Source organism: Mustela nigripes, chromosome X (assembly GCF_022355385.1).
Source record: "Mustela nigripes isolate SB6536 chromosome X, MUSNIG.SB6536, whole genome shotgun sequence".
Taxonomy (NCBI): Eukaryota; Metazoa; Chordata; class Mammalia; order Carnivora; family Mustelidae; genus Mustela; species Mustela nigripes.
In genome coordinates, this window is record NC_081575.1 from 69,531,867 (window position 1) to 69,603,955 (window position 72,089).

The window sequence follows — 72,089 nt, forward strand, 5'->3', positions numbered from 1 at the left end:
AAATGTTTATTGAATGAGTTGACTGTAGAATTGAAGAGATTAGAAACAGCAATAAAACAAAAATACAAGTTGACACATGAAATACAAATAAACATTCTTTAACATACCCAACAAGATATACTTCTATAAAATGTTTTAGGAATAGAAAAATAGAAAATCTCAGCAACCTTAAAGAAGCAGATTTAACTTTTGACAAAGATGATAAAAATGAGACTTGACAGAATAATGCTTAGCACAGCAAACACTCCTCTTTTTTTCACCAAGTATGCACAACAACAGATGGAGTAAGTTTTTATTCTGAAGTGTTGTTAAGGCACATATTGACTCTAGAAAACAAGTTATCTGTAGACTTCTGCTCAGAATAGGAGAAATTTTCCAAGGTTTTATATATTATGCATACTAAAGAACAAAATTGTCACATGTGGGGCCCTGCAGTTTACAAAGCACTTTCACATGTATTGCCTTATTTAATTCTCACAACAATCCTGTCAGTAGGCTTTACTGTCCTCCTTTTACAGATGAAGAAACTGTGGTTCAGAGGATCACTAATCCAACTTCACATAGTAAAAGAGTTAGAGGTAGAGGTAGGATTCTAAACCACATCTGTCTGACTGTAAATCTACTATTCACTATTCATGCTGAGTTGATGCTTTCAAGGCTTCAAACAAGTACACCAAAGTGAAGCCAAAAAATTGTTGGTGTGTTTCTTTTGTAATTTCTTTTTTCTTGATTCTTCAGTCTGAATATTTTCTACTGACCTAGAAAACCTCAGAATATGACCTTATTTGGAGAAAGAATCTTTACAGAAGTAATTACATTAAAATGAGGTCACTAGGGTGGGCCCCAATCCAAATGACTGGTATCCTTATAAAAAGGAATAAATTTGGACAAAGAGATATACATAGAAGGGAGACAATATGAAGAGACACAGGAAAAAGATGAACCATCTACAAACCATTAGAGACACCTGGAATAGATCCTTCACTGATGGTCCCCAGAAGGAGTCAACCTTGCCAATACCTTGGTTTCTGACTTCTAGCATCCAAAAACTAGGAGACAATAAACTTCTGTTTTTTAAGTCACCCAGTCTGTAGTACTTTGTTATGGCAGTCCTAGTTAAACTCATACTGGTAAACCTAGTAATTTTTGATTAAATGCCAGACATTGCATATTACAAGTTGGAGGAGTTCTGGATGATATTATTTTAGTTCAGAGAAGATTTACTTTTGTTCCTGCCAGGCGCTGAAGGACAGATCACCTTAATCCTACCTGAAATTGAGCTGATTCAAAGCTGTGTTTTACTCTTTGTGAGGAATGGCATTTTTATAGTTTATCCTTTCTCCTGGAGTTTAGCCCTTTGGAGATCCCAAATGAAAACCTGAGGTAATTACCAGTGTCCCTCCTTTTTGGCAGGCTCTAACTTCAATTTTTAACTCTCCAGTGTTGTGAAACTTGCTGAAAGTTCTGCTTAGCTACTCAGATTTGTATCTGCCACTTTCTGCTTAATTTCTCAACTTCTTTGCCCTGTAACACTTAGAAATCAGCAAATGACACAAGGGGAAGGTAGTGTAAAATATTAAACTAATTTATTGTAATTTCTCTCTCTGGCATCTTAGACCCTCAAGTCCTGATTATCACAATAGCTCTGAAACTCCAATTTTTGTCTCTATAGCTCTGTGAAATGCTAAAGCCTCTGCTCAGGCTTTCTGTCTCTTAATTACTACTTTCAGATTGCCTTCTCAGTCCCTCTACCTACACTACTTATATTGGCAAATGCCTTGAAAGGAAATATCACTCAGAATGTTGTGCTCACTTCAATCTGTCTCTCCTCTCTGGGATTTAGACCTCTAGTTGCATGTAGCTTTCTGATGCTTTCAAACAAGTATTTTATAATTTTATCCAACTTTTCTAGTTCTTTCTGAGGGATATTTGGTCTGACACAGTTTAGTATGTCAAAGTGAGAAGTCTAAGTCTGCGTACCTGTGGTTTCTAATTCCACTGATATGCCTGTCCCTGGTTCATCCATTCATTCATTCCAACATGTATTAAGCACATGGTAGGTGTCAATAACTGTGCAAGACTCTGGGAAAACAAGAAGTCCTGTCTTTAAGAAACTCACAGTAAAATCAGTGGAGGTTGAGACTACAAATAAATAGTGAAAATACAATGCTGAAGTGTTTAAAACTAGAGGTGTTAGAAGATACTATAAAGGAGAAATGAAAGTAATTATCTTCTTTTGGTTCAGGAATCAAAAGTTATCACTGAATAGAAGATATCTGAAGTAGGTCAAGAATATACCAGGTGGAACTAACTGAGGGTTTTGAAGGGGAGGGGAAGGAGATTGAGTGAGCCTGGTGGTGGGTATTATGGAGGGCACATATTGCATGGAGCACTGGGTGTGGTGCATAAACAATGAATTCTGGAACACTGAAAAGAAATTTTAAAAATAAATAAAAATTTTAAAACAAATAATATACCAGGTGAATAAGGAGTGGGAGCAAGAGAAGAAAGCCACTGCAAGAGGAGATAACATTATATGAGTAAAAGTGTGGCGGTAAGCATGAGAAATTTCAGTTACTTTGGTACTATTGGAACTAGATGAGTGATAGAGTGTGGCAGAACATAAAGGAGGAAATGCAGACAGAGTTCTGATTGTGGAGGGCTCTGTCTTTGCCCTAAAAGTTATTATTTAGATTGTTTATGGGTAATCACATTCCCTGAGGTGGATATCTACCACATGTTCAGTCCAATTCATGGAGAATTCAACAACAGAAATTTAAGACATCTCCAGTCAATGGCTTATAAATTCAAAGGCAGTATTATCATGCTTAAGCAATGTAATAGGATTACTAAGCAATGAGGTTAAGTCTTTGAGTCACCTGACTAGTTTATAAAGATAAAAAAATCTACACCACTGTAGCAAATGTTATGTGGCCAAGAATTGAAATGATTTGTTTTATTTCCTAACCATGTAAGCTCAGTTATCTATTAGAAAGTTCAACAAGCAACAACAAGAGTTCTAATTTTGCAGAGACTATTTGTCAAGATTTGCCCTTAATGACATTGCCATCAAACAGCTATCTATTAAATGCCTACTTACTTGTGAGGCTGAATACCCAGTATGTCTGACAGGAGTTTTGCTTGGATTTAAAAATCTAAGATGCTAGGGGCGCCTGGGTGGCTCAGTGGGTTAAGCCTCTGCCTTCGGCTCAGGTCATGATCTCAGGGTCCAGGGATTGACCCGCATTGGGCTCTCTGCTCAGCAGGGAGCCTGCTTCCTCCCTCTCTCTCTGCCTGCCTCTCTGCCTGCTTCTGATCTGTCAAAATAATAAATAAAATCTTTAAAAAAAATCTAAGATGCTAGACAACACAGATAACCATCCCACAAAGATACCAAGACAGCAGTATAAAAACACTGAACACCTACATAAACTGACAAGAAGAAGTGTTTACATGATCTATGCCTCAGGGCACTGCCACTTCTGTGACACTCCGGTCAACAGAGTTTAATGAAGAAGATGTGATTTCTAGCTCTCACAGGCTGACGGCAGAGAAAGGGTTTGGCAGACAAAGGAGAGGGCATTTTTCCAGAAACATGATGGAAACAGGAAATATAGGTGGAAGAAAGCAGAAAGAGGATCTTGCACAAAGAAGAAGCCAGGTTATGTTTCTCTAAGAAAAGAAAAGTCATGGACTGGGCTAAAGGAAGAGATGAGGAAAGAGAAGTAAGCCATGAAAGCACAGAGAGGGCTCATCCTCATTTCAGGCCCAAGGACTCAGTCTGTATTTTTGCTGGCAAATTACAATTCTGTAACTTAACATAAAGCATACCCAACAACTACTAATCAATCCTTTACCCCCTCCCCCAAAAGGCTTCAAGAAAACTCAACAAGCATTTAAGGAAATCACATCCAGCAATTAATTCACCAATGAAATATTACTGAGAAAGGATGGTACCTATCCACTGCATACCACCATTTCATGACAGCAAGAAGGAAAATACTAGATCTTGTGCCATTTCCATTAGAATTCTGATATCAGAATCTAATACCCAAGTTAGAATTTGGCCGCAATACCAGTGTTGGTCCCCAAAAACAATCTAAAATGTTCAAAGGTTAGAGTTAGCAAGACCATAGTTCCAAACACCACCAAAACACTAACAGCAATTTGGGTTCCCATTCTTGCCAGGGGAGGAAGAGGGGAGCTAAAAATATAAGTGGAAGAAAGCAGGAAAGATTGAATCCCTAAAGAAAACTCACATCCTTAAGATTACATAATACTGCTCCGAAGTAACTGAAGTGCAATAGAAAAATTACAAACACATTCCAACATGCCTCTAATTAAGATAGTTTTGGGAGGTTCCAGAATTATAGCTATCAAATGTGAAACCTAAAGAATTTACCGAGATTAAAAAGATTACCAACTTTAACTCAGGAAAAAAAAACGTTTGGGAAAAAACAGGTTAGATGGAATACACTCATAATGTTAATTTGTTGACCTTTATACAACTGCTACATCATTTTAGAGACAATTGTTAGTGATAAACACCTGAATTACAATAGGGTAGACACTGTATAAAATATAAATTAGATACGATTTTTGTTTGGAGAGTTCAAATTAAGTGCCTGATAAACTCCATATTTTACCAGAGAAGTATGCAAATATACTATAACCATAAACTTACTTTAAAATATCCTAAGAAATATAGGTAGGACATATGATAATGTGAAATGTCTAACAAGCAAGAATTTTTGTAGCATGTAGAAGCAAGCTGGATACTCACATGAGGTATGTATTTTGAAATGTTTATGGATGGTTAACCAGAAAGGCTAATTTAACACCTACACATCAATTGCATGGAGACAGAGCTGTGAAATATTTGCATTTACTACTCAGTAAGAAGGCCATCACACCACTGGCATAAGAATGCCAGTTGTAATTAAATTAGATGAAATTTCACAACTTAAAGGATATGCAATCTCCTTTCCTGAGAACTATAATTTACATAGGCTGACTGAAGACTCTCAAACATGAAATTCTGACTATAAAACTGCAAAGAAGGAGAGAAAACAGTAAGTATCAAATGAGATAGCTGTCAGAAGTTTTTTATAATCTTGGATTTTAAAAACGTGTAACAATAGCAATAACATTTATTGAGTATTTAATCTGTGTCAGGAACTGTGCTTCACAGTTAATGTGTATTATCTCATTTAATCTTCAGAACAATCCTATAAAGTAGTTCCTATAAGTAGTAGTTATTACTTTATAGATGAGGAAACAAAAGCTCAGAGGTTAAATAACCAATCCCAAATTGCACATCTAGAAAAAAAATAGAGGTAAGATTCAAACATAAATCTCAAGTTGGCAAAACACTAAAAAAGCTAAAGTTCAGAATACCCTGAGTCTTAGAAAGAGATACATTCTGAGCATATGAAATTGCCATCAGAAATAAAAAGAAATCTAATGTTAAATGATGCAGAGAAAGAAGGAAACACTCCTCCTTATCTCCATGTATCCTCTGCTAAGACAATTGGAAGACCAAGAAAGTGTACAACAAATATTAGTACAAAAAATGAAAACAGAGACACAAGAAGAGATTAAGAAGCAGTTGTCCTAGAATAATCACATTCCAGGATACTGGAAAGACCCTGGGCTAAGATTTTCAAAATGCTATCTAAACAGAGTGAGAGAGGGACAGAATTCTGTAGAGAGGCAAATGTAGTCTCGATTTAAAAAAAAAAAAAGTCATGTTTGCAAGCTGGTGAATTAATCTCAATTCTAAGCAAGTTGAATGGAAAGATTCCTGGTATGAGTAGAATGGTGTTTTTTCCTACTTCTGTCAGCTAAATAGAAGTATAAAACCTGGAAATGGTATAAAAGGCAACCAAAGGAGAACTCTGAAGGGTGGTAAGGAGAAACTGAATGGTCTGGGGAAATGAGAACTAGAGAACAGTACACCAGGATGCTTTGCATACCTACACCCAACAGAGAAAGGCCACCCAGACCCAGTGTTTCCATATCTGCTACACTAGTAAGAGATCAGCCCAGGTAGACTCATTCTTCCCCAGAATCAAACAGGAGTATGCCTGAAAACATCACCACTATACAGAATTGATTCAGAGCCAAAGGGGTTCTGTACCCAATTCCAACCTGTGGGAAGGGAGGTTGTTTTTATATCAACAGTTCTCCAACACCAAGAGGGTGTCTAAAAATTCAACTTAATTCTGATACTGTCTACCCAGAGGCAGCATTATATCCCACAAGTTAAGGGTTTGGTCTCACAAGACTGACCCTTCCCTCACTTCAGATGCCAATCTCAAGTTCACGTTGTCACTTGTGCTTCTGACCAACTGACTATAGGCCACAGGTTCTAATGACCCTCTCCTTGGGTTTGATTAATTTGCTAGATCAGTTTGCAGAACTCAGAGAAGTATTTTACTTACTAGATTAATGTTTTATTATAAAAGGATATAACCCAGGAAGAGCCAGATGGAAGAGATGCGTAGGGCAAGGTATGGGGAAAGGGTGCAGAGCTTCCATGTCCTCACTGAGCATGGTATTCTCCCCACATCTCTATGTGTGCACCAACCTAAAGGCTCTATGAACCCTTTCCTTTTGTTTTTTTCTTTTTAGTTTTTTTATCTGTTTATTTGAGAGGGTGGTATGGGGGGAGAGACACAGGGAGAAGGAAAAGCAGACTCTCCATTGAGTGGGGAGCCCAACACAGACCTGATCCAAGGACCCTAGGATCATGACCTGAGCTGAACGCAGATGCTTAACAAAGGAGCCACCCAGGCACCCCTCCTCTTGGGTTTTTATGGAAGTTTCTTTACATAGGTATGATTGATTAAATCATTGTCCATAGGTAACTGACTCAACCCTCCAGCCCTTCTCGCCTCCCTGGAAATCAACGAGTGGAACTGAAAGTTCCAATCCTCTAATCATGGTTATTTCCCCTGGCAACCAGCTCCCACCCTTAGGTTCTTTCCAAAAGTTACCTCATTAACTTAAACCCAGTTGTGGTGGAAAAGGCCTTGTTATAAATAATAAGGTACCCATTTCACCTTTATGGCCCCAAAGAAACTTCAGAGGTTGAAGACAAGAAACTCAGTATTATGACAAAAGATGTTCCCAATGATTGCTCTTGTCACTCGGGAAATTCCAAGTGTTGGGGGAGCTGTGAGACAGGTACCATATAGGAGAAATATATTTTAGCCATCTGGGTTACCAAATGTGTATTTCTTACGAATCACAATATTACAGGATCCTCACCTGGATATAAGAAATAAGTAGCCAGGAGAGGTACTCTCTGCACCAAGCCTGAAACTCTCCTTGCCTACACAGAAATCCTGAGGATGACAGGCAGCACATACAAGAAGGACCCAGGTATAGCAGGCAGCCTAGTCTGGGAAGCCTCTTTGTCCCTACAGGCCCCAAACTCTGTACCCCTAACCAAAGACACTGGGAGGGAACAAAACCAGACATAGGACTCAGGTCACAAAAAAAATCCCAGTTCCAGGAAGCTTCTCTGCCTCACAGACCTAATACTCCCATACACTTCCCAGAGACAGGTAGAGGAACCCACTGTGCCCATTTTTCACTCAGAGACATGCTGTGGTAGGCCTGGGGAAACCCCTTCTTTCCCATCAGGCATCACCAGCAGGGGCCAGTGGGAGCCCAGCAGCACCAGATAAACCAAGCAAACCAAAATTATACCACAAAGTCTATGAAAATCAAACTACCCTGGAACCCACAAAAGCAGGCCAGACCCTCATGCTAAACCTAAGCAATGTAGCTGTCTGCTAAAATAAAATAATTAAATAGGACCCAGAATCTCCTAATATGATAGATATGCATTTATGTATGATACAGTAAAAAATCACTCATCCTACCAAGAAACAAGAAAATAACAACTCGAAGGACAAAAGACAACCAACTAAGGCCAAAACTGGGCTGAATCAGATGTTGGAATTCTTTGACAAGATTTTAAAGCAGCCACCAAAAAAATGCTTCAAAAAACCATTTCACAAATCTTATTCAAACAAATGAAAAAATAGAAAACCTCAACATAGAAATTATAAGAAAAGAACCAAATGGAAACAATAGGACTGAAAAATATAATGAGAGGAAAAATAAGACTGCTGGAGGGCTCAACAGAATGATGGGAGATGATAAGGGCTAGAAGCAATGAACCTGATGGCAGAATAGTAGAGTTTACCCAATCTGAACAACAAAGAAAATGTAGATTGGAAAAACATGAACAGGGCCTCAGGTACCTATGGAAAAGTAACAAAAGATCCAAAATTTGTATCACCTAAGTCCTAGAAAGACAGGTGAAAGGATGTGGGGCTGAAAGAATATGTGAAGAAATAATGGTTGAAACTTCCAAAATTTGGTAAAAGACACATCCAGGAAACTGAGTGAATTCTACATAGGATAAACTCAAGAAAAAAAAATCCATGCCAGGACACATTCTAATTAAAACTTGGAAAACTAAAGCCACCCCCCACCCCAAAATCTTGAAAGCAGAAAGAAAGAAATGACACATTACCTATAGGGAAACAACAATCTGAAGACCAATGGTTTCTATTCTAAAACCACAGAAGCCAGTAGAAAATATCATAATATTTTTCAAGTTCTAAAAGAAAACAACTGTCATCCATGAATTCTGTATCTGGTGAAACTATCCTTCAGGAGTGAAAGGGAAACAAATATTTTCAGATGAAGAAAAACTAAAAGAATTTATTGCTAGCAGACCTACCCTAAAAGACTGGCCAAAAGAAGTTCTTCTTTTCTTCCAAACGAAGTTCTTCTTTCCTTCACAAAGAAAATGATAAGAAGGAACCCTGGAACATTAGGAAGGAAAAAGGAACAAATGGAAAGGGCAGAAATATAGGTAACACAGTAGACTGTCCTTGTTCTCATGAGTTACATAAATCTTTTCTGGTAATTGAAACAAAAATTATAGCACCATCTGACACTAGGTAATGATGTTTAACTATGGGGAAGGTAAAGAGATGTAAATGTAAATGAGGTTCTTAACTTCACTTGAAGGGATAAAAGGTTACCAGTAGACTGTTAATCACATATGAATATTGTAATACCCAGAGCAACCACTACAAAAATTATATAAAGAGATGTACTCAAAGACACTATAAATAGGAGTGCCTGGGTGGCTCAGTCAGTTAAGCGATTGCCTTCTGCTCAGGTCAAAATCCCAGGGTCTTGGGATCAAGCCCCACATCTCTTTCCCTCTCCTCCAGCTCCCCCTGCTTATGCTCACTTACTTGCTCTCTCTCTCTCTCAAATAAATAAAATCTTTTTTGAAAAAGACACTATAAATGAATCAAGCTAAAACTGTTCAAGTAACCCATAACAAGACAAGGAAAACATAAGAATGAGAATCAGAGAAAACAGACAAAATGGATAATAAAATGACTGACTTTCTCTACTGACTGAGTTCATTTACATTATAGTCTCTAGCTCCATCCATGTGGTGTGCACTTTCAATGATGAGCACCAGGTGATGTATGGAATTGGTGAATCACTATACTGTACACCTGAAATAATGTAACATTGTTTGTTAACTGGAATTTAAATAAAAGTTTAAATTAAAAAAATTAAAAATGGCAGACTTAGGCACCATTAATATATATATTACCTTAGAGGAGGCACCATTAAAATATATATATATATATATATATATATATATATATATATATACACACACACACACACACACACATACATACATAGTATATTTAGACCATTTGACTCTATTTTATATATATATAATAGTAATAATATATATTATAATATATTATTATACATAATATAAAATATGTAAATATATATATATATAGAGAGAGAGAGAGAGAGGCAAAAGGTCTAAATATACTAATCAAAAAACAGACTTACATAGTGGCTAAAAATACATGACCCAACAATAACATTCTTTACAAGAAACTCCCTTCAGATTCAATAACTTAAGTTGATAGTAAAATGGTTGAGAAAGATACACCATTCAAAAATTAACTTATTTTTTAAAAAAGCAAGAATGACTATATTATATCAGATAAAGTAGATTTCAGAGCAAACAAAATTACTACAAGCAAACAAGGATATTACATAATAATAAAGAACCAATCCACCAGGAAAATGTAGCAATTCTAAATTTGTGAACAACAAACAACAGAACTTCAAACAAAATACATGAAAAAAAAAAACTGAAAGAATAGAAAAATCCAGGATTAATAGTTAAGAACTTACACACCCTGCCTTCAGCCAGTGATAGAACTACAAAAGAGAAAATTAACAAAGATATAGAAGATTGGAAAAATACAAAAAGAATCTAATTTATGTACATAGAACTCTTCACTTAAAAGCAGAAGACACATCTTTTTCAAGTACTCATGAAAAAGACCATATCCTGACCCATAAAAAAACTTCTATAAATGAAAAGGAATTAAAATCGTACAGTACATTATCTAACAATGAAATGAAACTAGAAATCAGTAATAGGCAATGGGAAATTTTGATTTCCTTTGCTATTTCTTCGTGGATTATATAGAAGTGTGTTTTATAATTTCCAGTTTTATTCAGCAGAAAAATTCAATTTGTAAAAGTTCCTGACAAAAAAAGCTCTGGGCTCAGCTGGATTCACTTGAGAATTCTGCCAAACATTTAAAGAAGAATTTTAATTAAAAGAGCAAGTAACACTACCCAACTCATTTCATGAGGCCAGTATCAAATTGATACCAAAATCAGACAAAAGACAATACAAAAAAAGAAAACTTGCCAATATTATGAACTTAAATGTAAAACTCATCAAAATATCAACAAACTGAGTCCAATAATACATAAAAATAATTATATACCATGAACAAGTGGGGTTTATTCCAACAATCTAAGACTGATCCAGGGCTCAAAAATCAATCAATATAATCAACCATAATCAACATGCTAAAGAAGAAAATCATATGATAATATCAATTGATGCAGAAAAGGTATCTGAGGGGGAGGAGTCAAGATGGCAGAAAGTAGCAGGCTGAGACTACTTCAGCTAGCAGGAGATTAGCTAGATAGTTTATCTAAAGATTGCAAACACCTACAAATCCATCGGCAGATTGGGGAGAAGAAGAACAGCAATTCTGGAAACAGAAAAACAACCACTTTCTGAAAGGTAGGACTGGCAGAGACGTGAATCCAAAGCGACAGGAAGATATACCCCGGGGGGAGGGGCCGGCTCCTGGCAAGCGGTGGAGCAATGGAGCACAAAATCAGGACTTTTAAAAGTCTGCTCCGCTGAGGGACATTGCTCCAGAGGCTAAACCGGGGCAAAGCCCACGTGGGGTCAGCGTGGCCTCAGGTCCCGCAGGGTCACAGAAGGATTGGGGGTGTCTGAGTGTCGCAGAGCTTGCAGGTATTAGAATGGGGAAGCCAGTTACAGAGACAGAGCCAACAGTAAGCTCACAGCTCGGGGTTGCCTTGAACCAGCCACAAGCTCGGTGAGCTCGGAGCACGGCTGGAGGTCAGGCAGACGGGAGTTACTGGGAACTGTTCTCTGAGGGCGCACTAAGGGGTGGGGCCCCGGCCTCTCGGCTCCTCCGGCTCCTCCGGGCCAGAGACCAAGAGGCCGCCATTTGTATTCCCATCCTCCAGAACTCTACGGAAAGCGCACAGGGAACAAAAGCTCCTGAAAGCAAGGCCAAGCGGATTACTCAGCCCAGCCCCTGTTAAGGGCTGTGCAATTCCGCCTGGGGCAAAGACACTTGAGAATCACTACAACAGGCCCCTCCCCCAGAAGATCAACAAGAAATCCAGCCAAGACCAAGTTCATCTACCAAGGAGTGCAGTTTCAATACCAAGGAGAGCAGCAGAATTCCAGAGGAGGAGAAGGCAAAGCAGAGAACTCATAGCTTTCTCCCCATGATTCTTTAGTCTTGCAGTTAATTTTTTTCTTTTTCATTTTTTTTCTCTTCTTCAGCTAAATTTTTTTTAACTTTTACCCTTTTCTTTTTTAACGTTTTTTAACTAGTTTATGTAATATGTATATATATTTTTTTCTTTTTTATACTTTACTTTATTCGTTTTCTTTTTTTAATTCTTTTCTTTCTTGATTTTTTTTTTCTCTTTCTTTCTGAACCTCTTTTTATCCCCTCTCTCGCCCCTCATGATTTGGGATCTCTTCTGATTTAGTTTAAGCATATTTTCCTGGGGTTGTTGCCACCCTCTTAGTATTTTCCTTGCTCCTTCATATACTCTTATCTGGACAAAATGACAAGGCGGAAAAATTCACCACAAAAACAAGAACAAGAGGAAGTACCAAAGGCTAGTGAACTAATCAATACAGAAATTGGTAATATGTCAGATCTAGAGTTCAGAATAACGATTCTCAAGGTTCTAGCCGGGCTCGAAAAAGGCATGGAAGATATTAGAGAAACCCTCTCTGGAGAGATAAAAGCTCTTTCTAGAGAAATAAAAGAACTAAAATCAAACCAAGTTGAAATCAAAAAAGCTATTAATGAGGTACAATAAAAAATGGAGGCTCTCTCTGCTAGGATAAATGAGGCAGAAGAAAGAATTAGCGATATAGAAGACCATGGGACACCTGGGTGGCTCAGTGGGTTAAAGCCTCTGCCTTCGGCTCAGGTCATGATCCCAGGGTCCTGGGATCGAGCCCCGCATCGGGCTCTCTGCTCAGCAGGGAGCTTGCTTCCTCCTCTCTCTGACTGCCTCTCTGCCTACTTGTAATCTCTGTCAAATAAATAAATAAAATTAAAAAAAAAAAGAAGACCAAATGACAGAGAATAATGAAGCTGAGCAAAAGAGGGACAAAGAGCTACTGGACCATGAGGGGAGAATTCAAGAGATAAGTGACACCATAAGAAAAAACAACATTAGAATACTTGGGATTCCAGAAGAAGAGGAAAGAGAGAGGGGAGCAGAAGGTATACTGGAGAGAATTATTGGGGAGAATTTCACCAATATGGCAAAGGGAACAAGCATAAAAATTCAGGAGGTTCAGAGCATGCCCCTCAAAATCAATAAGAATAGGCCTACACCCCGTCACTTAAGAGTAAAATTTACAAGTCTTAGTGACAAAAGAGAAAATCCTGAAAGCAGCCTGGGAAAAGAAGTCTGTAACATACAATGGTAAAAATATTAGATAGGCAGCAGACTTGTCCACAGAGACCTAGCAGGCCAGAAAGAGCTGGCATGATATATTCAGAGCACTAAATGAGAAAAACATGCAGCCAAGAATACTATATTCAGCAAGGCTATCATTGAAAATAGAAGGAGAGATTAAAAGCTTCCAGGACAAACAAAACTGAAAGAATTTGCAAACACCAAACCAGCTCTACAGGAAATATTGAAAGGGTCCTCTAAGCAAAGAGGAGCCTACAAGTGTTAGATCAGAAAGGAACAGAGACAATATACAGTAACAGTCACCTTACAGGGAATACATTGGCACTAAATTCATATCTCTCAATAGTTACCCTGAATGTTAATGGGCTAAATGCCCCAATGCAAAGACACAGGGTATCAGAATGGATAAAAAAACAAAACCCATCTATATGTTCCCTACAAGAAACTCATTTTAAGCCAGAAGACACCCCCAGATTTAAAGTGAGGGGGTGGAAAAGAATTTACCATACTAATGGACATCAGAAGAAAGCAGGAGTGGCAATCCTTATATCAGATTCATTAGATTTTAAGCCAAAGACTATAATAAGAGATGAGGAAGGACACTATATCATACTCAAAGGGTCTGTCCAACAAGAAGATCTAACAATTTTAAATATCTATGCCCCCAACGTGAGAGTAGTCAACTATATAAACCAATTAATAACAAAATCAAAGAAACACATCAACAATAATACAATAATAGTAGGGGACTTTAAAACTCCCCTCACTGTAATAGATCATCCAAGCAAAAGATAAAAAAGAAAATAAAGGCCTTAAACGACACACTGGAACAGATGGACATCACAGATATTCAGAAGATTTCATCCCAAAGCAACAGAATACACATTCTTCACGAGTGCACATGAGACATTCTCCAGAATAGATCACATCCTGGGTCCTAAATCAGGACTCAACTGGTATAAAAAGATTGGGATCATTCCCTGCATATTTTCAGACCACAATGCTCTGAAGCTAGAACTCCACCACAACAGGAAGTTTGGAAAGAACCCAAATACTTGGAGACTAAACAACATCCTTCTAAAGAATGAATGGGTCAACCAGGAAATTGAAGAAGAATTGAAAAAAATCATGGAAACAAATGATAATGAAAATACAACGGTTCAAAATCTGTGGGACACAACAAAGGCAGTCCTGAGAGGAAATATATAGCGGTACAAGCCTTTCTCAAGAAACAAGAAAGGTCTCAGGTTCACAACCTAACCCTACACCTAAAGGAGCTGGAGAAAGAACAAGAAAGAAACCCTAAACCCAGCAGGAGAAGAGAAATCATAAAGATGAGAGCAGAAATCAATGACATAAAAACCAAAAAAACAATAGAACAAATCAACGAAACTAGGAGCTGGTTCTTTGAAAGAATTAATAAAATTGATAAACCCCTGGCCCGACTTATCAAAAAGAAAAGAGAAAGGACCCAAATAAATAAAATCATGAATGAAAGAGGAAAAATCACAACCAACACCAAAGAAATACAAACAATTATAAGAACATACTATGAGCAACTCTACAACAACAAATTTGACAATCTGGAAGAAATGGATGCATTCCTAGAAACATAAACTACCACAACTGAACCAGGAAGAAATAGAAAGCCTGAACAGACCCATAACCAGTAAGGAGATTGAAACAGACATTAAAAATCTCCAAACAAAAGCCCAGGGCCAGAAGGCTTCCCGGGGGAATTCTACAAAACATTTAAAGAAGAACTAATTCCTATTCTCCTGAAACTGAAAATAGAAATGGAAGGAAAACTTCCAAACTCATTTTATGAGGCCAGCATCACCCTGATCCCCAAACCAGACAAGGATCCCATCAAAAAAGAAAGCTGTAGACCAATATCCTTGATGGAACACAGATGCGAAAATTCTCACCAAAATACAAGCCAATAGGATTAAACAGTACATTAAAAGGAATATTCACCCCGACCAAGTGGGATTTATTCCAGGGCTGCAAGTTTGGTTCAACATCCGCAAATCAAACAATGTGATGTAACACATCAATAAAAGAAAGAACAAGAACCGTATGATCCTCTCAAAAGATGTTGAACAAGCATTTGACAAAGTACAGCATCCCTTCCTGATCAAAACTCTTCAGAGTTTAGGGATAGAGGGCACATACCTCAATATCATCAAAGCCATCTATGAAAAACCCACCACAAATATCACTCTCAATGGAGAAAAACTGAAAGCTTTTCCGCTAAGTTCAGGAACACGGCAGGGATGTCCATTATCACCACTACTATTCAACATAGTACTAGAAGTCCTAGCCTCAGCAATCAGACAACAAAAGGAAATTAAAGGCATCCAAATCGGCAAAGAAAAGTAAAACTATCTCTCTTCACAGATGATATGATACTATATGTGGAAAACCCAAGACTCTACTCCAAAACTGTTAGATCTTGTACAGAAATTCAGTAAAGTGTCAGGATATAAAATCAATGCACAGAAATCAGTTGCATTTCTCTACACCAACAAGACAGAAGAAAGGGAAATTAAGGAGTCAATCCCATTTACAATTGCACCCAAAACCATAAGATATCTAGGAATAAACCTAACCAAAGAGGCAAAGAATCTATACTCAGAAAACTATAAAGTACTCATGAAAGAAATTGAGGAAGACAGATAGAAATGGAAAAGTATTCCATGCTCCTGGATTGGGGGAATAAATATTGTGAAAATGTCTATGCTACCTAAAGCAATCTACACATTTAATGCAATTCCTATCAAAGTACCATCCATCTTTTTCAAAAAAATGGAACAAATAATCCTGAAATTTATATGGAACCAGAAAAGACCTCGAATAGCGAAAGGAATATTGAAAAAGAAAGCCAAAGTTGGTGGCATCACAATTCCAATTTCAAGCTCTGTTACAAAGCTGTCATCATCAAGACAGCATGGTACTGGCACAAAAACAGACACATAGATCAATGGAAGAGAATAGAAAGCCCAGAAATAGACCCTCAACTGTTTGGTCAACTAATCTTTGACAAAGCAGGAAAGAATGTCCAATGGAAAAAAGACAGCCTCTTCAACAAATGGTGTTGGGAAAATTGGACAGCCATATGCAGAAAAATGAAATTGGACCATTTCCTTACACCACAGACGAAAATAGATTCAAAATGGATGAAGGACCTCAATGTGAGAAAGGAATCCATCAAAATCCTTGAGGAGAACACAGGCAACCTCTTCAACCTCAGCCACAGCAACACCTTACTAGGAACATCGCCAAAGGCAAGGGAAACAAGGGAAAAATGAACTGTTGGGATTTTTATCAAGATCAAAAGCTTTTACATAGCAAAGTAATGACTTAACAAAACCAAAAGACAACTGACAGAATGGGAGAAGATATTCGCAAACAACATATCAGATAAAGGAAATCTATAAAGAACTTAGCAAACTCAACACCCAAAGAACAAATAATCCAGTCAAGAAATGGGAAGAGGACATGAACAGACATTTCTGCAAAGAAGACATCCAGATGGCCAACAGACACATGAAAAAGTGCTCCATATCACTCGGCATCAGGGAAATACAAATTAAAACCACAATGAGATATCACCTCACACCAGTCAGAATGGCTAAAATCAACAAGTCAGGAAATGACAGATGCTGGCGAGGATGTGGAGAAAGGGGAACCCTCCTACACTGTTGGTGGGAATGCAAACTGGTGCAACCACTCTGGAAAGCAGCATGGAGGTTTCTCAAAATGTTGAAAATAGAACTGCCCTATGACCCAGCAATTGCTCTACTGGGTATTTACCCTAAAGATACAAATGTAGTGTTCCGAAGGAGCACGTGCACCTGAATGTTTATAGCAGCAATGTCCATAATAGCCAACTTATGGAAAGAACCTAGATGTCCATCAACAGATGAATGGATAAAGATGATGTGGTGTATATACACAATGGAATACTATGCAGCCATCAAAATAAATAAAACCTTGCCAAAGGTTTTGTGACAACCTGGATGGAAGTAGAGCATATCATGCTTAGCAAAATAAGTCAAGCAGAGAACGATAACTATCATCTGATCTCCCTGATATGAGGAAGTGGTGATGCAACATGGGGGGCTTAAGGGGTTAGGAGAAGAATAAATGAAACAAGATGGAATTGGGAGGAATACAAACCATAAGTGACTCTTAATTTCACAAAACAAACTGAGGATTGCTGGGGGAAGGGGGGTGGGGCTATGGACATTGGGGAGGGTATGTGCTATGGTGAGTGCTGAGAAGTGTGTAAACCTGGTGATTCACATACCTGTACCCCTGGGATAAAAATATATGTTCATAAAAAATAAAAATAAATAATTAAATAAAGGTATCTGATAAAATTCAATACTTATTCGTGAAAAAAGAAAACCCTTTCAGCAATTTTGAATAGAAGGGACTTCAATTTGATAAAAATATCTACTGAGGAGACAAGATGGCAGGGAAGTAGGAGGACATGCCGTTTCAACCTGCACCCTAAAGTGAGCTGATTACCTACCAAAGAACTCAGATCACCCATAAAATCAGCCTGAGATCAGAATTATACACGTCTGGATCTCTACAGGGGCATAAGATGCCAGTGGGCAGCTAAAGCTGAGTGGGAACGTTGGGCTGATATTGGAATATAAAGGGGGAGAGAGCCACCAGAGGCGACCAATTGGAAAGTAATACCCCTAATATGATAGTGCTCTGCATCTGGGCACCAGCATTAACTTGGAGACTGGTTGAAAGCACTCAGAAAGAGCAAAGGATCATGGGGGGGGGGAGCGTGGGAATCAGGGTGGCTAGGGACAGGGGCTTAAGTCCCCAGACCCAGGACAGCCTGAGTCAGAGAGAGTGTAGCAGAGAAACCAGGTCTTGGTCCCTGAGCCGCCAGCGCACCCGAGAATGCGTGGGGTCCGGCTCCTGTGAGGGGCTGGAATCTGGCCAGACAGCAGAACGCCAAGCCATGCTACAGAGCCTGAGATGTGCGCACCCCTCACCCTCCCCTGAGAGAGGTGCACGGAGGTCCAGCCTGGCGCTCTTAGACCCAGAAAGACCAGGCACTCCCAGCCCGGGCCAGCAGGAAAATCTCAGTGTGCAATCACTGCTTGGGACCTCTCTGGCGGTCTGGAGCTGCCCAGACAGCCGCCGCTGCCATGGTTTTGGGTACAAGCAGAAGATCCTGCGCCTCCATTCACCGTGACTTGGAACCTGCTCTGCCAGTGGCCAAGGGGGAATTTATATGGAATCTGCAACACCCACAGGGGACCAGACTGAGGCTTCTCTCTGAGAGGGAGGTCAGAGAGTAGTTTGTGTCCCTCTAAACCTACAAAAACCATCAAAAGCAGTCAAGGCAAGAGAAAAAAAAAAGGGGGTGGGGACAAACATAAAACGCCCAGAGAACAAAAGCCTGAAAAAACCGGTTTCCTCAGAGCCCACCCCCTTGAGGGAGGCTGGAGGACTTAACTCAGGGAATATCATTGCCTGAAAACCCACGTGACAGGCCCCTCCCCGAGAAAACCAACCAGAAAAGAAAAAGAAAAAAAAAACCTACAAGAGAACAACCACACCACTACTTCATAGGACAACTTTTATTTTTAACTTGTTCCCACTATTCTGGTTTCTTTTTTAAAAAATACAGATAACTTTTTAACCTATTTACCATCACAGTGAGATGTCCAGTACAGCAAATTCCATAATAACCTCTAACCTGAACTTTTTGATACATACACCTGTGTTTTATTTCGCATTTCTATTTTTAAATTTTTTCTTAATTTTAGTTTAGTCTAGTTTATTCCTTCTTTATTTTTATTTTCTAACATTCATATAGAGTTAAAGTTCATGGTAATCCCCTTTCCACAATTAATGCTACCCCTATAGGTAAACTAATTTTTAATCCCCATTTATCTTGGGAAATTTGAGTCCTTTAACAAAGATATCAAGATACATCCAGGAAGAATCGAAAGAACCTTCCTCGCACACACTGAGAATTTATAACCAATCTCCCATCTTTTTCTTCCACCAGTGTTTCTGTGTTTTTCTGTTTGTCCTGATAGTATATAAATCTTAAAATTGGGGTTCTTTTTGATGAGGTTCTTCCTTTATTTGCATATATATATATATATATATATATATATATATATACACTTTTTTTTCCACTTTTCATGTACTTTTATCAGTCTTTTAGTTTGTCTGTTTTTGTTTGTACACTCATAAATCTTACCTTGGGGCCCATTTGGGCTGAACCTTCTCTTTTATCTTCCCTATTTTTCGTGTCTCTCCCTCTCTCTATCTCTCTCTCTTTTTCTTTTCTTTTTTCTCTCATTTGGGTGGGGAACCCTGATTGCTCAGAAGCGTTCCAGGGTGCACATTGACTGCACCATGGTCGATACATCCAGTTACATCCGTTCAGTCATCTCTCACCAAAATGACTAGGAGGAGGAATGCCCAACAAAAGAAAGATACAAAGGATGGGCCTTCTGCAACAGAGCTAATGGCTATCAACATAGACAATATGTTGGAAAGAGAATTCAGGCTAACAATTACCCAGGCAATAGCTAGGTTTAAGAAAGCCATGAATGACCAAACGGGATTGATTAGGGCAGAACTGAAAGTGACCAGGGATGATGTTCACAATGTTAGGACAGAGTTGAAAGCTATCAGGGATGAAGTTTAGAATGCTCTCAATGGGTTCCAATCTAATCTAAATTCTCTCAAAGCTAGGGTAACTGAGACAGAAGATAGAATTAGTGATCTGGAGGACAAACAAAGAGAAAGGATCAGGAGGAAACTTGGAACAGACAGCTTAGAAGCCATGAAAACAGAATCAGGGAGATAAATGATGCCATGAAACGTTCCAACGTCAGAATTATTAGAATAACTGAAGGGGAGGAGAAAGAAAGAAATCTAGAAGATATAGAGGAACAAGTTCTTCATGAAAATTTTCCCAATCTCCTGAATGGAACGAGCGTTCATGTACTAGAGGCTGAACAGTCTCCACCCAGGATTATAGATTCCAAAAAAACATCAAAGCACCTCATAGTCAAATTGAGGAATCACAATCTCTTGAAAGCCATTAGGACAAAGAGCCTCCTTACAGAGGAAAGCCCATCAGAGTAAAGACAGACCTGTCCACAGAGAACTGGCAAGCCAGAAAGGCCTGGCAAGATATATTCAGGGCACTAAATGAGAAGAACATGCAGCAAAGAATACTTTATCCAGCAAGACTGACATTCAAAATGGATGGAGAGATAAAGAGTTTCCAAGACCAGCAAGGCTTAAAAGACTATGCAACCACCAAGCCGATACTGCAGGAAATATTAAGGGGGGGTTCTATAAAAGAGGAAAAATCCTAAGAATAGCATTGAACAGATATATAGAGACAACCTACAGAAAGAAAGACTTCAAAGGTAACACGATCTCAATAAAAACGTATCTATCAATAATCACTCTCAATGTGAATGGCCTAAATGCGCCCATAAAACGACACAGGCTTGAAGATTCGATAAAACGACAGGACCCATCCATATGTTGTCTACAAGAGACATATTTTGAACCTAAAGATACACCCAGACTGAAAGTGAAGGGATGGAGAAGAATCTTTCATGCCAATGGGCCTCAAAAGAAGGCCAGGGTAGTGATTCTTCTATCAGATAAATTAGATTTTAAACTAAAGACTGTAGTCAGAGATACAGAAGGACACTACATCATTCTTAAAGGGACTATCCACCAAGATGATCTAACAATTGTAAATATCTATGCCTCCAATATGGGAGCAGGCAATTACGTAAGAAAACTGTTAATCAAGATAAAGAGTCATATTGATATGAATACTTTAATATTAGGAGATCTTAACACGCCTCTCTCAGAAATAGACAGATCATCGAAGCAGAAAATCAATAAAGAAACAAGAGCATTGAATGACACATTGGACCTCATATATATATACCGAACATTCCACCCTAAAACAACAGAATACTCATTCCTCTCAAGTGCACATGGAACCTTCTCAAGAACAGACCACATACTGGGTCACAAATCAGGACTCAACTGATACCAAAAGACTGAGATTATTCCCTGCATATTCTCAGATCACAATGCTTTGACACTGGAGCTCAATCACAAGGAAAAGTTCAGAAGGAACTCAAACACCTGGAAGCTAAAGACCACCTTGCTTAAGAATGCTTGGATCAACCAGGAGATCAAGGAAGATCTGAAACAATTCATGGAAACCGATGAGAATTAAGACACGTTGGTCCAAAACCTATGGGATAAAGCAAAGTTGGTCCTAAGGGGAAAATACATAGCCATCCAAGCCTCCCTCAAATTTTTTTCAAAAATTGAAAAATCCAGAATACATCAGCTATCTCTACACATTAAAGAACTGGAGAATCAACAACAAATCAAACCAACTCCACACATAAGAAGGGAAATCATCAAGATTAGAGCAGAGATCAATAAGGTAGAAACCAGAGATACAGTAGAACGTATCAATGAAACCAGAAGTTGGTTTTTTGAAAGAATCAATAAGATAAACCATTGGCCACACTAATCCAAAAGAAAAGAGAGAAAGCCCAAATTCATAAAATTATGAATGAAAACAGAGAGATCACAACTAACACCAAGGAAGTAGAAACAATCATCAGAAGTTATTATCAAGAGTTACATGCCAATAAGCTAAGCAACCTAGATGAAATGGATGCATTCCTAGAAAACCATAAACTCCCAAAATTGAACCAGGAAGAAACTGACAACCTGAATAGACCGATATCCAGTAATGAGATTGAAGCAGTGATCAAAATCCTCCCAAAAAACAAGAGCCCAGGACCTGATAGATTCCCTGGGGAATTCTACCAAACTTTCAGAGAAGAAGTAACAACTTTTCTCCTCAAGCTGTTTAAAAAAATTGAAACAGAAGGAAAACTTCCAGACTCTTTCAAAGAAGCCAGCATTACCCTGATCCCCAAACCAGGCAAAGACCCAACCAAAAAGGAGAATTTCAGACCAATATCACTGATGAATATGGATGCTAAGATTCTCAACAAGATCCTAGCAAACAGGATCCAACAGCACATTAAAAAGACTATCCACCATGACCAGGTGGGATTCATCCCTGGGCTACAAGGATGGTTCAACATTTGCAAATCATTCAGTGTGATAGAACAAATTAATAAGAGAAGAGAGAAGAACCACAAGGTCCTCTCAATTGATACAGAAAAAGCATTTGAAAAAATCCAGCATCCATTCCTGATTAAAACGCTTCAAAGTATAGGGATAGAAGGAACATTCCTGAACTTCATCATATCCATCTATTTAAGACCCACAGCAAATATCATCCTCAATGGGAAAAAGCTTGCAGACTTCCCATTGAGATCAGGAACATGACAAGGATGAACCACTCTTGTTCAACATAGTATTAGAAGTCCTAGCAACAACAATCAGACAACAAAGAGAAATAAAAGGTATCCAAATTGACAATGAAGAAGTCAAACTCTCTCTCTTTGCAGACGACATGATTCTTTATATGGAAAACCCAAAAGACTCCACCCCCAAACTACTAGACCTCATACAGCAATTCAGCAACATGGCAGGATACAAAGTCAATGTACAGAAATCAGTGGCTTTCTTATACACTAATGATGAAAATACAGAAAGGGAAATTAGAGAATCGATTCCATTTACTATAGCACCAAGAACCATAAGATACCTGGGAATAAACCTAACAAAAGAGATAAAGGAACTGTACTTGAGGAACTACAGAACACTCATGAAAGAAATTGAAAAAGATGGAAAACCATTCCATGTTCTTGGATCGGAAGAATAAACATTGTTAAAATGTCTCTACTGCCTAGAGCAATCTATACTTTTAATGCCATTCCAATTAAAATTCACCGGTATTTTTCAAAGAGCTGAAGCAAATACTCCAAAAATTTGTATGGAATCAGAAGAGATCCCAAATCGCTAAGGAAATGTTGAAAAACAAAAATAAAATGGGGGCCATCACGTTACCTGATTTCAAGCTTTACTACAAAGCTGTGATCACCAAGACAGCATGGTACTGGCATAAAAACAGACACATAGACCAGTGGAACAGAGTAGAGAGCCCAGATATGGACCCTCAACTCTATGGGCAAATAATCTTTGACAAAACAGGAAAAAATACACAGTGGAAAAAAGACAGTCTCTTCAATAAATGGTGCTGGGAAAACTTGGCAGCTCCATGTAGAAGAATGAAACTCGACCATTCTCTTACACCTTACACAAAGATAAACTCAAAATGGATGAAAGACCTCAACATGAGACAGGAATCCATCAGAATCCTAGAGGAGAACATAGGCAGTAATCTCTTCGATATCAGCCACAGCAACTTCTTTCAAGATATGTCTCCAAAGGCAAAGGATAGAAAAGCGAAGATGAACTTTTGGGATTTCATCAAGATCAAAAGCTTCTGCACAGCCAAGGAAACAGTCAAGAAAACAAACAGGCAACCCACGGAATGGGAGAAGATATTTGCAAATGACAGTACAGACAAAAGGTTGATATCCAGGATCTATAAAGAACTCCTCAAACTCAACACACACAAAACAGACAATCATATAAAAAAAAAATGGGCAGAAGATATGAACAGACAGACACTTCTCCAATGAAGACATACAAATGGCTATCAGACACATGAAAAAATGTTCATCATCACTAGCCATCGGGGAAATTCAGATTAAAGCCACATTGAGATACCACCTTACACCAGTTAGAATGGCCAAAATTAGCAAGACAGGAAACAACATGTTTTGGAGGGGATGTGGAGAAAGGGGAACCCTCTTACACTGTTGGTGGGACTGCAAGTTGGTGCAGCCACTTTGGAAAACAGTGTAGAGATTCCTCAAGAAATTAAAAATAGAGCTTCCCTATGACCCTGTCATTGCAGTATTGGGTATTTACCCCAAAGATACAGATGTAGTGAAAAGAAGGGCCATCTGTACCCCAATGTTTATTGCAGCAATGGCCACGGTTGTCAAACTGTGGAAAGAACCAAGATGCCCTTCAATGGACTAATGGAGAAGGAAGATGTGGTCCATATATATGGAGTATTATGCCTCCATCAGAAAGGATGAATACCTAACTTTTGTAGCAACATGGACAGGACTGGAAGAGATTATGCTGAGTGAAATAAGTCAAGCAGAGAGAGTCAATTATCATATGGTTTCACTTATTTGTGGAGCATAACAAATAGCATGGAGGACATGGTGAGATAGAGAGGAGAAGGGAGTTGGGGGAAATTGGAAGGGGAGGTTAACCATGAGAGACTATGACTCTGAAAGCAATCTGAGGGTTTTGCAGGGGTCGGGGGTGGGAGGTTGGGGGAACCAGGTGGTGGGTATTAGGGAGGACATGGATTGCATGGAGCACTGGGTGTGGTGCAAAAACAATGAATACTGTTACACTAAAAAGAAATTTTATAAAAATATCTACTGAAAACTTACAGCTAACATCAAACTTAATGATGAAAAACAGAAAAAGATTAAAACAAGGCAAGGATACCTGCTCTTAATATTGTTATTTAACATAGTACTTGAAGGTGAAAAAAAACAGTGTATAGAAGGAAACATGCAGATACCATGTGTATGTAGAAGTCCCAATTAAAGTACAGAAATATTTCTGAAACCAATGAGTGAGTTCTCCAAGGTCACAGTATAGAAGATCAACACACAAATATTTAATTGCTTTTCTATATACTAACAATGAATATGCAGAAACCAAAATTAAAAACACAATATCACCTGTGACTTATTTTTTAACTGAAAGTTCACACCTCCTAATCCCTTTTACCTATTCCACCCATCTCTCCAGTCTCCTCCACTCTGCAGAGATGAAAAGTATAGCACAGGGAACATAGTCAATAATATTGTAATAACATCATATGGTGACAGATGCATACAACACTTACCATGGTGAACCCTGAGTAATGTACAGAATTGTCAAATCAATAGTATTATACATCTGAAACCAATAAAACAATTATATTTAAGTAATAAAAAACACAATTCTTCTGAAGAAAATACTCTGAAGAAAAACTGCTCTGAGAAAATGGAATTTCTTACATACTTAACAAAGCATGTACAAGATGAAAATTACAAAATGATGATTATAGAAATCAAATATCTAAATAGATGGAGAGATAGACTGTGTTTATGGATTAGAAGATGATATAGTAAAGGTGTCAATTCTCCTCATACTTATCTACAGGCTTATAATTCCTATCAAAATCCCAGTAAGAATTTTGTAGACAGGCAAACTTACCCAAAAATTATTTGAAAAGGCACATCCCTAGAATAGGTAGAACAACTTTGGAAAAGAACAAAAAAGTGGGAAGTATTATCCTACCACATATTAAGGCTTACTATATAGTTCTTGTAATCAAAACAGTGTGGTATTGTTGGAGAAGTAAATATATAGATCCATGTAACAGAATAGAGAACCCAGAAATAAGAATACATAAATATGTTCAACTGACTTTTGACAAAGTTTCAAAATCAACTCAATGGAAAAGGCATAGTCTTTTCAAGAAGTGGTGCTGGAACCATGAATATCCATAGGCAAAGAAACTAACCTTGACCTAATCTCTATTCCTTATTCAAAAATTAAATCAAAGTAAGTCACAAACTTAAGTGTCAAAGTAAAATTATAAAAAGTTTAGGAAAAACAGTTAAAATCTTTGGGACTTAGGGTTAGGCAGAGGTGACAGGACTCCAAAAGCATGACCCATAAAAGGAAAAATTGATAAAGTGAGTATCACTAAAATTAAAAACTTTTGTTCTTTGAAAGCCTTTGTCAACAGATAAAAAGACAAGGTTAAAGACTGGGAGAAAATATTTGCAAACTACATATTTGACAAAGGACATATTTAGACTAAATATGACAAAGGACATATTTAGATGAAAAACTGTCAAAAATCAACAGTAAAAGAAGAATCTTCCTAGATAATGAAAAAAGAAATGACACTTAAAAGACACTTAACCAAAGAGGATGTAAAGACGACAGAGAAGCTATCTAGCTGGTGGGAGGGAGAAAAACCATAAGTGACTCTTAATCTCACAAAACAAACTGAAGATTGCTTGGGGGAGGGGGATTGGGAGAAGGGGGTGTGATTATGGACATTGGGGAGGGTATGTGCTTTGGTGAGTGCTGTGAAGTGTGTAAACCTGGTGATTCACAGACCTGTACCCCTGGGGATAAAAATATATGTTTATAAAAAATAAAAAATTATTAAAAAAATATATATATATGTTTATAAAAAATAAAAAATTAAAAAAAAAGATGACAGAGAAGTACATGAAAAAGATGTTCAATATAGGGGTGCTGGGTGGCTCAGTGGGTTAAAGCCTCTGCCTTCGGCTCAGGTCATGATCCCAGGGTCCTGGAATCGAGCCCCGCATCGGGCTCTCTGCTCAGCAGGGAGCCTGCTTCCTCCTCTTTCTCTGCCTGCCTCTCTGCCTACTTGTAATCTCTGTCAAATAAATAAATAAAATCCTAAAAAAAGAAAAATCATATGAAATTATAAATACAAAGCTAGCTAGAGGGCCTTGGAAAGAGGACCTACAAGTGAGGGGCCTTAGAGCTTAAGTTTTTTTTTTTTTAAAGATTTTATTTATTAATTTGACAGAGAGAAATCACAAGTAGATGGAGAGGCAGCCAGAGAGAGAGAGAGAGGGAAGCAGGCTCTTTGCCGAGCAGAGAGCCCGATGCGGGACTCGATCCCAGGACTCTGAGATCATGACCTGAGCCAAAGGCAGCGGCTTAACCCACTGAGCCACCCAGGCGCCCCAGAGCTTAAGTTTTATTAGCTTCATCATAAATATACTTCTAATTATTGTTGTAGTGCCGGTTCCTAGCACAGCTCCTCATGCATAGTGGGTGTTCAATAAAAATTTATTGAATGAATAGCATTCATTAGTAGTAAGTAGAGTAGTAAGCTTAAAAATGGCTCATCACCTGAAGCTGTAACAACAGACATATATCCAGATGAAGAATGTGATCATCAGAGCTGGTCAGATCACATCTAAAGTATTATTCTTATTAAACATTTTAGAGGAAAACAGAATATTTTCCAAAAAAGAAACCAACCAAACAAAAGCCTTCTCTGACCTCAAAAAGCCTTGGTTGAAAGCCATGAGCTGTGTCCTTTTTGTTTTATAGCCTTATCACCTTACATTGTACTGCTCATTTCCTTGTCTATATTTTACAATAGATTTTAAGATCCAGGAAGTCAGGGACTATGTCTGTCTCTTTTCACTGTTACATTCCTAAATGCTGGCACAGTGGCATTCAGTATTTGCTTATGAAAGACAAACCAGAGGACACCCAAGCAAAAGTAGCATAGAAGATATTTAGTACCATGTTTGTCTCATTCAAATACTTGTTATATATCATACACATTCAAATATAAGATATGGTCCATGCCCTTATGGAGCTCAGCACTCAGAGGATGTGTGAAAATACACCTTTAAAATTATGACAACACAGTGTGGGAGGTGCAACAAAGTAACAAAGGAACAGTTGGAAGATGTTCAGTCTAAAGCAGGTGGGAGATAACTGAAGGGTACATGGTGATTTCTGTCTTCTATCTGAAGGCTATCAAGTGGAAGAGAGTTTATGAGTTTGTAGAGGGGAGGCACAGGGTAGTTGACTGCAGTATTAATTAAATAAGGAAGACTTTTAATAACAATTAGATTAGTCTGCAAACAACATAGACTGTTTCTGGTTGAGGGCATAGTCTTCATTACTGACACATTTGAAGCCCAGGATCACCACTTGGTAGAGATGTTGTGGAGGTGATTTACAGAGGAGATGAGGGTTTAAGCTGGATGATCTTTATGTCCATTCTAACACAGAGATTCCCTGATATTTTTGGTCTGTTTTAGATAAAGGAGGGGAAAAATCACTCTTTTCCAATAAAAGTCCTACAATAAATATCTCTGTCCAGCTCTGTCTTAAGAATAGACATGTCTCTCTATGTAATACATGTTAGGATTTAATCTCATCCTCCAAATTCCTTGTTTTGTGATAGTTTGAAATATTGTTATCTACTACAACATATACAAGATGAAGTGAACAGGTTCTTTTGAAGTCATATCTGCCTCACAGTAGAGCTAATGACAAGCCTCCCACTTTTTCTGGATGTGAGTAGGAGTTCTGTTCTGCACTGGAATCTGCCATATTTGAGATAATACTTATATTCTCAGATGTCATCATAAAACCTATACGTTCTCTCTTCCCTTGTTCCCACCCTGATTATGAAACAGTAAACCTGAGGCTGATTTACTACTCTAAAACCAGTTATTGTTTTCCCAAAACAGATTTAACAAATTTGTTCCACCTGCTGAACTATGCTCCTCATTACTTTCTTGTGGTTTCATTGAAGTTTTAAGTTCACACCTCAAAGACCATATCCCACACATAAACTGAAACATTGCTCTATTTAAAGTGCTGCTCAAAAGAGTGAAGGCTGTGTGTATGTCACAAAAATGAGAGCAAGAGAAAAGGTGAATGCGTTTGTTACATTTTCTGGTAAGCAAACTGACTAATGTCAACCTGCTCTAATCATAGGTATTAGGGCAATGAGTAAGGGACAGTGGGGGAGGGGGAGAAGGTGTCAGGTTTGACAATCACAACTCTTCTCTATATCACTATCTTAATAAACAACAGCTTTTCCACATATACCAAAATCAATCAGATCTCTAGAGGGCTGGAGTAGGTTGAAGTGAAGTGTAGACCAAATGACTTAATGTACTGGAAAACACTTCAGAAATTAAGTGCTAAACATATATATCAATAATAATAATTACATATTGTAAGTAATTATTACTACTATTCCACCTAGTTCTTCCCAGTCAAACTTCATTCTATGTCACCCAGCTCACTCACATAGTATTTCTGGTCACACCTCCCACTTTATTATCCCTTTTCACTTCCCTACTGTAAATAAACTTCATGAAGACACAACCAGCAACAACTGATGTTTCTTAAATGTGTAACACAATTACACTGAGACACACACTTCCTTATCTGATCTTTACAGCAATCCTCTGCAGTAGATAAAAAATTCATTTTATGTAAGTGGAAACAATGTAAACAAAATTAAGTAATTCAGCTAAGTTCATACAATTAAGTGGCAAAGCCAGGCCGTTTGATTCCAAAGCAGTTGCTTTCCTTGGATTTCTTCATACTCAGAACACTTGGGAACTATAACTAATTATTAGAGATAAAAAGAAATATGACTTCAGTGTTCTCTCACATCAGTGATTCACATCTCACTGCCCCATCTCTTCTAATTTTGCTTCTCTACAACACTGTTACCATGCCTAATCAAGTTGATTTTCACTTATCACTAAGAGTAATGTCACTTAGTCCTCTCCCTCAGACTTCTTAAAATAGTCATTGATGCTTTCCTGCTTAAATTTAAATCATACACATTTTTTGTTCCTTGTGTGCTTCCTAATTTGGTTCTTTTGTCAAGTATACTTATTTTGTTCTTTTTTTTTCCTTTTTTTCTACTTGTTTCTTATTCATTCTGCTCCATATACCTAAATAAATTCCTGCTGACACAGGAAGATGACACAGGAGCACTTGGGTGTCTCAGTTGGTTAAGAAGCCAACTCTTCATTTTGGCTCAGGTCATGATCTCAGGGTCCTGAGTTCAAGCTGTGACTTGGGCTCCTAACTCAGGAAGGAATCTGCTTGAGGAATCTGTCTCCCTCTGCCCTTCCCCAGCCTACCCCCTCCACTGGATCTCTCTCTCCCTCTAAAATAAATAAATAAATCTTTTTTAAAAAGAGACAAAAGTCATGATTTAAATAAAGCAACTAAAATGATTACAAGAAATATTTAAGTGTATTTTAATATGTAAGCACTAAACCAGAAACTGTGAAGGTCAAATAGACAAAAACTAACTCTTGACCTGGATGACTATAATTTAGTAGGAGATATAAAACATATGTACATGTAATCACAATTTATACAATTTATATGTGAGCTCCTAGGAGTAGTTTAAAGCAGTAGAAAAGTTAAGTGGGAAGACAGAAGAATTTCTGTATGGGGTGACTGGGAAGCTGAGGAGCATTCTAAGTACTCTTATCCTCATTTCATAAATAAGGAAATTGAAGTACAAAAAAGTGTAGTCCTGGAAGCTAAGGGTTTTCAAAGGCAAAAATCCTTAAATATTTGTAAATGTTCTATATACTACAATGAGTAAACATTTACATATTAAAACATTAATGTAACAAAATAATTAGAAAAAAATTATGTACTTGTTTGAGAGAGAGAGAGCAAGCAGAAGAGCACCAACAAGGGGAGAGGCAGAAGGAGAGAGAGAAAAAGAATCCCAAGCAGACTCAGTGTTGAGTGCAGATCCCAACACAAGGCTCAATCTCAGGACCCCGACATCATGACCTGAGCAGAAATCAAGAGTTAGACATTTAACTGACTGAGCCACTCAGGTGCCCTGTAACAAAATAATCTTGATATCATCTAAAGTGGGATAAAATGAGGTTCAATCCTTAGTGCTTCCCTCCTGCTCTTTAAGATTTCTTCTTTAAAAATCCCTCCTGAATAATCCAAGAAATAGTAAAAGTTAATCAGAACTGATTCTGTCTTCATTCTACAATTTCTTTTTCTTTTAATGATACTGTCCAGGTAAGAATTAACTTCACAATTACATTTGAAGTCAATGGTCTATAAGCTAGTCCATCTAGATGAGATTTGAATGCAAATGTGGAATATGTTGGTGCATATAAATTAATCAAATGCACATATATCGGTATAAAAATATCTAATACATAATTACAAATGCTATTTCATTTTTCTATTTATTCACAAATAGATTACTAATAAAACCAACATGCAGATATTCAGTGCTGAAAAAGTAAGTCCTGAATTAGAGGTTCAGAATTCTGACTTCAGAAATGTCTCTTGCCTCAGAAATATTTCTTTTGATCTGGCCACAATTCACAAAATAGCTGCTGAAAAGAAAATTCTACAGTAATCTTAGTTTATACTAATAGAAGTCTAATGATAGAATTAAAGGCATAATCCCACTGTACTCTGGATGGGACAAATAATCTCTAAAGTATGAGGTTCAGTTCTCTGTGCTCCATTTTAAAGGAGGAAATAAATAACTGAGGGTAGATTCCAAGTTGGGTTTCTAGAATAATACAAATCCTGCACATCATTCATACAAAGTAGGAATGAAAAAACTGGGATGTTTGGCATAAAGGTAAAATTAAGAGAAATCATAAATCATAAAAGCTATCTTAAACACTGAAAGTACTGAACTAAAGAACATAGAACAGAGTTACTCTGTCAGGCTCCAGGGGACAAAATTTCTGGAAGTCCTGTGAGATCTTGTCCACCTGCCTTCATTAGGTTGAAATTTCTCATCTGTAAAATGAAGAGAATGAGTAAGACAATCTCCTAGTCTCTCCTACTCTAACAGTGCATGATTTCATTTTTACAAAGAATCAGATTTTAGCTCAACATTTTTCCCACTAGCCACTAAATTTGTCAAATAATGGAAAAAGAACTGCCTCAGGAGACTAGTAAACTGGGCATCCTTGAAGATATTCAAGCAGAATACAGAATAATCTTGCAAGAATACTCTAGAGGAAATACTTGCAGTATAGGAGAGTTACTATATAATGTATTGAGGAATGCAGTTCTAGAATCAGACTTGGGTTTGAAATCTGGATCTTGATTAACTATGTGAAGTGTAAACCAAAGCAAGTTAACCTCTGATTGTATTTCCAGGATACTTCTGCAGGTTGTTGTGAGAATTCAATGAAATGATTCAGGTAAGTATCACTGTGCCTGGCATACAATAAAAACTCAATGTATGTCTGATATCATTATTGAATGGGACAAGATAATCTTTAAAGTAGCTTCTAATTTTAAGAACCTTTGGGGACCGTAAACATGCTGAGGTAATAACATCAAAGTAGATGTAAGTCTCTCACCTTTTATAATGCAAGAATCTCATCTAATGAGATTCATTTCCTGCTACCACAAAAAACGTACCAGCCAAAAGGATCTACTTTTATTGGTAAGATACCATTTGGCCAGGATGAGCTGGGGGCCTGAGCCATCCTAGATAAGTAAGTAGCACTCAAAGTGTACTAAAAGTACAGCAGGATTATAAAAGCTCGTGGCAGTATATAAATTAGTATACTCATGAGTTGGACAGAAACCAAAAAAACACCATCAGTGGCAAGAGTTAGTTGCAGTAACAGGACAGGGTAAACAAACATGGTTTGTTACTTGTAGTAAATTAGCTTGCACAAATCTACAAAACATTTAAACAAGATTTAAAATCAAATAGTCTAAAATCCAAAATTTTAAATGTAGTCAGAGAAAGCTTTAATAAGTCTGTTGCCTCACCCAGCTGGGACATTAGAGAGAAGGTATTTCGGCAAAGATTCCTTACAATTAACTGGGTACTATGTTAAGTACTTTACACACACACACACACACACACACATATATATATATATATATTTACTTTACACACATCTTGTTAAAATTTACAACCACCCTGTTATCACCACCTATACTTTATATATACGAAAACTGAAGCTCAGGGAAGTTGAACAATTTGCCTAAGATCACATTGCAGCAAAGTATGAGTTGTCTTAAAAGAGAGGTCACTTAGAAATGAATTCTCATCCATTCAGGAGTCTTCACTATCTATATCCCACAGGGAAATAAAAAGTCTTATGGCTGGAGTTGGGGATATACTGAGATGAGTATCTGCTTCTGGTAACTACTGATAAGGGCCCTGAAGAGATGGAGTGCTTTCCTATCATCAGTGTTAGAATCATGACCGTTTTGTGATCTACTTGTGTCAGTGTGGACCACAGAGATCCTATCATAACTTAACTATAATCCTACTCTGCAATTCAATTTTTCCAGCTATGTCAGTCATCCACAGGGTAAAGCCAGTGATGGGGCTCATGAGATACATATTACCACAGCTAGCCAGACACATATGAAGTGAGGCATTATCAAATCTTCCTCATTTCAGAAGAATCTCAGCCAAACGTTGAGTTCATACTTGTGAAAATGACATTCAATTCCTATTTCTAAAGAGGAGTCGTTATTCACGGACTCAAAGTTTATAAGAAAAATGTTGTTTCCCCAAATTATTAGCAAGCAATGAGAGTATGAACCTATGGAGGAGATTAGGCCAAAGGATACTCAGGAAAGAGAAAATGTCAATTCTACTAACGGGATGTAGAAACTTTTAATAAAAAGTAAAATTGGATCAGAGGTACCTTTCTCACCAGCCCACTGCAGAGCTCCCTCTCTTTACTTAAATAAATTGTATACCACAACTTGAAGGCACTTTTGATAACTTTTATAGCAGTACTAAATTATCATAAAGTTCATTAAAAGGTTATAATGGTCTCTCAGAAACGTTAAAGTTATCACAGAGATGGTGCTCCCCTTCAAGAAGAGAAATTATCTCTATGGATATCTGATAGGAAAATGAAATTACTACTGAAGTTAGAAAAAAAGATTAAAATAATACAGATCACAATAATTTATTATATAGGATCTCAGCTGTGCTTTTAGAATCATCTAGATTAATATTAATATTGTTTCACCTGATAACATTCATAAATTGATGTGTCCCTAACTCTTAGAGAAAATGAATATCAACTTGGTTCTCTGATAGGCAGAAAATGCAGAAAAATATATTTTAGACTTTAGGAGAAAAGTAATTTCTAATGTTTATTTTATTGAATTAGACTGTCAACCAAAGAATAATAAGTTAAAGTGGGGTCAGCATAAAGATATAGAAAAAAGGGGTATGAGCAATTACTGAAAGTCTACCATGAACAGGTAATATGCTTGAGATTTTACATGTTATTTCATCTAACCTTATAATCAAATCAGTGAGGCAAGCCTCACTGCCCCATTTTATAAATGAAGCAACTTAGACTCCAGATATTAAGAAACAAGTAGTCAAAACACACTACCAGTGACATCACTATATAGTGGTTACTTAGCTGCCTTCTAATTTTTAATTTGTTGCTTCCTTTCTCAAAAGGCTATTTATATTCTTTGAAAAGATTAACAAAACTGACAAACACTAGGCTGATGAAGCAAAAAATAAAGGGCCAAATTACTAAAACTGGGAATGAGAATAAGGACCTTACGAGGGACTGTACAGATATAAAAATACTATGAACAACTGTATGTATACAAACTAGACAACTTAACTGAAATGGCCAAGTCCCCAGAAAGACAAAACCATCCAAAAGTAACTGAAGAAGAAATTGAAAATCTGAATAGAACTACAGCAAGTAAAGAGATTAGTCATTAAAAAACAACTCACGAAGAAAAGCCTAGGCTCAGACAGCTTTACTGGTGAATTTTTATCACACATTTAAAGATTTTATTTACTTATTTGTCAGAGAGAAAGAAAGGGAGCATGCACAAGCAGGGGGAGTGGCAGGCAGAGAGGGAAGCAGGCTCCCCGCTGAGCAGGGAGCCCACTGCAGGGCCTTGATACCATGACCCTGGGATCATCACCTGAGTAGAAGGCAGTCATTTAACCCATTGAGTCACACAGGTGTCCCTAATACATATTTAAAGAGCAATTTACAGCCATCCTTCACAAACTCTTCTATGAAATAGAAAGCAAGGAGCACTTCCCCACTTACTCTGTGGGGTCAGTGTAACTTTCATACCAAAACCAGGCAAAGATATCATAAGAAAATTATAGACCAATATTTCATAAATATAGCCATAAAATCCCTAACAGAATATTACCTTACTGAAACCAGAAACATATAGAAAGGATTTTACAGCATGACCAAATGGGATTTATCCCAGGAATAAAAGGTTTAACATAACAAAATCAGTTAATGAAATATACCATATGAATAGAATAAAGGAAAAAAGACCAATAAATTATTTCAAAAGACAAAAAAGAAGTTGACAAAATTCAACACCCTTTTGTGATTTAAAAAAAAAAAACACTCAACAAATTAGAAATGGAAGAGAAGTTCTTCATCTGGATAAAGGGTACCTCAGAAAGACCCAGAGTTACTGTAATATGAAAGGATGAAAGACTGGAACAAGCCAAGGCCATCTGCTCTCACACTTCTATTCAATCTTGTAGTAGAGGTTCTACCTATGAAATTAGGCAATAAAAGAAATAAAAGACATTCAGATTGGAAAAGAAGTAAAACTATCTCTGCCCACAGATGACATAATAGTATATAAAGATAATGTTAAGAAATCCACAAAAACTACTAGAACTAATAAATGAGTTTGGGAAGTTGCAGAGCCCGAGTGACATAGTCAGTTAAGAATCTGATTCTTGGTTTTGGCTCAGGTCCTAGGATTGAATCCCACATCAGGATCCATGCTCAGCATGGAGTCTGCTTGAGAATCTGTCTCTCCCTCTACTCCTCCCACTCATGCTATCTTTTTCTAAAATAAATAATCCTATAAAAAATGAATTTGGCAAGTTTACAAGATGCAAGATGAATATAAAAATTAGTTGCATGTCTATACTTGTAATGAATAATTGGAAATTAAATTTAAAAAAACACTCATTTGCAGTAGCATCAAAACCAAAATATAAACAATAATCTAATTAAAAATTGACAAATGACCTAGATAGACATTCTTTCAAAGGAGATATACAAATGGTGAACAGATACATGAAAAGGAGGTCAATATCAGGAAAATGAAATTCAAAACCACAATGAGCTGTTACCTCATACTTATTGGAATGACTATTATCAAAAAGATAACAGATAACAAGAGATGGTAAATATGTAGGAAAAAAAGGGACCCCTTTGCACTGTTTTTGGGAATGTTAGTTAGTATAACCACTTGTTAAAACAATATAGAAATTCCTCAAGAAATTAAAAATAGGGGGCGCCTGGGTGGCTCAGTGGGTTAAGGCCTCTGCCTTCAGCTCAGGTCATGATTCCAGGGTCCTGGGATCGAGCCCCACATCAGGCTCTCTGCTCAGGGGGGAGCCTGCTTCCTCCTCTCTCTCTGCCTGCCTCTCTGCCTACTTGTGATCTCTGTCTGTCAAATAAATAAATAAAATCTTTAAAAAAAGAAATTAAAAATAGAACTACCATGTGAGGAAGAACAAATATTATTAAAATGTCTATACTACACAAAACAATCTACACATTCAATGCAATCCCTATCAAGATACCAAGCGCATTTTTAAAAAATTCTTTAAGGATTTATTTAATTGAGAGAAAAAGTAGTGTGAGCAGTAGGAAGGGGAGAGGGAGAATCCTTAAGCAGACGCTACACTGAGCAGGGGACCCAATGCAGGGATTGATCCCAGGACCTGAGCTGAAATCAAGAGTTGGCCAACCAACTCACGGAGCCACCCAGGCAACCCCAACAGCACTTTTTTAAAGCACCTGAAGAAGCAATCCTAAAATTTATATAGAACCACAAAAGAATTCGAATAGCCAAAGTAATCTTGAAAAAGATTGTGAAGCTGGAGGCTTCATAATTCCAGACTTCAAGTTATATTGCAAAGCTGTAGTAATCAAAGCAGTATGGTACTGGCACAAAAAAATAGGCACACAGATCAGCAAAACAGAAAAGAAAACCCAGAAATAAACCCATAATTAATTATTCAATTAATCTTTAACAAAGCAAGAAAGAATATCCAGTGAGAAAAAGACAGACTCTTCAACAAATGGTCTTGGGAAAACTGGACAGCAACATGCAAAAGAAACTGAACCACTTTATTCTATCATACAAAAAATAAATTCAAAATGGATTAAAGAGCTAAATGTGAAACCTGAAACCTAAAAAATCCTAGAACAGTAACTTCTGATATTGGTTGTAGCAACTTTTTTTCTAGGTATGTTTCCTGAGGCAAGGGAAACAAAGACAAAAATAAATCATTACATCAAAATAAAAAGCTTCTGCACAGCGAAGGAAACAATCAACAAAACTAAAAGTCAAGCTACTGAATGGGAGAAGATACTTGCAAATTATAAAAGGTTAGTATTCAAAAACTATAAAGAACTTATACAACTCAATACACAAATAATCTAATTAAAAATGGGCAGAGACATGAACAGAGATTTCTCCAGAGAAGACACCCAAATGACCAAGGGACACATGAAAAGATGCTCATTATCACTTATCATCAGGGAATTGCAAATCAAACCTACAATGAGGTGTCACCTCACACTTGTGAGAACAGCTACAATCAACAACAGAAGAAACACCAGGTTTTGGCAGGGATGTAGAGAAAGGGGAACCCTCTTGCACTGCTCGTGGGAATGCAAACTGGTGCAGCCACTCTGGAAAACAGAATGGAGGTTCCTCAAAAAGTTAAAAATGAACTACCCTAAGATCCAGCAATTGCACTACTGGTTCTTTTGCCAAAGAATACAAAATACAAATTTAAGGGGGAACATGCAGCCCTGTGCTTATAGCAGCATTATTTACAATAGCCAAGATATGGAAGCAGCCCATGTGTCCACTGACTGATGACTGGGTAAATAAGATGTGTTACATATATATATACAATAGAATACTACCCAGCCATCCAAAAGGATGAAATCTTGCCATTTGCAACAACATGCGTGGAGCTAGAGAGGATAACATTAAGTGAAATCAGTTAGAGAAAGATAAATAGCATATGATTTCACTGATATGTGGAATTTAAGAAACAAAACAGATGAACATAGGGAAAAAAGACAGAGAGAGACAGACCAAGAAACAGTAACTCAGCAGAGAACTAACTGATGGTTACCAGAGGGGAGGTGAGTGGGGGGACGGGTGAAATAGGTGGTGGGGATTAAGGAGGGCACTTGTGATGAGCACTGGGGTATGGAATTGTTGAATTAGTATCAAACACTTGAAAGTAGTATAACACTGTATGTTAACTAGCTAGAATTAAGTTAAAAAAATAGAGGGACCGTGTGATTCAGCAATCCCACTCTGAGTATATATTTAGAGGAAATGAAATCACTGTCTCGAAGAGATGTGCAACTCCCACATTCACAGCATCATTTACAATAGCCAAAACATAAAAACAACCTAAATGTCCTTTAACTGATGAATGGATAAAGAAGATGTAATATGTGTGTGTGTGTGTGTGTGTGTGTATTATTATATAGAATACAGAATATTCTATACATATAATAGCATGTTGTTATTCAGTCATGAAAAAAGGAAATCTTGCCATTAGTGACAACATGGATGAACCTAAGGACATTACGCTAAATGAAAGAAGTCAGACAGAGAAAGGGTAAATGGTGTATGATCTTACTTACATGTGGAATCTAAAAAAACCTGACCTTGTAGAAAAAGAAAGATCAGTGGTGGCCATGGCAAGGGGAGTGGGGGAGGGTTGGGGAATACAAACTTCCAGTTATAAGATGAATAAGTTCTGGGGATTGGATGTAGGATGGTGACTTCAGTTAACAATACTGTACTATATACTTGAAAGTTGCTAAGAGAGTAAATCTTTTAAGTTCTCATCACCGAAAAAAATGGTTAACTATGTAAGGTGATCTATGTATTAACTAATCTTATGGTAATTATTTTGAAATAAATTATGTATATAAAATCATCAGACACCTCAGATTTATATAATTTTATGTTAATTATATTGCAATGAAGCTGGAAATAAAATAACTTAGAAACAAATTTTATAAAAGAAGTGTAAAATATACTGAAAACTACAAAATATTGTTGAAAGAAAGTAAAGAAGATCTAAATAAATGGAAAGATGTTTCATGTTCAGACTGGAAGACTTAATACTGTTAAGATGGCAATATTTCCCAAATCGATCTATAGATTCAACATAATCCCTATCAAAATCCTAGTCAGAATTTCTGTATAAAATTGATAGGCTGATCTTAAAATTCATATGGAAATCCAAGGGGCACAGCAATTTAAAAAAATAGAGTTAGAGAATTCACACTTCCTGATTTAAAAACCTACTACAAAGCTAGAAAGTAATCAATACAGTGTGGTACTGGCATAAAGAGAGACATATTTATCAGTGGGACTGGCTTAAGGATAGACAACAGATTAATGGAGTAGAGTTGAGAGTCCAGAAATCAGTCCTCACATTTACAATCAATTGATTTTTCACAAACATGCCAAGACAATTCAATCCAAAGAGGGAAAATAAAAGTCTTTAACAATGTTGTGGGGACATGCATAACCCATATGCAAATGAGTGAAATTGGATCCCTTCTTCATACTATACAAGAATATTAACTGAAAATGGATCACAGACTTCAATGTAACAGCTAAAACTATAAAACCTTAGACAAAAACACTGGAGTAAAAATCCTTGTGAACTTGGGTTAGGCAATGGTTTCTTAGAAATAACACTTAAAGCGCAAGCAACAAAAGAAAAAAATTAATAAATTGGACATTATCAAAATTGAAACCTTTTGTACTACAAAGGGCACCATCAAAAAAGTGAAAGAAACAACCCGTAGAATCAGAGACAGTATTTCTAAGTCACATATATATATAAGGGACTCATACTCAGACTATATAAAGAACTCTTAACAACTCAACAATAAAAAGATGAATGCTCAATTTAAAAATAGGCAAAGGATTGGCACAGACATTTCTCCAAAGGAGATAAACAATTAGCCAATAAGCACATAAAAAGATGGTTAATATCATTAGCCTTTAGGGAAATGGAAATCAAAATCACAAACAAAATACCACTTCAGATTCATTGGGATAGACATAATAAAAAAGATATTACGTGTTGATGAAAATGTGGGGAAAAAACTGGAACCCTTATATGTTCCTTGTGGGAATGTAAAATGCTACAGTCACTTTGGAAAACAGTCTGGCAGCTCCTCAAAAAGTTAAACATAGGGTTAGCATATGACCCAGAAATTACACTCCTAGGTATATACTCAAAAGAACTGAAAACAAATGTCCACACGAAAACATGTATACAAATGTTCATAGCAGCATTATCTATAATAGCCCAAAGTAGAAACAATTCAAAAACATCCATCCACTGATGAATGGATAAACAAAATATAGAATCTATGGAATAGAATATTCTTTCACCAAAAAAAAGAATAAGATACTGATTCATGCTACAACATGGATGAACCTTGAAAATATTATGCTAAGTGAAAAAGACAATAATAAAAAAACACAGATTATATGATTCAATTTATGTGAAATGCCCAGAACAGTCTGATATATAGATACAGAGAGTAGATTAATGGTTTGGGGGGGTTGGAGGAGGGGAAGATTAGAGGGAAGTGGGGAGTGATTATAGATTTGGGACTTTTTTGTGACTCTAAAATTGATTTTGATGATGATTGCAGAATTCTGTAAATATACTAAAAAACCACTGTGTACTTTAAATAGTGAAGTGTATGGTATGTGCATTATATCTTAATAAAACTGTTGCTGAAAATAAAAGCAGTGATGAGTAAAACTCCTAGCACCTTGTCATTGATTAAGGCAATGCACCAAACTACACTGGTGGCCACTGTGTTCACCTGTGGGGAAATCATTAGGAATGCTCTTGAGGAAGCAGCATGTTAACATGTATTGGAATTATTATTTTTAAATAAATTAATATATTTTAAAGGCTATTTATAGAGATCATAAGAAACCTGTAATGCTGCATAACATGCTACATTTGTATAAAATACCACATCTTTTTGAACCAATTTCAGTTATGCTGTGTAGCTTGTAAAGGTTAAAAACTCTTGACCTGCAATGGCAACTATTAAAAATCCTCTTCTGCCTTTCTCAAGAGGGTGAAATATACACAAATATATTTGGATGGGGGTTTAGAAACCTATTTATCTTATTATTTAAAATAAAGTTCTTTCCAAAGTACACTGTTTAATGGAGTACTTGGGTGGCTCGATTAGTTGAGCATCCGACTCTTGATTTCAGCTCAGGTCATGATCTCAGGGTGGGGAAATGGACCTGCATCAGGCTCTACTCTCAGAAAGAAGTCTGCTTGAGATTCTCTCCCTCTTCCTCTCCCTCCACTCCCACTCTCTTGCAACCCCCTCTCTAAAATAAATACGTCTTTTGAAAAAAATGAAATACATTGCTTAAGGTCTTAATTTTTAAAATCTGTTTCACTGTATCTTGAATTGTACAATATGTTGCAAGATGGCCTAAAACAATAGTTCTAGATATCATAGTTAATCCAAGTTTTGAAATTCTTCCAAATTACCTAGGTCCTAAATCTATTCATTCAAATATTTATTGTACTCATTTCTATATCACAAAGGCCCAGATATTACCAGCTAATAAAATACAAGATTTGAATAAATGTTTCCATGAAATCATTTGCTATAATCTTGTTACAACACAAAAGATACTTGCTAACTGGCTCCAAGGGAGAATAAAGAATTAGTTGAAACTTTATTTCAAATATAAGAGCTATTTAGTATTGAAGTACTTTTAAAATTAAATTTTAGTTTTCTCTATTATTCAGAAACACATTAGCTGTAAATGATTCCATTTTAGGAAATTTTCTTTGTTCTCTCTCTGGGTAGTCACTAAAAAGACTTAGGAAAATGTGTTTTCAGAAAAAAGTTAAAAAAAATAATATTGCCAATCTTATTAGTCGTTTCTGTGTTCCAGTACCCACATATAAATTAAACAAAACCAAGAGGTTTAATATTGTAAACTCCAAATTAAAGACTTCTTTCCATTTTCATTTCCCAAACTAAAGATTCTAAGTTCTTACCAATTTCATTCAAGCTCCACATCTCTCAGCATTCTGGTGGGTACAGCTATATAGCATCTAATAAAATTCCAGGCCACAGTCACTGAATAAATGAGCAAAGCTAAACAAATGGCATTCCTTATCAAATAAACACTAACATGATTGAGCATACAGCATTTCAATCAGTCAACATCTGCTCTATAATTGTATTTCCTATGTTATAAATGTAGGGTAAATGAACAATTCATTTTTATGGATTTACTGCCTCATGCTGCCTCCTAACTGTATTTCAATTCCAGTTAGAGGAACCTGAATAAGAAAGTATATAGTAAATTCAGGAAAACCTTGATTATCTACAATCTCTCAAATTGAATTCTCCACATTGTCCAGCTAGTTTAAGGCTTATTACCTTATAAACAAACCATTTTTAATTTAATCTGATGGATAGGAATGTAAATACAATACTTGCTGCTTATTTTCATAAATAGAATATGGTGATCAGAATTTAATCATTTTTGATGAATTTGGGTCATTATTATGAACATCAATTACTGTACTCTATTATAACACACTGATGCCCTCAAGGCCTATTTAAGCAATACAGGTTATTAGTCCCACACTGCTGTGAGTCCTTGGCCTGCTATTTGTTTTGTTTCATTTTGTTTTTCCAGTCTGCTTCCTTATAGTCCGCTGTCCCTCCTTCCTATCTTCTATGAGCCTAACATTTCTAAATTGCCTCACCACAGCTGTTGGCAGGGAAATTCGATAATCATGATTTAAGCATAATGATGAATAAATAATGAGTGAGGATTTGAGGAGCTTACCCTATAAAGTGCATGAGCCTAAGTGCATGGATTTTGTGACACATACTATATCTTCACAAAGCCTTTTCGCCTCATCCTACTTCTTAGAAGTTACCAGACCACTGAATTCCAGCTGTAAGATACCATATTTGATAAACCCTCCCTTTTACCATTAGAAAAATTTATGATCTGGCACAGTCTTTAGGCAATTAAACGAAGGTTTAAGACAAATGTAGTTCTTCTGCAACTGAACATAAAAAATATAGTCTTTCTAAAAACTCAAACACTTAGGATACCTAAGAAATAAATTACATAGAGATTTAATACTTTGAAGCATGAACTTAGAAATCTGAAAATTCATATAAAATTTATATAAATAGGAGGACAAATTCAATTCAATCAGCATATATTTATTGAGCATCTAGTACGTTCAAGGTATTATACCAGACACTACAGGTGATATAAAAATGAGTAATACAGTCCGTGCTTTAAGAACTTACTATCTAGTAGGCAAGATGAGATACAAATGACTAAGGGAAAGAAAGATAAGGGATATAAGAAATGCATAAATAAGATATAATAGGAATTCAAAGACATGAGAGATTAAATTTAGTTTGGGGAGAAGAATCAGAAAAATAACAAGGTTTCCATGGAATAAATGTCATTCAGGAGGAGACTTACAGGTTCGATGGGTTTTTAAGAGAACAGAGTAGGAGGAAGAGGCAACAGTAGTAGGGATCTCAGGCTGAGGAAACTGCAATCATTCATTCCACAAATATTTACCGAGTGGTGTTTCTTATGTGTCACTACTGTAGTTACTACAGATAGAGCAGTGAACACAACAAAAATCCCTGCCTTCATGGAGCTGATATTATGGAGGTAGAGGTGAGGACAGTGAGAGGGGAGAATGAGAACAAACAAAAATACTAATAGTAATAACCATAATAACAGCTAACACATTAGAGCACTTTGTCAGGCACTGTTTAAGTGCTTTACATATAAAACCTTTTCATCCTCAAAACATCTCTATGGGGGTGCATGGGTGGCTCAGTTGGTTGAGCAACTACCTTTGGCTCAGGTCATGATCCCAGGCTCCTAGGATGGCGCCCTGTGTCAGGCTCCTTACTCAGCAGGGAGTCTGTTTCTCCCTCTCCCTCTGCCTGCTACTCCACCTGCTTGTGCTCTCATTCTCTCTGTGTCAAATAAATAAATAAAATTTTTAAAAAGGAAAAAAACCCCTGCCTTAACTTAAAAAAAAAAAGAAAAAAAATTTCTATGAAGTAGAATTACTATTACCCCTATTTATAGATAGAAAATAGACACAGAGGTTAAATAAAGTACAATGAGAAATGGAACCACAATTCCAACCTGGTGTGTTCATTTATAGATTCCGTGATCTTAACCATTATGTTACACCATGTAAGAATGATCTATAACATGTTAGATGCCAATTTAAACACAATATTCGAGGAGCAGTAAGCCAATTTACTTAGAATATGTAAGGGAATAATAAAGGACAGAGCTAAAGAAATAGATTGGGCTTATAATATGGAGGGCCTTGAAGGCAAGACAGAGGAGTCTGCCTGCTGAATTAAGTGTAATTGGAAGTCATCAAGATGGTCATATGATTAAAGCCTCATTTTAAAAAGGATGAACTAGGAGAAAGGCTAGGAGAGGAGATCAGATTTATGACTGAATATTTATTAAGACTACTAACATAGCCCAAGTGAAAAGTAATTAAGGAATACAACATAATGTAATGTAACAGGTAACATAATATGATTTATGGGAGTTCCAAGAAAAAGGTATAAAAAGGCACACGTGTGCATGCACACACACAGACACACACAGACACAAGTTGTTGAAAACCATTGTTTTCCAGTTCAGGCCAAACCTTGGTGTCATTTTTAAACAGATTCTTTTTTTTTTTTTTTAAAGATTTTATTTTTTTATTTGACACACAGAGAGAGAGCACAAGTAGGCAGAGAGGCAGGCAGCGAGAGAGAGGGGAGCAGGCTCCCCGCTGAGCAGAGAGCCCGATGCGGGACTCGATCCCAGGACCCTGAGATCATGACCTGAGTCGTAGGCAGAGGCTGAACCCACTGAGCCACCCGGGCGCCCCCTTGGTGTCATTTTTGATGGCTGTTTCCTCTCACATCCTATATTCATTCAAAAGCAAATCCAGAATCCAACAATTTTTCTTCAGTTTCACCACCACTGTCCATATCCAAGCCATCAATTCTCTCCCGGCTTAATGCAATAGTTTCTTTCCTTATTCCTGTTTTTACCCTTGCCCCACTACAGTTAATCTCAACCCAGAAGCCAGAGCTTTTTTATTAATAAAAAAGTCAAATCAGATTGCATCTTTTCTCAAAACTCTTCAATGGCTTCCCATTGCACTTAAGTTAAAAATAAATGAATAAATGAATGAATGAATGAATGAATGAATGAATGAATGAATAAATAAATAAATAAAGCCCAAGTCCTTACAGTGGCATACAAAGCCCTACCAGATCTGGCCCTCTCCCTCTCTCCCTTCACCTTCTTTGACCACACCTCTTATGACACTGTTTTATTCGCTCTGCTTCACCACAATGCCACTTTGCTATTTCTGGAACACTTATACTCCCCCATCTCAAGGCCTTTCACTTGCCAGTCCTTCTGCTTGGAATGCTTCAATTGTGCCATTCCATATCTAACCCTTTCCTGACCTCCTTCAAATCTCTGCTTAAGGGCCTCTGGATGGCTCAGTGGGTTAAAGCCTCTGCCTTCAGCTCAGGTCATGGTCTCAGGTCCTGGGATCGAGTCCCATGTCGGGTTTTCTGCTCAACGGGAAGCCTGCTTCCTCCTCTCTCTCTGCCCGCCTCTCAGCCTACTTGTGATCTCTCTCTCTCTGCCAAATAAATAAATAAAATCTTTAAAAGAATACCTTTTCAAATTGTACACACATACACACTTTGTCTCAATTTTCCCTATCCAACTTCCCTAATTTTTTGTCATATAACTTTCATTATCTGACATTCTATATATTTCACCCACTAGAATATCAACTTCATGATGGCCAATATTTTTGTCTATTGTGTTCACTGCCTATATCCTTGGTGCATTAATCAGCGCTGGGCATATCACAATTCTAAGTATTTGTTGAATGAATGAATGAATGAATGAATGAATTCAGGAAAAACAAAACAAAAGAAACAAGGGATACTGTAGAATTAGAATTTATTCTAACAGAGCAACTGATGCAATGGATTGAGCAAGGAAGGAAAAATGGTCAAAATGTCTCCATGGTGCCCAGACTCCAGGGATGGCAGTAGCATTATCAGAGGATAAAATAGGGGAACTGACTGGAGAGGGAAAATTAATTCATTGTTAAGACATGATGACATGATGGAAAAAATGAAACAAGATGGGATTGGGAGGGAGACAAACCATAAGAGACTCTTAATCTCACAAAACAAACTGAGGGCTCCTGGGGGGGGGGGGGGGGTGGGGATAGGGTGGTTGGGTTATGGACATTAGGGAGGGTATGTGCCATGGTGAGTGCTGTGAAATATGTTAAGCCTGATGATTCATAGGCCTATACTCCTGGGGCAAATAATACATTATATGTTAATGATTTTTTTTAAAAAGACATGATGACATATGCTATGGGGGCATTAAAGAGAGTCAAGCAATGCAAGACTGGAGCTTAAGAAAGAGGTCAACACTAAAGACACAGATTTGGGGGTTATTAATATAGATAATAGTGTTGAAGTAGATAGAAGAAAACCTTGGGAAAGGCTTCATTTAGGAGGTTCAAAGCAAAAAAATCAGTCAGGGAGGAAGAAAGAGAACCAAAATAATGCCATGTCATCAAGCCAAGAGTGAAGAGAGTTTCAAGAAAGTGATGGTAAATTAGTATTAAATATTGCAAGAGAGGTCAAAAGGGTTCTTAGAACAGGCGGGTTGATTTGGCAATTAGGAAGCCATTAGTGACCTTTAAGAAGTGGTGTTTCATTGAAGTGGCAAGGGTAGGAGCCAAATTCTAAGGCATTTAAGAAATGCACAATTTTTTTTTTTAGTAAGCTCAATAGAATAAAAATGCTTATACTCTTTTGCCTAATAATCCTACTCTTTGGAATTTATCTCAAAAAATGGTTCAACAAACAACAGTAAACAAATACATGAACACAGAAAGACATACATTGTCAGGCATAATAAAAAATTATAAACTATTTGAAATATCAAACTATAGGAAAATAGTAATTTATGATATATTAAATCAATAAAATACTTGTTAACTATCATAAAGAATATAAAGAAAATCAGGAAATGTTTGATATGTTAAATAGAAAAAATAAAAATATAAATTTAAAGTATATATCATTTATCTATTCGACATTTAATTATGGAGCTCTTCCTAATATTTTAGGCACATACTAGATATACAGTGGCAGACAAAACAGGCCTTCTGTTCTCATAAAACTTAATAGTCTGTGATTAAAACTGAACAAATAGGGGTACCTGGGTGGCTCAGTTGGTTGAGCTTCCAACCACTGATTTCAGATCAGGTCCTGATCTCAGTCAGAGTTGTGAGATTAAGCCCTGCATCTGGCTCTGTGCTCAGTCGGGAATCTGTTGGAGATTCTCTCTCTCCTTTGCCCCACCTCTTCGGCTCACTCACTTGTGTAAGCGCCCACTTTCTAAAATAAATAAAACTTTTTAAAAACTGAAAAATATATACATACATGCAGACAGAGAAAAGTATACCCTCAAATAACAAAAGCAATATGTTATGATGTCAGGATTACAGCTCTTTTCCCTCCAGTATATTTCTTTCTTTTTTTTTAAAGATTTTATTTATTTATTTGACAGAGATCACAAGTAGGCAGAGGCAGGCAGAGAGAGAGGAAGGGAAGCCGACTTGCCGCTGAGCAGAGAACCCGATGACGCAGGGCTCGATCCCAGGACCCCGGGATCGTGACCCCAGCTGAAGGCAGAGGCTTTAACCCAACTGAGCCACCCAGGCGCCCCTCCCTCCAGTATATTTCAAGAAAAATAGCTATTTCCAATAAAGAGGAAAGTAAATATTTATAACAATGAAAGGAAGAAGAAAGTTGAGAGGGTAGCTTGAGGGGGAAGCAGGGTTTGAGGAAATGTTTCTTAGAAGAGGAAACTTGAGCATGTGCCAAGACAAAGAAGACAGCAGAGAGACAGAGATTGAAAATCCACATGTTTCTTACTGCAACAGCTAATTTAACATATCCATTCTGAGAGCTCTTCAATTCCTTGGAGAATAGACTTTGAATAGCCTAGAATAACTGTCCTAGAGCTGACATTTAAATATGTCTCTTGTGAACATTAATAAAGATTCCATCCTCCACCTAAAAAAAAAGCTTGATTCAGATAATAAATTTCGCAGTAAAACTACTAAACAAAGAGGAAATAGTTACTGAATGTTATTAGCTCTCGTGAATTTCCTCAGACTATAGATGTATTCACCTCACTTCATAAACTTTGTTTCTAATTTATTTTTTCTGAATAGATTAAAATTTTGTTGTGTGTAGGTTGTCTTTTCATTATCATTTAAAAGGAAGATAATTTAATGAAAGTATGCTATAGCACATCTAACACACAGAGACTTCTTAGTTTCTTAAGCTCCTCATCTCCAATGACTTTCCCATTCCATGTCAGCCACCCATGCCCTGCACTTTGGAAATTATCATCACCCTTTACCATTCCATCTCCAAAAATCACTAATTCAAACATGACATTCTCTGTCTACAACCTTCAAGATTGCTCGTTCAACTACTCCCACTATCACTATTTTTTTTTCAGCTCATTATGATCTCCAGTTCACTGATCCTTCTTCCTCCTCTATTTTCTCCCTCTTCGTCAGAATTTTTTTTTTCACCTCCTTCCTTATCCAGCTTAGGTTCCATAGTGCATCACTTCAGTGACACTGTTGCCAAAACCACAAATTTCTCACCTCATTATGATGCTGTTGTTGATGAGGATGATGACACTTATGTATTCATATAGCCAAAGTCCAACCCTTGATCATTCCTACTATCCACTTTCTTTGTACCAGTGTCTAATAGCTAATTATGGGAGAGAGTCACACATTAGGCAGATGGGTTTCAATATATAAAACTGAAGTCAGACCTACATCAGGGCTTTGAACACTGCTCACCAATCTTGCTGTGTTTTTCTGGTCAATATATTATTTTTCACTTTCTGGCATAGCTTTTTCATATTTTTTCTCCTCTCCTCAAACCTCCAGAGCACTAACCCCCAACTCTATCCCTTTTTTGAAAATAACATTTTACTTCCCAAAAGAAACAGACCATTAACTCCTTAAGGGTAGCACATAGCAGGTACTCAAATACATAATAAATGGGGAAAAAGGATAAAAACAAGAAAAGAAAAAAAAACTTGGCATGATAACCTTAACAAAGCACTTTCTCCAGGCCTCAGTTTCCTCATCTTAAAAAAAGAGATAGGTACATAATATTACCTAAGTGTCCCCCAGCTCTAAATGCTATGGTAATAAAATTTAGGTTGACATGTCAGGAACTTTGAATGCAACCTGTCCAGGAAAATATTTTCTTAAAAGTGTACAAAAAGGAGCCAGGAAATACCATCTGATGCTTGTCTTCTCAACTGGGGGAGGTGCTATAATCTCAGTGTTCAATAAATATTTACTGAGTTTCTTCTGTGTCTTAGGATTTATGGGGGAGATTAAAGGCTATATGAAGAACTGGCCTTTGCCTTCATGGAGCTTTCAATCTACTAGGGGGGAAAAAGATACTAAACAAGTATCTCTAATAGGTGACAAGTGCAACTCCTTAATAAGACAGTGATTAAAGACCTAGCAATTCTTACTGTATCCCAATCAACTGTGAAGAACTCTAATGGCTGTCAATAAAACTGTCACTTTCTAAAATATGATTTAAGAGCATGTGTTTCTTATAAGCCCTGAGACTTTTCAAAGCTACAGACAGAAGTGGGTGAGGAGAGAATTGTGGTTAGTCCTGACTTATAAAAATATTTTTCAAATTTCAAGACACTCTTTACTTCTAAAAATGTTTTTAATGGAAGAAACACCTTGGAAACATTATAAACATATTACCTGTACAAATTTTATGGCCAATGGAATGATCCTGAATGTTATCAGCTTACTGGAAGAAGAAAAGGGAGGAGAAAAGAAAAATCTCTGTGCTGACATATCTATGCTTAGGGTTCTTAACCTGGCCATGTATTAGAAATTAGAATCACCTAGGGAATTTTTAAAAACACATATTCTTTTTCCTGTCCCACCCCCAGGCCTACTCTGTGAGTTCAGGCTGAGAAATCTGCCTTTTTAAAACTCTTATGTACTGTCCTGCCTGAAAACCAAAGTTAAGTCATTTAGATGGATCATTTCCCACATGCCCCCTCCCCATTTCTATATTACATGATAGCAAAAGAAAGTATTGATTTATTGCTGAAAATAGATTTCTCAAGACTAATGGTTTATTTTTAATAAACTTTACTATACAATAAAGTTGTATTCTAAGAGCTTTATCCATCAGTGTGCCTTGCATGACTGCATATACTACATTTATGTTCATTTTATAGGACTTGGACTATAATTTGTAAGTACTTAAAATAATTAGAAATCTATAGTTCCTATATCCTTGCTTTTATGCTGTACTGTCAATTATATCAATGATTTATTTGATGCTGAGTTTTTGGTCAGGAACACAACCACTCAATTATAATATTGTTCCTGTGGGGAAATATGACCATTTTATAACACCATTTGCAGGGAGACCACAGTGATGAAAATTAGAACTAGCCTGTTACAATGTAGCTCCCTTTTCATGAAAGGTATGTTCCTGAAAGGTGGTATAAATGTAAACTGAATTTCTATAAGTGAAATCATTTAAAATCTACAGAGGACCTGCTTAATCCAAAAGGAACCCTTCTAGTAAGAGAAGGAATACTTTTAGAAAGATAAAGCTCATTTATATTTTATTCTGAAATTTTTGACTTAATATACAGAGACATTAAAACAGGGCACACCAATATTTAAGTAGAAGCTAATCTAGGTTATAGTGCAAATGGTATTTTTCTTAAATAGCAAACTGCAGAACATATACTTTGGAGCCAAACAGTAATCACTACATCTCCAGTCTAAGGTGGTTATCTTTTGTAGTGCTGTGCATTAATCTGGCAAAGAATGTGGATCACAAATCTGTTCCTTTGTATTGTAAATTTAAAAGGATCAGAGTACAGACAAATGTTCACACAGTGTTCCCATGAAAGAAGCAGGTTATGAGGATCCTTTTTCAGAATGGAAAATACAGGCAGAGGTTGTTGATCTGTGCAGCTTAAATGGTGAGGACTTCTAAAATGTAGCTAGGTAAAGGAAATACTGGAACCAAGTGAATGACCAAGAGTCATTGGCTCTAAAGAAGAAGGCTGCTCAAAGTAGCCATTTCCTAGGATAGAAGAGGAAGAGATTAAGTCAGAAAAGGCATGCAAAAGTACTTTGTAAACTTTTAAGTACTATGCAAATATAGGAAGCAAAGTTCTCAGTTGAGAATGAAGATGGTGATTGTGATATGAAAAATATGAAAAAAAAAATCTAGAAACAGGAAGGAGGAAATGGACAGGGAGGGCAGCACCAAGTGTCTAACTTGAGTTCTGTGGTGGTCCTGAATTGAAAGTGAGACCAGGCAGAGTGGTCATGTGTTTTTTTCCAGCCTCTTTCAATACATAGGTACAAGCACCAAGCAGACAGAAAATTGCCAATATTGTAATTTTGCCAAGTGAACAAAAACAAGTGAAAGGAGGCAAAAGGGCTAAAGGGCATTTGTATGCCAGGGGCCTGCATTAGAGTGGTGGAAGTAGAAATAAAAAAGGAGAAGACTGAGATTCTCTAAAGATCAGATTGGTAGGATTTGGCTAAGGTGCATGAAAGGCTCAAAAATGCCTCAACACAGGTTTTAATCAGACAATAGCATGTGAACACTTACTGGACACCAAGTAGTACAAGGGTGGGATTTTAGAGGTCAGCTGCAGTCCTAGATTTCCTCAAGCAGTGCTGAGCTACCCAAGATTTGCAGACAAGGCAATATACCTGGCAAATAATGGCCTAAGGAAATTAGAAGAGGAAGGCAAAGGTCATTTTGCCTGAATTGGCAATAAATTTGATGGTGGGCAAAGTCAGCAGACAATGGAGTACATTATCACCTAACTGATAGTGAGGTGGAGAGGTCCATAGGCTCCTAGGACAGGATTAATAATGAAGAATGAAAAAATGGGACAGGGGAACAAGTACTTTGTTGTGTACGATTAGGTCTGTCCCTCCCTTACCTTTTGTAACATAATTTAAATCACAAAGTACAATATATATTATAACGATGTAAATAATGGTAGAGACACTTCTGATGCCCTGTACCCACATATACACAACTGAAATGAATTCAGTATCATGGGGAAAATAATGTGTCAAAAATCCTTCAAATTTATCCAAAAGTGATCGGTAACTAAAGGTAGAAGTCATCATGCTAATAAGGAAATGATGCAGAATAGGAGAGAGACAAAACTGTGGGTCTGAAGACCTGGCTTCTGGTCCAAGTTGAGTAATCTAGCTTCACTTTTGTTATCTGTAAAAGAAAGTAATGACACCACTCCCACGTAATCATAAGGTCTGGGACAGGAATGTAAGATTTCTAAGGGCAAGCACCTTCACTGTCCTGTTTGCTAGTGTATCTCTAGCACTTAGCCTGGCAAATAGTAGGAGCTTATGAATATTTAGGTGAATGAATATAGGAAAATGCTTTTATATCCAAGAATGCTAACCAAATACCAAGTATGGACTTTTCTTAATAATAATTCATATAAACAAAAGCTGATTCTATGATTATATCAATATAAAATTTTCTAACATATTGATACTTATCTTTAAGTACTATCGCTTATTTCTTTCTTAGGAGATAGGTATGTATTGGCAGTAGTTCAACAGGACAGTTGGAGAGATTAAGTGTTAATTATAAGATTATTTCCTGGACTAGCTTCATGGAAGCCAGAGACAAAAGGTCAAAAACAGAATGATGAGCTTTTTGAATAGTGAAGCTACTTTCTACTGGAAATATTTAAGTTGGAAGCCTGCTAAAAAAGGCAAGTTAAAGGATTATGTAGTCACATATGAAATATGTCTAGAATTTTAAAAGCTTATTTTTTGGCTGCACCAAAAACATGTTCCTACTGTCCCTAATGATCCTTTTACCTCTTCTACTTGCCTCTCATCCTAGTCAATACTATGGATTATAATTTCAGTCTTCTCTGGGTCATTAATCTTTTATATTTATTGTTATATATCTTATTTTTATTTTTAATTTTTTTGTTGTTGTTGCTGTTTATTTGGCTTTATTTTCAGAGTGACAGCTGGTTTTCTATTGGGTCTGCTATGGGTTTTTTCCCTAATTATTGTGGTAAAACACATACAGTAAAAATTTGCTATTTTAACTATATTTCCATTTTTTTGAAGTTTTACTTAGTTTTTTATTATGCCATGTTAGTCATAATACAGTACATCATTAGGTTTTGATGTAGTGTTCCATGGCTCATTATTTGCATGTAACACCCAGTGCTCAATGCAATATGTGCCCAACACAAGGCTACCCCCTCCCCTCTGAAACCCTGATGGTTTCCCGGAGTCCATAGTCTCTCACCATTCATCTCCCCCTCTGATTTCCCTCCCTTTATTTTTCCCTTCCTTCCCCTAATGTCCTCTGTGCTATTCCTTACATTCCGCATATGAGTAAAACAAACATATGATCATTGTCTTTCTCTGCTTGACTTGTTTCACTTAGCCTAATCCCCTCCAGTTCCATCCATATTGATGCAAATTGGTGGGTATTCATCCCTTCTGATGGCTGAGTAATATTCCATTGTATATATGAACCACATCTTTATCCATTTATCTACTGAAGGGGACCTCAGCTCCTTCCACAGTCTGGCTATTGTGGACGTTGCTGCTATGAACAGTGGGATGCATGTGCCCCTTCTTTTCACTACTTCTGTATTAAAGTGGCTGTACCAACTTGGATTCCCACCAACAATGTAAGAGCACTGCCCCTTCTCCACATCCTCTCCAACATTTGTTGTTTCCTGCCTTGTTAATTTTTGCCATTCTAATTGGTGTAAAGTGGTACCTCAATGTGGTTTTGATTTGTATTTCCTTGCTGGCTAATGGTGATGAACATTTTTTCATGTGTCTGTTAGCCATTTTAATATTTTTCATTTTTAATGTTTTACTGTATATATTAACCTTTAAAATTCACTGGTGAATGGATAAACGGATGGACTTAAGATTATAATATATTGAGCATGCCAGTTTCTCACCTCCTCCTGTCTTCTCCCTCCTTATCGAGCATATTCAATGGCCTACCATTATTATCACTTCCTCAATGTCCTGGTCACTCTGTCAGTAAATTAGTTTGGCAAATCCTTGATCCTGGATAAATCCAACCATTTATCTGCTCTGAATTTGCATCTGAGCAGTTGAATGTTCCTAGAGAAAATCCCACAGTTTTGTTCAGAGGTTACACTTAAATTCATGATCACAGACATCAGACAAGTACTAAATGCTGCCTGTTTGAAATCTACTCCTTTTCTCTATTAACTTTTTGTTCCAAGATAATTATTTTATTTTTTCCTCCTCAAATCTCTTCCTTCACTCTTGGATCTTGGAGGCAAGATCATCAGAGTAGAGGGCAGAGGAGAGTGAAGGAAGAGGTACCATCAGAAGTGGGGACTCCCTTCTTCTCATCCCTAAACCTGTCATCTGATCTCCATCCGCACACATTTTCTCTTCTTTTCTCCTATTATAGTAGATGAACTTCTCTTCTCCCTCTTGAAGGTCAAACCTTCCACTTGAACTATGGTATCCCATTTCTCTCCCAGGAAAAAGCACAAACTGACACCCTGCAATCCCCACCCCAATCCCAGGTGGAATAAGTGACAGTCCTCAGGTACTCCTGGCTGCCCTAAAGGTAAAGGAAGAAAAACAAATGCTTAACTTCTAGAGATTACAGTCCTACAGGACTTGAGTCTCCACCCTTAGTTTACAAATATCTTGATGAAAGAAAAAAACATTCTTATTAATTGCCTAACTTCCTGGAGGAAACTTCCAACTACCTTAATGTTAATGGTTTGCTAGAGGGAAAAACCACCTTAGCCTGATGATAGCAAGGCCTCCAGTATCCCAAGGGTCTTCTTTAGCATATGAAAGTCTTTTGGGACACCTCCCTTTTTCTTTACCTACTCCAGCCTCCAAGTATATAATCACTCATTCCTCACAACCCCAGCGCAGTAGCTCTTTCTGTCCACTGCCCTGGTCCTGTCTTTGTGCTTTAATAAAATCACCTTTTCCCCCAAAGACATCTCAAGAATTCTTTCTTGGCCTTCGGCTCTGGACTTCACCAATATTCAAAAACCATCATGTATACCTTTCCAAGATTTTGCCACTTTGGTTTTCATGCATCTTCAATCTCTCCTCTATAGATTATCCTCAGGCATTTACATAAAAAATCCAAACTCCTTGTCCCTACCAAATTCCCACTCACACTACACTCTAATCACACTGGCATCCTCTTATACTTTGAACATGCCAAACTCTTTCCTGTTTTAGGACTTTGCACTTAGAATAGAATCCAAACTCTGCTGCTAACTATGGCTAAGAAAATATGGATCCTCTTGACTTTACAACCTCAACTTGCATAACTTTCTACCTAACTATTTCCGAGTCACACTGCTCTTTTTTTCAGTTCTTTCAATATTCCGAGATCTTTCCTGCTTCACAAACTCCAAATAAGCTTTCCCATTACTTGATATGTAATTCTCTTCTCATTCTATGTCTCTGTATCAGTACTATTTCCTTAGCAAGGCCTTCTCTGTTCATTCTAATTAAAGTAAGTCCTCCCTTATTATTCTCTCACAGAACACTCTAGAGCCCTTTGTAAACAAATATTTACTTATATATTGGCTATCTCTGTCATTAGACTATAATTTATGTCAGGGCTAGGATACTATCTATTTTGTTCATTGCCAAATGCATCTAATACATAATACTTTAAATAAACTAAATAATAACCTTGGAAGGAATATATGAACTAACATCTATCCTTTCCTTTTGATTTCCCAATATCCTATGAGATAAGCAAGGTGTTACTGATGTGGTTTTGGAATACAGGTGAGGTTTGGTGGGGTGGGGTGCAAAACCGATGGCCAAGAAAAAATTCTTCAGACATCTTTGGTGCAAAATGGGGGTTTCATTAAAGCACAGGAACAGGACCTATGGGCAGAAAGAGCTGCTGTGCAGGGGTTGTGAGGGGTGGCTGATTATATACTTGGGAGTTGGGGGAAGCAAGGAAAAGAAAGATTTCAAAAAGATTTTCCTGTGCTAAAAAGGACTACAAGATACCAGAGGCCTTGTCATTTTCAAGCTAAGGTTGTTTTTCTCTCTAGTATAGCATTAACATTAAGATGGTTGGGAGCTTCCTGGAAGAATTACAGGTAACCCACCCAGGAGTGGAGGGGTGGTTGCAGGGTGTCTGCTTATACTTTGTCTTCTGCTCCATCATCATTATCCCATATCATAGGTAGAGAGTCACACAGTAAGTAGTAGAACTAAAGTCATCTAACTCCAAATTCAATGCTCTTGGTTTTTTTTTTAAATGCTCTTGTTCTATTCTACCTTACCAAACAGCAATGTTCTTTGCTGTATGAACACAAAAACTATAGTGAACTCATTGAGCTACATTTCCCATAAAGATGTGGTAATCTCAACTCCAGTTCTTTGGTTTGAAGAATTTCTCTGAGATAAGGACTCTTTCTTCACCCTTAAAAAAAAGAGAGAGAGAGAGAGAGAGACTATACCTCACATACTACAAGGAAACAAAGGAATTATGTTTGGGCATTCACTTCGCCTATTTCATAGCATGTAATATGATTCTACTGGGGTGCTTGCTATAAGCTAATAAAAGTGAAGAAATAATAGCCCTACCTCTTAAATCTGTCAGTGAGTGGGTTCCCAGTATCTAGTCTCCAGATAGACATCACAATTACATTCTTTATATAAGTTAATAGAGTTACCATTTTCCTACTGACTCTGACAATTGAACTAAATAGACCAGGCTATAATTTACCAAGCTTCACATTTTTATGCACTCAAAATTCACCAAAACTGTTTCAGGAACTATTATATGCGTTACCTAATATTCTATTTCTTAAGAATTCAAAATATAACTAGCTCTTTGTATTATCATGTGTTTTGGTGTATTTTATACATAAAAGTAATAGCTTATTATTTGTTAAGAGTCTACTATGTACTAGGCATTATTCTAAAAGGAGAAAGACATTTATTAAGGGATTATACAGGATCTACAATTCTGAAACCATTTCCAGTATGCAGGTTCCTTCCCCATACCAAGCAATTTTCTGATAGGAGCTGGGTGTCCTGGAATTTAACTTAATTCTGATACTATCTACCTAGAAGAAAAATCAGATCCCATGGTTTAGTGTTCAATCCTATAAGACAGTCCTCCACTTCAGAAGCCAGTTGAAAATCCAGGTTGTCACCAGTGTTTCTGACCTACAAGCTATAAACTAGAGGTTCCAAAGACCTCCTTGGGTTGATTAATTTCCTATGGTGGCTCACAAAACTGAGAAACATTTTTCTTAGCAGAATACCATTTTTTAAAAATAAAAGGATGTAACTCATGAACAGCCAGATAAAAGAGATGCAGAGGGTATAGAGCTTCCATGCCCTCTCTGAGTTATTCTCCCAGAATATCCAGGGGTTCACCAATCCCGAAGCTCTCTGAACCCCATCCATTTGGGATTTTGGAAGTGTTATTACCTAGACTTGATTCATGCAATCACTGGCCATTGGTAACTGAACTCCATTTCCAGACCCTCTCCCCTCCCAGGAGGTATGGGGTGGGACTGAAAGTTCCAATCCTCTAATCCTTTGGTTGGCTCCCCTGGCAGTCAGCCTCCATCCTTAGGTTACCTAGGGGCTTTGCAAAAGCAACCTTGTTAACATAATAAAAGACATGTGGATGGCTCTCAATATTTAGGAAATTGTGGGGTGCCTGGGTGGCTCAGTGAGTTAAGCCTCTGCCTTCCCCTCAGGTCATGATCTCAGGGTCCTGGGATCCATTTCTGCATCAGGCTCTCTGCTTAGCAGGGAGTCTGCTTCCCCTTTTCTCTCTGCCTGCCTTTCTGTCTGCTTGTGATCTCTCTCTCTCTCTCTCTCTGTGTCAAATAAATAAAATCTTTTAAAAATTTTTAAGAAAAATTAAGGAAATTACAAAGGTTTTAGGAGTTTGTGCTAGGAGCTGGAACAGAGATCAAATATATATTTATTATACATCACAATATCACACTATCTTCAATAATTCTATATATGTCCAACTTCTACTCCATCTTTTACAGTATTTTCCTTAATATCTTTTCACATCCTACTACCACCTTCCAATTTCAGTTACAAGAAGAGGCTTTGGAATTAGGACTAGATTCCGGTCTTGGCTATGTCACTGGTTTTGTGGTCATAAGCAAGTTAACCTCTCTTAACTTCAGTTCCTTCTTTTGGGAAGTCTTCACACTGTAGCTACAGTACTATTTCAAAACTTAAATTTGTTCTATCATTAATAGTTTCCCGTTACCCTTAAAATGAAGACCAAAGTCCTCCACAAATCTTTCAAAGGCTCTGCATGGTCTCCTGTCTGCCTACCTTCTCTAATCCAGCTATTCTGATCTTTTAGTCTCATAAATTAGGGTTACCAGATTTAGCAAGTAAAAATATAGAATGCTCAGCTAAATTTGAACTTAACAGTTAACAAGTATTTTTAATAGAAATACGTCCCAAATATTATATGAGATGTAATTCTGCTTAGAAATTATGCAAATTTAACTGAGCACGTAGTATTTTATCTGCAATTCTACTTAAATGTGCCATCTCCCTCTTGCACCAGGGCCTTCACACATGTTGTTCTCACTTGAGGTGCTCTCTTTTGTCATTCCTGTTGACAGAACTACTGCAAGGAATACACAAAGCAAGATCTATTAAGTATATATCATGGTACTTAGTACAAAGAAAATACTCAACAAATAGTATAATAATAATAATTCAAGGTTCTGTATGCTTGCTTTATCTTTTATATGGTACTAATTGTGGCAGCATCAATGCTTTGTTATTCTAAATATCATTCTCAATGCTTTTGGGTTCTTTATAAGAAAAGTAGTTAATAGTAAAATACACATACAATATACAGTATTTCCCTTACCAAGTACATTTATAATTTCAATTTGGTCTTCACAATACTGTAATGTAAACATTAACAGTATGATTTTACTCATTTACAAATGAAAGAATAATTAGAGAAGTTCTAAGTTAAAGCAGTAATCAAACTTAGGCCTTCCAACCTCAAAAGCTAAAATTTTGTGGCTATATGGTATTAGTTCCTCAACCATTATCAGTCTGTGACATATCTATATTACTAACGCTATGACTACTAACAATAAAAACAGTAATCAACAATAACAACCATAACAGCTAATACTTACTGAATACTTAGTGTGAGCCAGGAACTTTTCTAAGTGCTTTGTGAGTACAGTTGACCCTTGGACTATGTGGGAGTTAAGGGTACCAATACCTCACACAATTGAAAACCCATGTATAACTTTGGACTCCACCAAAACTTGAATATTAACACTCTACTATTGACTGGAAGCCTCGGTGATAACATACAGAATTCATTAACACATATTTTGTATATTATATGTTATATACTGTATCCTTCCTATAAAGTAAGCTAGAGAAAAGAGAATATTTTTAAGAAAAGTCATAAGGAAGAGAAACTACCTTTACAGTGCTGTACTGTATTTATTTAAAAAAAAAATCCACATGTGAATGAACCACTGCAGTTCAATCTCATGTTGTTCAAGGATCAACTGGTTTATTTTATTCTAATAACTACCCTAAGGGGCAGATAGCCTGTTATTATTCCCACTTTTCACATGAAATTTGAGTCTCAGTTTCTTTAAATAACTGTTCAAGTTCCCAAAGCTATTGTTTGAACAAAGATTCAAAGCCATGAAGTTGAGCTCTGAAGTGTGACCTCTTGTCCTTCTTACAGTCCAAATGGAAGGCACTCATTTAAGTCCTGGCATAACTCCTGTGATACCATTATATATACACATGCATACATTCAAGCCTCTCCTTCTATAAAGATGGCAATAATTGCCCAGAAAGTTATCCCTTCCTGTTAATGTATGGCAAAGGTAATAACTTTTTGATGAATTTTCTGCCCTTATTACCTTGTAAGCAATAGTATGAGTTTATAAAAAATGATTGGTCTAGCTCGGAAGCAGAGTGAAACAAACTGGTCCAAGACTTAGTACCAGGATGACATGACAATTATAATTATTATTATTATTCATAAAGTTATTTATCTTCATGATGTGCTACCACAAATTAAAAATTCTAAATGCATAGGCTTATAATTTAGAAAATATTACATTTCTCAAAAAAACTGTTAGCAGCTTTGCAACCTCCAACTTGCCACTTAAAACAAGAGACCAGGACACAGGGATAACCCAAAAGCTAAGCAGTTATGTATCAGAAAAATAACAACAAAATAATACATGAGTCCAAAAATTTATATTAGTTATTCCCACCCTTTCCAGAAGGGCTGGAATTTGAAAAGGAAACTAAACAAAATCCATGCTCCTTCAGATCAGAGGCCTTGGAGCTAAAATAGATATGGGTTTAAACCCAGTTCTGCTATTTACTGTTATTTAATCTCTTAGAGCTTGCTTCCTCATCTGGAAAATAGGGATAAAAACTAATTTGCAGAAAAACTGTGGAGAGTACATTAGAATAACTATAAATCTCTTAATCCAATGGTTGGCACATAGCACATGGTAGAACCTTAATGATCCAAATCCCTCTAATCCCCCTGCCAGGACTGACATTAGTGCAAAATGATTACAGAATGATGATACTAATTTTGGTCCTTTCAGACCTAAAGAGCTGCCAGTTTTCATCCCTCCACTTTACCATAAATTCCTCATTTTCTCTTTTGACATCTGAGAAGTGGTGTTCATCTAACCTTTGTCTCTAGTACCAGAAATAAGGGAGTTAGTATCAACAATCTAGAAGAGAGAGAAGATAGTTGTGATGAGTTCTTGAAAGCCTACCAACTGAGGGCAACTAAAGTCAAAGTAACTCCACACACCCTGTGCCTTATATCTGAAGAGAAACCCATCAAATTATAGTGTCTGTTTACTATTACTCATTTAATCCACAGGACTTATATAATTGATATTGATATTTTAAATAGCTATCATTTCTTACACACTTTGTCAGGAAGTATGCTGAATGTTTAATTCTTAAAACAGTCTTTTAAAAAATTTAATTTTAAATTCAATTAATTAACATATAGTATATTATTCGTTTCAGAGGTAGAGTTCAGTTCATTCATCAGTTACATATAACACCCAGTGCTCAGTACACGTGTCCTCCTTAATGCCCATCACCCAGTTACCCCATCCCCCCACCAACCTTCTCTCTAGCAACCCTGTTTCCTATAGTTAAGGGTTTCTTATGGTTTGTCTCCCTCTCTGATTTCTTCTTGTTTTATTTTTCTCTCCTTTTCCTATGATACCCTGTTGTGTTTTTTTTTAATTATACATATTAGTGAGGTCATCTGATAATTGTTTTTCTCCAACTGACTTATTTCGCTTAGCCTAATACCCTCTAATTCCATCCGTGTTATAAACAGCCTTCTGAGGGAGGTTACTGTTCATTCATTTAACAAAATTTTTGTTTGTAATTAATTGATTATTCTAAACACTAATAATAGTAAACAAAAAAGATAAAAATTACTACCCTCTAAGTATCCAAAATATATAAAGAATTTATAAAACTCAACAGCCCAAATCCAAATAATCCAGTTAAAAAGTGGGCAGAAAACAAGAATAGACATTTTTCAAAAAAAAGGCATAGAGATGGCTGGGGCACCTGGCTGGCTGTCATTAGAGCATGCAACTCTCGATCTCAGAGTTGATTTTAAGCCCCATGTTGGGTATAGAGATTACTTTAAAATAAACTCTTAAAAAAAGAAGACATCCAGATGGCTGTCACATGAAAAAATGCTCAATATCACTCATCATCAGGAAAATGCAAATCAGAACTACATGAGATATCACCTCACACCTGTCAGAACAGCTAAAATGAACAACACAAGAAACAGCAGGTGTTAGCAAGGATGAAGAGAAAAGTGACCCTCTTACATTGTTGGTGGAAATGCAAACTGGTGCAGCCACTCTGGAAAACAGTATGGAGGTGCCTCAAAAAGTTAAAAATAGAGCTAACTCTATAAACCAGCAATTGCTCTACTAGGTATTTACCCAAAGAATACAAAAAACTCATTTGAAGGTATACATATACCCCAATGTTTATAGCAGCATTATCAATAAAAGCCAAATTATGGAAAGAGCCCAAACGTCCATTAACTGATGAATGGATAAAGAAGAGGTGGTGTACACACACACACACACACACACACACACACACACAAAATGAACTACTACTCAGCCACAAAAAAGAATAAAATCTTCCCATTTGTGATGACATGGATAGAGCTAGAGTATTATTCTAAGTTATATAATTCAGTCAGAGAAAGATAAATCCATATGATTTCACTCATTTGTGGAATTTAAGAAACAAAACAAATGAACATGGGGGGAGCCCAAGACACAAACTTTTAACAATAGAAAACAAACTGATGGTTAGTGGAGGGGAGGTTGGGGGAGTAGGTTGAACAGGTGATGGGTATTAAGGAGGGCACTGATGATGAGCAGCTGATGTTGTATGTAAGCGATGAATCACTAAATTCTACACCTGAAACTAATATTGCTCTGTATGTTAACTAGCTGGAATTTAAAAATTTGGAAGAGAATATTTCTGCCCTCATGGAGTTTACTATCTATCATGGGGAGATATCAGAGAGGTGGAGTAACCCACAGATTATCACCTTATAAGTGACAAAGGCAAGGTTTTATTCTGTGAATAAAACAGAAAGCCCAAAAATAAATCCTCATATACACAGTCATTTTTTAGAAAGTTTTACCGAGACGGAGAGAAAGCACACATATGAGTAAATGGGGGGAGGGGCAGAGGGACTGATTCTTAAGCAGACTCCCCACTGAGCACAGAGCCTGACGTGGGGCTGATGTGGGGTTCAATCCCACCACCCAAGAGATCATGACCTGAGTCAAAATCATGAATTGGTCACTTAACTGACTCAGTCACCCAGGCACCCCACACAGTCAATTAATTTTGACAACACTGACAAAACAATCCAATGGGGGAAAGGACAGTCTTTTCAACAAATGGTACTAAGAAAACTGGATAACCACATTTAAAAGGATAGAATTGGTCTCTTACCTTATACCCTATACAAAAATTAACTCAAATGGAGCAAAGGCTTAAATATAAGAGCTGAAACCATAAAATTTTCAGAAGAAATCATATAAGGAAAACTTTAGAACATGGATTTGACATTGATTTCAGGGACATGACACCAAAAGTGATTTCATGGACACTGGCAATAAAAGAAAAAATGAAATGGACTACAGCAAAAATAAAAACTTTTGTGCATCAAAAAACACGAACAATGAAGTGAAAAGACAACCTGCAGAATGGAAAAAAATATTTGTAATCATTTATCTGATAAGGATTTAATATCCAGAATATATAAAGAACTCATACAACTGAACAACAAAAAACACCAAACAGCCCAATTTAAAAATGGCCAAAGGACTTGAATAGACATTTCTCCAAAGAAGATATACAAATGACCAAGAAGCACAAGATGCTCAATGTGCCACTAATCATTAAAAAAATACAAATCAAAACCATAAAAGAAATACCACTTCATACCCATTAGGATATTATAAATAAAAAATAGACAAAACCCAAGTATTGGCAAGAATGTGGAGAAATTGGAACACTTGAGTTTTGCTGGTAGAAATGTAAAACAGTGCAGCTGCTATGGAAAATAGTTTGGTAATTCCTCAAAAAACTAAAAATAAAATTACCATGTGATCCAGCATTTCCACTTCTGGATATATACCCTAAAGAACTAAAAGCAGGGACTTGCATAGATATTTATACATCCATGTTTATAGCAGCATTATTCATAATAGCCAAAAAGTGGGAGCAATCCAAGTACTCAATGATGGGTGAATGTATAACCAAAATGTAATGGAATGTTATTTAGCCTTACAAAGTAATGAAATTTTGATGCAAGTTACAACATGGATGAACCTTGAAGACAATGCTAAGTGAAATAAGTAGTCACAAAAGTACAAGTACTGCATGATTCCACTAAAGTGGTTATCTAATATAGTCAAACTCATAGAAACAGAAAATAGAATCGTGGTGGCCAGGGTCTGGGGGCAGTAGAAAATGAGGTCTTATTGTTTAATGGGCACAGAGTTTCAGTTTGGGAGGATGAAAACATTCTGGAAAGGGATAGTGGTTAATGGTTGTACAACACTGTGAATGTACTTAATGACACTGAATTATATGCCTAAAAATGGTTAAAATGATAAATTTTATGTTACAAATATTACCACAGTAAAAACAACAACAACAACAACAAAGCAGGTTTATGATTCTTCAGCCTATGCTCTTACCTCCAATTGTACAGTGCCTAGTAGTTGCTGTTTAGACTAGCCCAGAGAAGCTTCGTTCAGCATATTCAGGGTCCAATGTACAATTTTGGTGAAGCCACAAAAAGCACACAGAGCACTTGGCATCATCCCAGTGCTGTTTGAGAAAACCATTTATGCAGTTATCAAGCCCCAAATGCATTACTGAAGACCAATTTCAAATGAGCCAGGCTGAATAAAAATTCATGCTACAAATAGGAAAATAGCTAACTGCACTGTAAATGAAATTCAGGAAGTTGTTTTGTAAAATAGTTTCCAGTTATTTTTTTGGCTTGTATTGAGGAGAGGCAGAGCCTAAAGTATTAAGACAGTGGAAATTGTTTTTATGCCAAATCCCATGTAATAGCTGTAACCCACATATAATGGGCAATGATGTCTAAAACTGGAAATGTGATAGAATCCAGGTACCCACAAGAAGGTTCTCTAGGCCTTTATGTTACTGGTGTAATAGTGTACTTTTTCTTTGCTACCATCACCAGCACTACCAATATGAAATAACTAAGAATTTCATTTACTTAAGACTGACCAAGATTTTTCCTCTTTGCTTCTACAGTACAGCACAATAATAATTAAAACACTGCTGGGGCTGTTAACTACTATGACTAGCTAACATTTAGTGAACACTTACTACATGCCAAGCAGTATACTCTAAGGTTCATATGCATTTCCTCTTTGATTTTCATAACAACTTTACAGAGTAGATATTTCATTTCTATTTTATAGATGAAGAAATGGAGAAGGCTAGTAGGAAATTAGTAAAAGGCAGAGCTTAGATTAAAATCCTGACTTCAGGCTGCACAGTCCATGGATCTAAATGCCATGTGGACTACCTCCCCACAATCCTCCACTTAGAATGCAAAGTCTTTATTTTTTATAAAGATTTTATTTATTTGAGAAAGAGAGAGAGAGGGAGAGAGAAAGAGAGAACAAAAGACAGAGTACGAGCAGGGGGTAGAGTAAAAGGGAGAGGGAGAAGCAGACTCCCCATTGAGCTGGGAGCCCAATGTGGAACTTGATCCCAGGACCCCAAGATCATGACCTGAGCTGAAGAGAGATGTTTGAGCCACCCAGGCACCCTGAATGCAGTCTCTTTACAACACTATGTTCCAACCTTAGTCTTCAAACCTTTTTTTTTTACTATATTCCCTATGCTGTACATGTTATTCCTGTGATGCATTTATTCCATAACTGGAAACCTGTATCTCCTCCTCTTCACCTATTTTACCATTCGCCCCACTGCCCTCCCCTCTGGCATCTATCAGTTTGTTCTCTGTATTTATGAATATGTCTGCTTTTTGTTTTTTTAGTCGTTTGTTTTTTAGATTCCACATATAAGTGAAGTGACAATGATATTTGTCTATCTGACTTACTTCACTTAGTGTAATACCTTGTAGGTCCATCCATGTTGTCACAAATGGCAGGATCTCAACTTTTTTATGGCTGAGTAATATTCCATTGTATATGTGTATATACACCACATCTTCTTTATCCATTCATCTATCTATGGACACTTGGGTTGCTTCTATATCTTGGCTATTGCAAATAATGTTTCAATAAACATATGGCTGCACTTATCTTTTTTTTTTTTAAAGATTTTATTTATTTATTTGACAGACAGAGATCACAAGTAGGCAGAGAGGCAGGCAGAGAGAGAGGAGGAAGCAGGCTCCCCGCTGAGCAGAGAGCCTGATGCAGGGCTCGATCCCAGGACCCTGGGATCATGACCTGAGCCGAAAGCAGAGGCTTTAACCCACTGAGCCACCCAGGCGCCCCTGCACTTATCTTTTTAAACCAGTCCTCAGATTTTATACCCAAGGGTCACTAGAGAATTCAAGCTTATTAATTAAGGATCCCTAAGCAGTATAACTCATATATCTGTTATGAGTTTTTCCCAAGGCATCTGGACACTCCTTAGTCCAGATCTTAGAAGCAACTTGAGTTTGTCTTTGTTCTCTAATTTATTTTCTTCGACTCCACCCCAGAAATAGTGCTTAGTTCTCTAAAAAAATGAAACCTCCCATGCATTAATGGAAGGCAATGAGAAAATAGGGTTCTATATATAAAATTGCACATTAGATAGTTATTTCCTAATTCATCTCTTCTCTATATTGAAGTACAACTGTAGACTACTTGACATACCTATTTTTTTGCACTTTTATATGTGTTCTTTATATCTTTTCATTCTGTTCACATTGGATATTGTTGAGTAACCATTTGTCATAAATGCTTTAGAATTTGCCTCCTTGAAGGTAGAGGTCCTGGACAAGACAGCCTCTTCAGATTCTCTTCAGCTCTACTATTGTGTGATCTTCCAGGGCAATGCTTTAAAAAAATGCTGATTAAAAAGTCTGTTTGCCCTGACTTTCCTCCAATCCCTTGTCCCACTCGTAACAGTGTCGCAACCTTACAACACTTCACTGCAGCAAGATGGAAAAAGTCAGATAGTATATCTGACAGAGCATACTTGATCTTCTTTTTTCACCTCACACAAGTCCAGGTCCCACCAAGAACAGAATCTTCTCAATAAATAAACAGCTATGATAACAAAAAGCTAGTTGCAAGAAAAAGTTTCCCTGAACATTATTTTTCCTAGGGATGAATTTTATTTTGCCTGGGAATTCATAATAAAGTATCACACTCTCATTCCTTCCTTCAAAGGTTTGAAGGAAAAACAAAAAGTTTGTGCACCTACTGTGTGTACAACATTGTTCAAGGCACTGAAGATATCAAGTAACATATGATAGGTCTTAGTAGGGAAGAACTTTAGTAGAGAAAGCAGATTAAAAATCATTCACAGAATAGTATACTACCATTAAGTATAGGAAGAGGAGTATTCCTAGAACACTCTGGGAACACAACGGAGCATATATTTCAGATTTGGCAGAGAGAAGTCAAGAGAAAAATTTTTGGAGTAGGTGACATCTAAACTTTGGGGGTAAAAACTAAACTGGTTAGAGTGGAATTTGAGGTGGTATGAAATAAGAAGAGAGAAGAAACATTTAAAAAATATATTCTGTTTAAGACAGTATTAGAATTTAGTTGGGAAAGGAATAGAAAGGAGGAATTGAAACAATAACATTTCTGGCTTAGATAAGTAAGTGGACAGTTGTGCTACTCATTGAGATAGTAAACAGGAAAGGAGAAGCAGGTTTGGGGTATAAAAGAGAGAAATGTGTTTAGGATAAATTGATTTTAAACTGTGTATGGACAAGAGATTCCCAATAGAAGCTGTACTGGAGCTCAGTGGGTAGGAGAGTAAAGGAAAGCATGAAAGAAGTCATGCTGGAAGAATATATAGAGTAACAAGAGAAAAAAGCCAACTATGTCAAGGGATATATCAACATTTAAAAGATGAGCAGAGGGGCGCCTGGGTGGCTCAGTGGGTTAAGCCGCTGCCTTCGGCTCAGGTCATGATCTCAGGGTCCTGGGATCGAGTCCCACATTGGGCTCTCTCCTCAGCAGGGAGCCTGCTTCCCTTCCTCTCTCTGTGATCTCTTCCCTTCCTCTCTCCTACTGTGATCTCTGTCTGTCAAATAAATAAATAAAATCTTTAAAAAAAAAAAAAAAAAGATGAGCAGAAGAGGATCTTCTAAGAGAACCTGAGAAGTAACAGTCATAGAGGTAGGAAAACAAACAGGAAGGCCCACTGTCACACAAACCAAGAGGAGAGAGTTTAAAGAATAAAGGACTACAACAAACAGAATGGGGGGGATATTGGCAAATCAGTTCTCTGATAAGAATTTAATATCCAGAAAACATTAGAAACTCCTACAACTCAACATTAAAAAAAAACATAATGCAATTTAAAATAAGCAAGGAATTTGAATAAAAGTTTTTACAAAGAATATATATATATAAATTACCAATAAGCACATGGCAAGATGCTCAGTATCCTTAGTCTCTAAGGAAATGCAAATTAAAATAATTAGATATGCCTTCACACATACTAAGATTGATAGAATTTTAAAAAGACAAAAGATGACAACTGTTGGCAAGGGTTTGGAGAAATTGGAACTCTCATATACTACTAGTACAACACCTGTGGAACACAGTTTGGCAGTTCCTCAATAAGTTAAATATAGAATTACCATATGACCAGCAATTCTACTCCTAGGTATAAGTTTAAAAGAAGTGAAACAAGTGTTCAAACAAAAACTTGTACAATATTGTTCACAGAAGCATTATTCATAATACCAAAAGGTAGGAACAATCCAGTTGTCCATCAGTAGATAAATGGATAAATAAAAGTGGTATGGTCATATGATAGAATATTACTAAGCCATAAAAAGGAAAGAAATACAGATACATGCTACAATTAAGAATGAACCTTGAAAATATTATGTTAAGTGAAAAGTGGCCAGACACATACTATTACATTTATATGAAATATCTAGAATGGGCAAGTCCAGAAAGACAGAAAGTAGATTAGTGGTTGATAGGGGCCAGGAGAAAATGAGAAATTGAAGAGTGACTGCTAATAGATACATATTTGGGAGGGGTAATAAAAATATTCTAGAATTAGATAGTGGTAATAATTGCACAGCTCTGTGAATATACTAAATCACCACTTTAAAAGGGTGAATTTTATGATCTAATGTGAATTAGATCTCAACAAATTTTATTTTTATTATTTTTTAAAGACTTTTAAAATTTATTTGACAGAGAGAGAGAGAGAAAACATAAGCCAGGGGAGCAGGAAAAGAAGGCTCCCCACTGAGCTTGGAGCCTGATGTGGGGCTTGATCTTAGGACTCTGGGATCATGACCTAAGCCAAAGGCAGATGCTTAACCAACTGAGCCACCCAGGTACCGCTCAACCAATTTTGAAACAAAACATAATGTAAGCTTTACACTATGTATATTCACTGAGGAAAATTGATAATTGAAATAACTCTATTCTGTCACCAGTAAATTCATAACATTAAGCAGCTTTCTCTTCTATTCATTTTTTCTATTATCATTTTTTTAAAAAGCAACTGGAAAAGAAATAAAGGATTGGGCAGTATCAAACATGACAGAAAAGTAAAATATGATTTTAACAAAAGAATTCCATTAAATTTTGCAATATGCCGGTCACTAGAGATCTTAGGAAGAAAAGATTCAGTGGTGAGGGGAACATAGAAACCTAACCATAGGAAGTATCAATGAGTTGTTAAACTGTAGACAGAAAGTTTATTCCATTTCTTTCAGAAGTTTGACTATTAAGGTAAATGAAAAATAGGGTTGTTTTAGGAAGATACTGGATCAAATAAAGTTAAGAGATTACTTAAAAATAAATACAACAGCAATGGATGTTCACTGAGCAAACTAAATATATACAGGCATATTTCTTAAGAGGTTACTTAAAAAATAAATAAATACAAGAACAATGGGTCAAAGTAAGTTCCCCCACTGAGATATAAACATGATTACATGCTAAAAAGAAAAAAAAATGAGGCCAAAGATACAAGAATAAGAGAAAATGACTGCCAGAGAAAGGACCATAAGAAAGTATGAGGGGAGATATCCAAAGCCTAGGTGAAAGGACTTGTCTTGGACCAAAGAAACATACTTCTTCTATGGAGACAGGAGCACGGGAGTGGGTACAATTGAAAGTTCAATCTGTAGGTATTCCAGTGAGTGAGGGGAATGGAATAACTGCAGTTTTGCGAGTTCTGTTAAGGTGGGAAATAATGAAAATAAGGACTCAAGAGGCTTAAGAGTAATTACAAGAGGGTAATTGGCCTAACGGGTAAAAGGATAAAAATTTAAGTGAGTTTCAAAAGAGAATGTAAGCTGGTTGATCTTGCATCCCATGGCTACCACTGTAGTTTTGCTGGGATAGTAAAAAGACAGACCTGACCCCTTTGGCTTCTCTTGTGGGGTACAGGCACAAAGCTTAATCATGTCATCAAACTATACAATAATGGGGAGGGACTACTCCGAAATGAAAATACAGTGCTATTAAGAAAAGGATGGAAGCTAGGTGACCAATAAATGACAAATGAACCATAATTTTGATTTTTAAGTTTGTATTTTAGTTCGAGTTGGTTAACATACGGTGTTATATTTGAACCGTAATTTTATATTACATAGTAGCATACTATCACAAGAACTGCTGTAATATACAGACCAAATGAGTAAGGTCCATGAGCTCTAATAAGCCCTTATCCTCTACTCTACTGTCTCCTAAGTCTTCACTCGTGCTATTCCCTTTGCTCAGAATGCTCAATCACAATTTCAGCCTGTCTCCAATGTCAAGGACTTTAAAAATCTTTCTATCTCTTAAAATGCCAAGTAGAGTGGCTAACATGTCAAATACTGGTTTAAGTTCAGATGAAACAGAAAAAAAAATCACTAAGGGCTAAGTAATCAGAAAGGGCTTCACAGGAAAGTGTGAAATTTTAGCTTGCCTTTAAAAGATGGTAAGTATTCTACTGCCAAAAAGATAATTTTAATAGAAAGGATGACACAAGTGACAATGAAGGTAGGAATATTCAGTAAGATAACCAATTTATGTATAACTGGGGGGTTCTTATTATGAACAGTAGACAATGCTGGCAAACCAACATGACATGGGTCTTGAATGGCCAGCTAAAACATTGGAACTATATTTATTAGGCCAGTGATTTTCAAGAGGGGAACAGGGTAAGAAAATGTGGGGGAAAAGAAAATGATGAGGGTTTTATTTAGCTGTGGTGACACAAGTGCTAGCATTATGAGACCTTATCGGTCATCAACTTCAGTTTCCAACACTTTACAGATGAGAAAATTGAGAACCAGAAAGGTGAAGTGACCTACTACCTAAGTTGGCCCAACTTAACTAGGGGAGAATAACTAGACTCATACCTGGGACCAGTACCTGTTTCTCCTAATTTTCTATTTAGTTTTTTTCTACCATACATGGAAAGAAATTATGACATGGCCTCACTGAAAGAAAGAATTTGCAAATATAAAAAGGAAGTATACATAAAGGCATTTAACTTGAAGAATTACAATACCATCAATTCCTGTGAATTTATGATAACAGACAGGACAACTATACGGAATATATAAAGGAATAATGAGAATAAAAATTGTATACATTGAGAGAAAGAGACACATTAATCGTTAAGTCCCCTAAGAAATAACTACAGCTTTAAATTTTTCCCATTTATTTGTATTTGATCCTCAGAGAAACAGAAAAACACTGTAAAGGAGACAGAGAAAGTATTACCTTTCCTATTTTGCAAAGGACACTGAAATATGCTAATTGGCTATGTGAAGAGCCAGAACTCATTCCAGTACTCTTTCCACAACTTCCAAGAAAATGCAAATCTCCAAAATACAACAGAACAAGCATGAGGTACTTTGGTTTAGCAGGTGGAAGCAAGGCTTTGTAATTGAGTAAAGAAAGGGGCTGAGGAGAAAATAGGTTAATTGGAAGTGTGAGAGGGTAGTTTATGAGATAGCAATACTACTTGGTGTTATTTTTAACTATGAATACACTGTCCTAGAAATTCTCGGTACATAATAGGTACAGAGCAATTATTTGTTTAATTTAGCAATTTAATGGCATATATTTCAATCCACACACCTCTTGTCTATGGCTGGTAAATATAACTTTATAATGTC